Source organism: Sarcophilus harrisii, chromosome 2 (genome assembly GCF_902635505.1).
Source record: "Sarcophilus harrisii chromosome 2, mSarHar1.11, whole genome shotgun sequence".
NCBI classification, from domain to species: Eukaryota; Metazoa; Chordata; class Mammalia; order Dasyuromorphia; family Dasyuridae; genus Sarcophilus; species Sarcophilus harrisii.
In genome coordinates, this window is record NC_045427.1 from 415,361,932 (window position 1) to 415,434,020 (window position 72,089).

Below are 72,089 nucleotides of genomic sequence, written 5' to 3' on the forward strand. Positions count from 1 at the left end.
ACTCTTAATGAAAAGACCAGAGGTGACAGAAAATTTGACTTGCAACTACAAGACTCAAGAGAAGGATAAAAAAAAAAACAAACAAGAAAAGGAAATCATAAATAACCTAATAAAGTTAAACTGGTTATTCATACATGGGAAAATGATGCTTGTAATTCATAATTTCTTATTATGAGGACAGAAGGAGTAAATAAAGATAGAGACATGGGTTTAAGTTAAATATAAAGGGATCATATCTAAAACAGTAAAATTAAGGGATGAGAAAAGAGGAGTACACTGGGAAAATGGGAAAGAGAGGGGTAGAATGAAGCACATTATCTCACATGAAAGAAGCAGGAAAGAATTTTATAGGATAGGGAAAAAGAGAGTACAAGGACAGGTTGCGTAGGAGTAAGTAAATCTTACTCTGATCAGCATTGGCTCAAAATGGAAATTACATACATAGTCAGTTGAACATAGAAATCTGTCTTACCCTAGAAAAATCAGAATGGGAAGAGGATAATAAAGGAGGTAGTAATTGTAAGGGAGAGATTTGAATCAGTCTCTTTTCTCAAACATATTGAACCAAATTTAATAAACTAAGAGCCATTGCTGAATTGATAAATGATCAAAAAATAAGGATAGTTTTCAGAGGAAATCAAAGCTATCTATACCCATATAAAAATGTTGTAAATCTTATTGATTGGAGAAATACAAAGTAAAACAATTCTGAAATACAACTCATTCCTTTTTTTTTTTTTACAAAAAAACAATGTATTTACCATATGTTTCTGGAATAGACATGTAACCAAAATGTCAAAATAGGATTCTTGTTGTTTTTTTTATTTAATAACCTTTTATGTACAGGATATATGCATGGGTAACTTTACAGCATTAACAATTGCCAAACCTCTTGTTCCAATTTTTCACCTCTTACCCCCCCCCCCCCCTAGATGGCAGGATGACCAGTAGATGTTAAATATATTAAAATATAAATTAGATACACAATAAGTATACATGACCAAAACGTTATTTTGCTGTACAAAAAGAATCAGACTCTGAAATATTGTACAATTAGCTTGTGAAGGAAATCAAAAATGCAGGTGTGCATAAATATAGGAATTGGGAATTCAATGTAATGGTTTTTAGTCATCTCCCAGAGTTCTTTTTCTGGGCATAGCTGGTTCAGTTCATTACTGCTCCATTGGAAATGATTTGGTTGATCTCGTTGCTGAGGATGGCCTGGTCCATCAGGACTGGTCATCATATAGTATTGTTGTTGAAGTATATAATGATCTCCTGGTCCTGCTCATTTCACTCAGCATCAGTTCGTGTAAGTCTCTCCAGGCCTCATTTCCAAAATATATAGAGAATTAACTCTATAAAAAATCAAGCCATTCTGCAATTGAAAAATGGTCAAAGGATATGAACAGACAATTCTCAGATGAAGAAATTGAAAGTATTTCTAGTCATATGAAAAGATGCTCCAAGTCATTATTAATCAGAGAAATGCAAATTAAGACAACTCTAAGATACCACTACACACCTGTCAGATTGGCTAAGATGACAGGAAAAATAATGATGATTGTTGGAGGGATGCGGAAAACTGGGACATTGATGCATTGTTGGTGGAGTTGTGAACGAATCCAACCATTTTGGAGAGTAGTTTGGAACTATGCTCAAAAAGTTATCAAACTGTGCATACCCTTTGATCCAGCAGTGTTACTACTGGGATTATATCCCAAAGAGATACTAAAGAAGGGAAAGGGACCTGTATGTGCACGAATGTTTGTGGCAGCCCTTTTTGTAGTGGCTAAAAACTGGAAACTGAATGGATGTCCATCAGTTGGAGAATGGCTGAATAAATTGTGGTATATGAATATTATGGAATATTACTGTTCTGTAAGAAATGACCAACAGGATGATTTCAGAAAGGCCTGGAGAGACTTACATGAACTGATGCTGAGTGAAATGAGCAGGACCAGGAGATCATTATATACTTCAACAACAATACTATATGATGACCAGTCCTGATGGACCAGGCCATCCTCAGCAACGAGATCAACCAAATCATTTCCAATGGAGCAGTAATGAACTGAACCAGCTACACCCAGAGAAAGAACTCTGGGAGATGACTAAAAACCATTACATTGAATTCCCAATTCCTATATTTATGCACACCTGCATTTTTGATTTCCTTCACAAGCTAATTGTACAATATTTCAGAGTCTGATTCTTTTTGTACAGCAAAATAACGTTTTGGTCATGTATACTTATTGTGTATCTAATTTATATTTTAATATATTTAACATCTACTGGTCATCCTGCCATCTAGGGAGGGGGTGGGGGGGTAAGAGGTGAAAAATTGGAACAAGAGGTTTGGCAATTGTTAATGCTATAAAGTTACCCATGCATATATCCTATAAATAAAAGGCTATTAAATAAAATAAAAAAATGAATTTAAAAAAAAAAAAAGAATCTGTGCTACACACAACAAACAAAACTAAGAAATGCCCTGCCTTTAAGGAAATCAAATGGTAGTAGAAATCACTAATTTGTACCATTTTGAGAGGTAGAAGATAAAGGGAAAGTGTCCTCCAGGAATGTGGGATTGTTGGATTGAATTCAGTGAGATGAGATGAATTACCATGTTTCAGGAACAATGAGATAAGGTAGTATGGTTTGGTTGCAATGTAGAGGGAAAAGGGAGGAATATGAAATAAAATTTAAAAAAGAATTTGGAATATAATTTTGGGGATCCTTAATTATCAGGCTGATTTGGCATTTTATCATAAAAGTATGAATCCACTGAAGGTTTCTGAAAGGGAGGATTACAGGTCCTCAAGAAGAAAATTTTTTTCAGTTGCCATTACAGTCACTTGAGGATTCTTCAATTGAGGGGAGACTGAAAGATAAATCAGAAGGATTTTTACAATAATAATAGCTAGGCAAAAGGATAAAGACCTGAATTAAGATGTTTTGGGGTTAGAGATGGCAGAATTTGACCAACCAGTTGGATTCTGTTTGCTCAGCTTTTGCACCCATCCTTTTCATTCCCAAAGAACCTTGGATAGAATACTGGCTTGAGTCAGGAAGACAAGGGCTTTTTATCCTGGTTCTGAGAAAATTATGTGTTGTAGAAAATAAATAGGATGCTAGAAGTGGAGTGGTCTAGCACATCACTTAACTCCTCTTACCCTCAATTTCTCTACCCTAAGTATAATTTTAAAAATATATATCTACTACATATTGTTGCTATGAGGCTTAAATCATATACATACAAAGTACTTCATGAAATGTAAAGTTCTATGTATCCATTATTATTATTACCATCACCATAACTACTTTTTAAAATTAAATTGTATTTTAATTAGCATAAATTTGCTTTCCCTCCCTCTAAACTTTATTGAAAAATAAAAACAAAGCTGTTATTACAAAAATATGTACAATCAAGCAAAGAAAAATTCAATAGTAGCCATGTACAAAAGAAAAAAATATATATGAACACAATGTGAATAAACTGGGAGGATGAGGCCGATAGAAGAGCGCTGGTCTTGGAGTTAAGAAACCTAGATTTGAGCCACAATTCTGCCAATGAACATCTGTATCACCTCAGACAAGTCATATGATAGTATGGAAAAGCTGTGTCATACATATTGCTACAGCAGAAAGGGGCCAGAATTTAAAGGATCCTTAGAAGTCACATGTGGCAATGTCCATTGTCACAAAGGAGAAAATTGAATTTTGAAGGGGACAAGATATTTGCTCAACATCTAAAGTAGTAGTAGTAAATCTAAAATGAATCTAATTGATTTTCTTTCCAGAAAACTATACAAACAGAGATGGAGCCAAGATGGCAGAGAAGAGATGCATCTTTTTCTGAGCTCTACCCATGTCCCTCAAATTAATAGCAAATTCAGCCTCTGAACTTGGAATGACAGAACTCACAAATATTTGGAGTGTAACAAATTTCCAGCAGAAGATAATTTGGACAATCTCCAGAAAAGATCTCAATCAGGCACAGAATGAACCTGGCAGAGTGCAGGCAGTTCACAGACTCAGGATATTGAGGACTCCATGCACTAGACAATCTATCTAGAGGAATCTATAACAGTGTTGGCTACTCTGTCTTGGTTGAAAGTCTGTAGAGCAGCAAATTAGCTGTAAAGCATCCAACATAAATACAAAAGGCAAATAGTAAGTCCCTAAACTCCAAAATATCACAGGACCTGGTCATGCCCATCCAGTACCAGAAGTTAGCGGTGACCCAGCACAGCCACTGTCACCACACAGGAAGCTTGGACAATCTCCCCTTTGCCCTAAAAGCAGACCTCAATTTTTAAAAAGAATTAGCAAAAAAGCAAAAAGAACTCTGATCAAAGATAGTTTTTATGGAAAAAGAGAAGAACAGATTGTAAACCCCAAGGACACTAAAAACACTTCTCCACATGAAGCCCCAAAGGGTGATATGAATTGTTCCCCATCTTATAAGGCTCTCTTGGAAGAATTCAAAAAGTATTTTAAAAGTGAGAAGAAAAATGGGGAAAGGAAATGAGAACTTTGCAAGAGGGTTTGGAAAAGAAAACACAGAAATTATCTGAAGAAAACTCCTTGCAAAATAGATTTAGTGAAATGGAAAAAGCATATAACTCCCTACAAAATAAATTTGGGAAAATGGAAAAAGAAAACAATTCCATGAAAAAACAGATTTTGTGAAATGGAAAAAGAAAACAACTCCTTGAAAAACAGAATTTGTGAAATGGAAAAAAAAATCCATAGAACTAAAAACTCATTTAAAAATTCGATTGGCCAAATATAAAAGCAACTAAAAAAGGTAACTGAAGAAAATACTTCACTAAAAAATAGAACTGAACAAATAGAAATGAATGACTCAATGAAACATCAAGCATCAGTCAAAGCAAAGCCAAAAAAAATTTAAAAAATAGAAGAAAATGTAAAATACCTCACTGGAAAAAATACTTGGCCAGAAAATAGATCCAGGAGAGATGATCTAAAGCTTATTTAACTTCCTGAAAACCATGATGGATAAAAGAGCCGAGACATTATCTTTCAGGAAATCATCAAGGAAAGCTGCCCTGATGTCCTAGAATCAGAAGGTAAAATAGCTATTGGAAAAATTCACAAATCATCTCCTAAAAGAGACCCCAAAATGAAAATTCTAAGGAATGTTGTAGTCAAATTTCAGAACTATCAGACTAAGCCAAAAAATATTGCAAGGAACCAGAAAGAAACAATTCAAATATTGATGAGCCAAAATCAGGATAACCCAGGACCTAGCAGCTTCCACCTTAAAGGATTAAAGGGCCTGGAATCTGATATACTGAGAGGCAAAGGAACTTGGAATGTGGCCAAGAATAAACTATCCAGCTAAATTAAGAATTATTTTTCAGGGAAGAAAATGGACATTCAATGATAAAGGTGAATTTCGTTTATTTCTGCTGAAAAGACCAGAAATGAACAAAAATTTTGACCTCCAAAATCAAAACTCAAGAGAAAAATAAAAAGATAAAAAGAAAAAGAACTCTTGAAAACTATATTTCTGTTATAGGTATACATAAAGAGTGCAGGCATCATTTGATTTTACTGTGACAATGTAAAAAAGACATTAAAGGTGCAAAGGGGATTATATTGGAAAAAGAAGAAAATGGAGGGAAAATGAGGGAAATTTTATCTCATGAAGAGACAAAAAGAACCTATTGTAACTGAGGGAATGAAAGGAGGTGATGAACGTTGTATGAATCTTACTCTTATCAGATATTTCCTTAGAAGTAATCCCTCTCTTTAGTGCCTTCCCCCTGATTCCCCTTTTCCTTCTCACTGCTTTCCTTCCTATTTCCTGTTGAGTGGAAATATTTCTTTAGCCAGCTGTATATGTGTGTATGTATTCTCTCTTTTGACCAGTTCATATAAGAGTGAGTTTTAAGTATCAGCTGTTCCCCTACTACTATCTCGTTTGTATAAATTTCTACTTATACCACACAATTATTTCCCCTAAATCTTCCTTTCTCTCCCCCCTTGTATATTCATTTCCCTTTATCTTTCCATTTTTAAGGAAATTAAAATATAACAGTATCACTTCTAAGCCTTCTATCTTACTAGATTCCCTCTATGACCCATGTTTTAAATAATAGCTTTTAATTTTCAAAATATATACAAAGATAATTTTCACATTCAGCCATGAAAAACCTTGTGTTCCAGATTTTGTCTCCTTCCCTTCTCTCTACCCCATTCCTTAGAAAGCAAGTAATCCAATATATGTTTAAAATGTGCAATACTTCTATATCTATATTTCCAAAATTATCATGCTATACAAGAAAAATCAGATCAAAAAAGGAAAAAAATGAGAAAGAAAACAATAACAAAAAGGTGAAGATGCTATGTTGTAATCCACGTTCAGTCCCTCTGGGTGCAAATAGTTGTCTCCTTCAAAAGAGTGTCAGAATTGTCCTGAATCATCTCATTATTAAAAAGAATCATGTCTATAACATTTGTTCATCACATAATTTTGTTATTGCTGTGTATAATGTTCTCTTGGTTCCTCTCGCTTCACTCAGCATCAGTTCATGCAAGACTCTCTAGGCTTTTCTGAAATCATTCTGCTGATTATTTCTTATAAAACAATAATGTTACATTATATTCATACACTATAACTCATTCAGTCACTCTCTAAATGGGCATCCACTCAGTTTCCAGTTCCTTGCCACTACAAAAAGGTCTACTACAAACATTTTTTACATAAGTAAGTCCTTTTCCTTTTGTAAGATCTCTTTAGAATATAGGTCCAATAGAGACACTGCTAATTCAAAGGATATGAACAGTTTGATAGCCTTTGGGACATAGGTCCATATTGCTCTCCAGGAGAGTTGGATCCATTGACAATTCCACCAACAATATTTTAGTGTCCTGGTTTTCCCACATCACCTCCAACACTCATCATTTTCTTTTCCTGTCATGTTAGCCAATATGAGAGGTGTGAAGGGGTGCTTCAGAGTAGTCTTAATTTGCATTTCTCTGATCAATAATGGTTTAGAGCATTTTTTCATGACTAGAAATGATTTTAATTTCTTCATCTCAAAATTGTTCTTATCATTTGATCATTTACCAACTAGAGAATGGCTTGTATTCTTATAAATTTGAGTCCGTTTTCTGTATATTTTAGAAATGAGCCTTTATCAGAACCATTGGATGTAAAAAAAATTTCCCAGTTTTCTGCTTCCTTTCTAATCTTGGTTGCATTGATTCATTAAGCAAAAAAATTTAAATTAATATAATCAAAATTTTGATTTTGATTAGTCATTACACATTTTGCATTTTATAATGTTCTCTGGTTATTCTTTGGCCACAAATTCCTTCCTTCTCCACAGATCTGAGGGGTAGACTATTCTTCTAATCTGTTTATAATATCACTCTTTATGTCTAAATCATGAATTTATTTCAACCTTATCTTGGTATAGGGAGTTTCCTCCTTGGTAAAGGTTTTGGACCTTTTATAACCTTATATGGTATTGGGTTTTAGTTAATGCCTATTTTCTGCCATACCAGTTTCCAATTTTCTCAGCAATTTTTGTCAAAAAGTGAGTTCTTATCTCAGAAATTGGAGTCATTGGGTTTATCAAACACTAGATTACTATAGTTATTGACTATTGTGTCTTGTGAACTTGACCTATTTCCTTTGGTCGGTCCAAAATGTTTTTGGTTTGTTTTTTGTTGAAGCAATTGGTTAAGTGACTTGGCTGGGGTCCCATGGGTAGGAAGGTGTTAAGTGTTGGGGGCCAGTTTGGAACTCAGGTTCTCCTGACTTCCAGGGCTGAATACCTTAACCACCACCCTAGATGACTCTGGTAAAAATAGTTTTGATTACTGCTGGCCAATAATTGTTTTAGGACTGGTTGGAATTTCACTAATTTGCATTTTTTCATTAAATTTTCAAATTATGGGCCTTTTTTATGAACCCATGTTAATGAAAATTTGGAAGAAACACATATATTATCTTTGCCTATGATAGTGAAAGTAGTTTATGCTTATTTAGTCCTTTATCACATTCATGATTGGTTCAGTTGTGTTTATCTTTTTATGTTTCTCTTTCTATATTAGAACTTTAAAGCAGCAATATATTTCTACTCTTTTTATCAGGAATGTTTGATAGTCTTCTGTTTCATTAAACATCTATTTTTCCTCTGTAGGATCATACTTGTTGGTAAGTTATTCTTGTTTATAAGCTTGTATCCTTTTACATTCTGGAATATTGTATTCTAAGCTCTCTACTTCGTGGTGATGACTGCTAAATCATGTATGTTTCTAACTATGGCTCCTTAGTACTTGAATTCTTTCTTTCTGTCAACTTACAGCTTGTTATTGTTCCAATAACTCTTAAATTATCTCTGCTTACTCTATGTTCCAGGACAAATTTTTTGCTATGAGACACCTTACGTTTCCCTCCATTTTTCAGACTTTTAATTTTCTCTTAAAGTCTTTTAGTTTAATTATTATTGGCTTCTATTTGATCCATTCTAATTTTGAGGGACTTTCTTCCTTGGTAAAGGTTTTTGACCTTTTGTAAATACCTTTGCAATTCCTTCTTCTATAGTTCTTTCATCTATTTAAAAACACACTTTAAAAATCTGTTTCATTTGTTCTAGAAATTCCAGTTGAATTTATAACAAAACTGTACTTTGGTTTGATACTTTGCTTATAGATATTTTAGAATCATTCTTTTCTGATGGGTTTGTGTCTTGACTATTCCTGTTATCATAATAGCTTTTTACAATAAGATTCTTTTATTGTTGCTTCATTTTTCAGCTTACTTTCTCATTTTAGAATGTTGTTAGGGCTAGGCTTTTAGAGGGAAGTTCTGGTCCCATCCTAATGTTATTTTCTTTGGGGTATTGAGTATTGTGCTTCTCTAGTGTTATAGAAATAGCTCAGTCCACCTGCAAACTCTCAGTTTTCAGTCCTAAAGTAGTATGATGCTGGGCAAAGTCTGAATATTTCTCCTCCTGGCCAACCAATCAGAACTAACATGTGTCATGGTTTCATAGGAGCAATATCAACACCATCTAGCCCTGCTTTTTTTCCTTAAAAGATATTAAAACCATCCTGAAGATGTAATTGATCCTAGGAGACTAATTTTCAGATTATTGACATAGTCTCTGTCATAGTCCCTGGTCCCCTGAGTACAAAATCTAGGGCATAAATGTAGAGAGCCAGGAGGTAAGAATCCATTTCAGGTCTTGAATCTTACAGTAACTTGGCTCACCAAAACTCCATTTTCCTATTGAAAAATCATACACTGCTTATCAAGATAATAAATTAATAATCTGGTGACTGAAGCAAAATTTGGATTGAAGACAAGCCTTTGAATTTAGGACAGGAAAAACAGTCCATAATAGAGACTAAAGGCATTTGGGAGAAAGCTACTTAAGACAATGGTATGATAAACTTTACCCTGATGTCTATCTCAACTATTTGAATCTCTGTCTAATTAACCAAGATCCAGAGCTTAATCATTTATATCTCAGTAGATCTTGTTTGTTAGAGAAAACTGTAGGAATTTCAAAGAGTGTATTTTGTATCAAGTCTATGACCATTTGAGGTATATATATTTTTTCTCTGTTCAATAAACTTCAACGAGTTCATAATACATACTTCTCCACCTAGCCCCGGTATGTTTCCACACCTTTAATTCACTATAGAAGCTGGACTCCAACACATAAGGAGTCAGGATCACATTATTCAAAACTGACATATAATTCTGATCTGGCATAATGACAAAGTCAAAGTCAAGGAAACTATGCCCTTCTGAACCAGTGCTGTGTCTTTGTTGAATATCCTTTCCTTGCTATTGGGGGGTGGGGGGTTGTTTTGTTTTGTTTTGTTTTTTGTTGAGGCAATTGGGGGTAAGTGACTTGTCCAGGGTCACACAGGTAGGAATTATTAAGTGTCTTAGACCAGATTTGAACTCAAGTTCTCCTGAATTCAGGGCTAGTGCTCTGTCCACTCTGCCACCAAGCTTCCCCTTTTCCATACTATAATTAAGAAAACCTCTTTTTGAGACATGAACAATTTTCAGATGAAATAATTAAAGCCATTTCCAGTCATATGGAAAAATGCTCTAAATCACTACTGATCAGAGAAATGCAAAGTAAGACAACTCTAAGGGACCACATCATACTTGTCACATTGGCTAACTTGATAGGAAAAGATGATGATGAATGTTGGAGGTGTGTGAAATAGAGAGATAAGGTGAAGAACTTACAGGAATATGTGAATTCTTTTTCTGTATTTCACTTTCATTATTTCTGTGTTTCCCCTATGACATGTATACTATGTGTAGGCCACATTCCATTCCAATATCTCCAGATAGCAACAACCAATTAGATGTCTCCCCCTTCCCTTCTCAATGCTCTCTTACTTGTGAGGAATCTCTTGTATAAAAGCTGTGTATCTTTACTATTTCTTTAGCCCTCCTACCATGAGCTTTTTCTTTCCCTTATTACATGATGGGATGGCTCATCCTCCAGAGATTTAATAAACAACCTTCCTTCTTTCTATTTTGAGTAATCTCTGAGAAGTCATTTTGGGTAAGGGTCTTCTACATCCCACACAGAGGGGATGTAAAGAAACTGGGACACTAATACATTGTTGGTGGAATTGTGAATGGATCCAGCCATTCTAGAGAGCAATTTGGAACTATGCTCAAAAAGTTAACAAACTGTGCACACTATTTGATACAGCAGTGTTTCTATTGGGTCTATATCCCAAAGAGATCATAAAAAAGGACAAATGGCCTATCTATGCAAAAATGTTTGTAAGAGCCCTTTTTGTAGTGGCAAGGAACTGGAAACTGAGTAGATGTCCATTAATTGAAGAGTGACTAAATAAATTATGGTGTATGACTATAATGGAACATTGTTGTTCTATAAGAAATAAACAGCAGAATGATTTCAAAAAAGCATAGAGAGATAACATGAGCTGATGCTGATTGAAGTGAGTAGAACCAAGAGAATATTATACATGGCAATAACAAGATTATATGATAATCAATTCTGATGGACATGGTCCTTTTAAAGAATGAGATGATTTAGGCCAGTTCCAATGGTCTTGTGATGGAGAGAGCCATCTACACCCAGAGAGAGGACTGTGGGAACTGAGTGTGGATCACAACATAGGATTTTCTCTCTTTATGTTATTGTTTGATTGCATTTTGTTTTCTTTCTCATTGTATTTCCTTTTTTATCCAATTTTTCTTGTGCAGCAAGATAATCGTGGAAATATGTTTAGAAGAATTGAACATGGTTGTCATCTATTGGAGTATGTGCCAACTAGGGGAGGAGATGGGGGAAAGAGAAGGAGAAAAAAAATTGGAACACAAGGTTTTTCAAGGGTGAATGTTGAAAATAATGAATGCATATATTTTGAAAATAAAAAGCTATCTGTGCCTCAGTTTCTTCCTGTGTAAATGAGAGAGTTGGTCTTGATGGTCTAGGTTTACTTTTAATTCTACATATATTGTCCAACATGTTTAATTGTCTTGATATCAATAAATTATAATCAGGTAAGTTCCTTTTAAGTATATGAGAGATGATCAGAAAACCTTGATTCAAAGTCACCATTTCCTTTTTACTATTAAGAGTCACCCTGTTTTCCAGAGCTAAGACCAAGTGAGCCATTTGTACATGAATAATCCATTGCACTCATCTCTGGAGGAATTCTGCTGCAGCTAAATCACAAATCTGGCCTCTAGCCACCCCACGTGATCCCTGAGCTTAGCCAAGCTGCAGGAACCACACAGTCATGAAATCCTGCTATGAATGGGAATTTATTTTTACTAGGCAAACTTTCCCCATTGTTGCCATTACCTCTCACTGCCTGGCACTTTGTGAAGCCACACCTATATGTATCAAGAATTATCTTCACTATCTTGGGTCTCTTTCTAGGTGAAGCATTTCTAGTTTTCTTCCTTCTATGGGATAAAGAAGGCTTCTTGCCTATACCCTCCATGAATTCTTTGTTTTTATTTTGGCTTATTTTACTTTATTTTTCAGACTTAAGAGCTAATATAAAGCTTTTGCTATAGCCTCTGTGGTTTTTCAGAGTTTACAGTTGATATAATTACCTCTGTGGCTCTTTGTTTTATTATTTTATTTTTCAGAATAAACAATCAGTGCATAGCCTCTGTGATTCTTTGATCATTCAATTTCAGTTTGGCATACTGGACTGGCACACCTTCTGATAAGTTGGGCATGATACTCTGAATCTTTACTAAGATGTATGCAACTTCCTAAGATGACATAGGGAATTCATAATTGGTCTGTAACGACTAGGGTTGCCTCAAAGATTAATGTAGATTAAGAATCAAGAGAGCAGACTGATTCTGAGAGAAAACTGTTCTCCACTTGTTGTTGACATCTCCCGTTCTCTCCCAGAGGCAATGATGGCTTACTGCAAAAGCACATGTCTGTGCAGGCTTGCTTATCTGGCAGGCCTGAGACTGCATCTTGAATTCCTTACTGCCTTTTTTTAACCTAAGGGTTTCTTTCCTTAAGCACATATCAGTAGCCAGTAATTTTTGAAAACTGATATTTCTGGCCTAAGTAATTATTTCATGGGTGAAAAGTCCCTGAGGACAGACTTTGAATTTCAACTGATCAGAGAGAGGAGAATTTTCTTAACACACTTTTCAAAGGAAATGATCACTGCCAGAACCAACTTGTAACTGAAGGACTAAAACAGCTATGTCCAGGTTGGCTAGGAGATCAGGATCTCGTGAATTTCTCAAACAGTATATAGCTAAGATTAATACAAAATATCCATTCAGCAGCCTCAAAAAATAGTTTTTGCCCTCCAGAATGAAGAGTACAATGGGCTACCTGAGTAATTTTTTCCACATATGCCTTTGAGTCCTTTGAACCTCATGTAGTTTATATGATAGAGAAAATAAATGTGTTCTACACATGATATATATATGAATACATACGTGTTTGAATGTATACATATATATTACATTGAGTATCTTTTCTAGAAGGGATCCTTTTATTTCATTTTGGACAGAAGCAATACCCAAATTTGTTTTAGAGATTTCACTAGAATTGTTCTCCAAGATGGAGGCAAAGCCTGAGTGAGAAAGATGTAAGTCTACTGGAGTGACTCTTCATAAAACCCAGGTCCCTGTGATCTCAGAACTCCTTATGATGTCTTTTGGACAAGAGGGTGATGGAACTGAATCTCTCTTTTTTTGAAGGTGGTTGAACAAGGAGGTGCTCCGTTTAAAAAAAAAAAAGAACAAACAAACAAAAAAAAAAAGAATCAGTCTTACAATCATCCGTCCTTTTTCAAGAGATTCTAAGAAAATTAAGAGTAGTCTAGTGAACAGTGCCCCAGCTGCTCTTTCTCCTGCTGAGATGGGCCACTGCTTCTCTTATTTTTCTTGTTGGGTTTTTTTTTTTTTTTTTTTGTCACAAGCATTTATTTTCTCTCCTTCCCACTTCCATTTCCGCCTTTAAAAAAAGACATAATATCAATTGTTATATGCCTCTATCCCGAGATAAATAACAGTGGTAGCAAGTAGTAAAGGTAGGAGATATTAAGGTAGAGAAGGGAAAATAGAAAGGAGGAAGGGGGAATGTAAATTACCCAATTCCTATGACCAATACTCAACACTCTTAAAATTTATTTATAAAGGAGGTAACTTTGTGCCTGATCCCCATTTTAATAGACAAAGCATAAACAAGTAGCTCTGATATACAATCCATCCCACACTAACCAATTCCTCACAGGGGAGTGAACAAATGGGCCATATCCCTCACACAGAAAAACAAAGACCCGCTTAACCAGAACCTTATCGAGTTGAGAGAGAAGGGAGAGCTCCCTAATCAACTCCCCTGCACATAAATCTAGAATCTAACTGGGACATTTAAGGAAGAGAAACTATAGATTTTCTCACTTAAAGTTAACAAAGGTTAGGTTGAATTCAGTTAAGTTCAGGCATCAAGTTGAGACCCTGAGCAGTGTTTTAGATTAACTGGGCTCAATTGCCCCAGAAACAAGAGGCTTTGGGATTCAGACAAAAGGAATGTGATTAGGAGAGGAGCAAGAGCAAGAAAAGGGCACCCATCTGCGCCAGATGGGTGAAACCAGAGATAAACATGGTGCCTCAAGAGGATTAAGCAGAACACTGTCACCCTTTTTACCTAGGAAAGGAGCTCAAGGTTAAATGGGCTCTAGCTTCTGGCAGCCCAGAATATATAATTCTATATACCAGGAACCCATGGACCCATCAAAGTCATATGACGGCTTCTTGAACACAGTGCATTGGGGTTGTCCAATCATTTAATGAATGAATCCACTTGGAGACTGGATACTGCAGGAGAATATTGTATTTTGTATAAAAGGTCATTTCTCCAATTTAACTCAATCATTTATTTTAACAGTGGGCCTTCTTATATTTTAAGGATGATTTAGATCATGTGTTTCTCTACTATCATTTCCCTTGTTATTATTTGAAGAGCTTAATTCCAGATTATAATCCGTTGATTAATTTATCTATGGTACTTGATATGGGATAATCTAAGGACAGTACCATACTTGAGAAGTATGTGCTCCACAACTTCAATTAAAACAAACTCAACTAGGTTTATACTTTCAAAGAATTTCAAAAATAAAACACTACATAATATATAAAAAATTAGATTATCTCTGAGAGTCTTTCCACCTCTAGATCTACGCTGTTTTTGTAAAGATGGAGTCAAAATCATGCTATTTGACTCTTGTATGCCAATTTGCTACAAGTGAGGCGTCATATGATTAATTCAAACAATCAGAATTGATATGATAAGGGCCTGTACACCAACCTGGATCATCAAAATCATCCCTTTCTTCTAAATTGGAGGTTTCTTAAAATGGGGAAGAAGAGATTCTGAAGGACTAGATTTGAAAACAAGCATGAAGAAAAGGGAGGATTGAGCTCTGGTAGATAAAGGAGATCCAAGAAAGATCCCTGAGTCTATAGACATCATAGAGAAATCAGACAAATCCCAAGAAAAAGTCAGTTCTTTTCCTAACTTCCTCCCAATGCCTCTCTATCCACAGACACACCAACATAATCTGATGTTTATTGCTCAAATGTTTCCAGTATATTGAATTTTGTTTCAACCATAGTCATAAATTAATTTGTTATTTAGTCATTTTGCAATCCTGACTGATTCTTTGCGATCCCTGGCATTTTTCCTTGCCAATTTACATATGAGAAAACTGAGACAAACAAGGTTAAGTAATTTGTCCAAGGTCACACAGCTAGAAAGTGTCTGGGGCTAGATTTGAATTCAGGTCTTCCTGACTCCAGGTTTGCTATTCTCTCCACTTGAGCCACCTAGAATTCAACCTATGCCCAAATATTAGGAATTTTTTTTCCAACTAGAATTTGAAGAGCCTATGGTTAAACACAGAATTTTTCATCTAAATTAAACTCCTGAAGGCCAAAGACAAGGAAACCAAATGGATTTTGGGACCATAATGCCACAGACTGGAAATGAGAAATGAATTAATCTTATTAATCTCTTTCCTTGTTTTTCCCCCATGCACAAAAAAAAAGGAGGAGAGAATTGGGGAATGCAAAATCAAATCCTAAGAGTGTAAGAAGACTTGTGGGTGTGAAGGTTAACCTGCTTAAACCACGTAAGCTAGTATTTCTGGGATTACTAGTTCCATACTATGTCTTCTTTCAGTAGCAGCTATAAAATGCCACACATCGTGGAAATATAAAGATTTCTGGAGACTTTTTTGATTCTCAGAAAGAACCTTAGCCAGCATTCCAGTTGTAAGATCATGAGTTCAAGTGTTCTCATAAAAGAAGCACATACAAGCTGCTCAGGAGTTAGGAAAAAGATAGATTGATTCCATAGATATAGAGATGGTTAATTTCAATAATAAGAAGCAAACTAACTTCTTTCCCCAAGTCCTGCTCTAAAGGCTTACCTTAGAGATGAATAAAAACAAAGGAAGGTTGGGGCAGCAGCAGTTAACCCAGTCTGAAAATGACAACCAGAAGGCCAGAGTCCCCAAAAGACCTTCAATCACAGTTCCTAAAAAGATTCCTGTATTGTGAGAGTTTCCATAGTCAGATTCTCTATGACAATATTCAAACTCTCCATTTTACAAATGGAAAAAGAAGTGATTTACATAAAGGCTAGTTGCCTATCTAACTCTTACTGACCAGGACAACTATGTTGCTCTCAACTCACAAACACACCTCATTTCCCTTTAACTGTGCTTTCTCTCTTAACTTTTCAGAACCTCTGTATAACAGCTGTTTGGATTAGATGTGCTCAAGTTTACTTCCAGTTTTTAAATCTTGGATTCTATGTTGTAAAATCCCTTCCAGTTTTAACATTATAGGCTCTAAAGTCACTTACAGTCAGTTCATAAGCAATTATTAAGCTCCTAGCCAGGTACTGCGCTAAACACCTAGGATACAAAAAAAAGGAAAGAGAGCCCTTGCCTTCAAAAAACTTACAATCTAATGGAGAAAATAATGAGCAAATAAATATATATATATATATAAACAAGCTCTCCACAGGATAAAAATAAATAATTAAAAACAGGAAGGCAGTAGAATTAAGAGGGTTAGGAAAGGCTTCATTAAAGTTTTTTGTTTTTTTTTTTTTATTTAATAGCCTTTTATTTACAGGATATATACATGGGTAACTTTACAGCATTAACAATTGCCAAACCTCTTGTTCCAATTTTTCACCTCTTACCCCCCCCACCCCCTCCCCTAAATGGCAGGATGACCAGTAGATGTTAAATATATTAAAATATAACTTAGATACACAATAAGTATACATGACCAAAACATTATTTTGCTGTACAAAAAGAATCAGACTCTGAATTATTGTACAATTAGCTTGTGAAGGAAATCAAAGATGCAGGTGTGCATAAATATAGGGATTGGGAATTCAATGTAATGGTTTTTAGTCATCTCCCAGAGTTCTTTTCATTAAAGTTTTGAAGAAAATTAGGGAAGCCCAGATAATGGAGAGAAAAAAGAGAGAGTTCTGGGCATGGGAGATAGCCAGAGAAAATGTCCAGAACCAAAAGATGGAGGATCTTGTTGTGAAAGAGCCAAGAGACCAATGTCACTGACAGAATATGCATTAGACAGTAAAATGACTTGAAATATAGAAGGAGACTCAGTTATGAAGGGATTTGGATCCTAAATAGAACATTTCTATTTAATCCTGAAAGTGATAGGGAGCTACTAAAGTTTATTGAGTAGGAGGGTGACATAGTCAGACCTGAGCTTCAGGGAAATGATTTTGGAAGCTGAATGGAATAGTATTCCATCTATAACATTATGTTATCTCTAATCTCGAGTGTACAGATCTGACATTTTATGCTAAAAGACTTTTCTTCTATGCAGCAGCAGTTCTGTATAAAGAGTGCTTATTATGATCTAATTTATTAAGTTGGGGGGTGGAAAAAAAGAATCTCAAATATTCAAAGCCTTTTTTTCCAAGGCACAAGATATAGGGAGGAGGGCCAGGGCAATCAGCTTCTCCAGATTCCTTTTTCATCCTCCAGATAAACAATCTGCTTCCATATCACTACCACTATTCTCTAATCTCTCTCCCATTTCAGATAACTTCAATTTAGGGAAGTAAACTCAGGTTCTTGGAATTTAGGGAAATAAGCCATAGTCTGGTGGCAACTTGAATTCCCAAATTCTCTTCACATCCACAATGACATTATATCCTTAAGTAGCATTAATGGAACTCTGGGCTCCAGAATGAGAATGATAATAGCACTGCTGTTCCTTGTTCTGGTGGGTCAACATGTTGTAAGCAGATTTTGACAAATTGAAGTATATCCAAAGTAAGACATTCAAGATGCTGGGAAGATTGAAGGCCATGCTCCATGAGGATCTCTTGAAAAAATAGAGAACATTTATATACACACAAAGGATGGAAGCCTACACAGGTGAGATTCTAAGAACACATACAAACACATGAAGAAGGAAGAGTGAGTAGAGACCAAACCCAAGGGGAAAGAGCAGGAGCACAAACACAAGAGAGAGGCTGGGAGAAGGATACAAGGCTGAAGGAGGGAAAGGGTTCTGAGGGTGAGGACATAAACACTTTTATTCACTAGACCATTGCAGTGAGGGAAGAGGGGGTAAGTCACTCACCACTACCCTGGGTACACAAAGCCAGAACAGAAGTTGGGGTTTAGATGGGGAGGGGCAGAACAGGTGAAATTGACTAGCAAAGCCAATGTCCATCTGTACACAAGATGACAAGAAGGAGGACATCAGGTTAGGGCTGGCTGTGGCAGGAGATCAACCCTCAGAGTATGATATCATTCAACAGACGGTGCCCATGGTCCCTATATAAGTCAGCCTCCCAGGCTCCTGAGAACTCAGGACAGCTGCCCCGTCTTGAAATCTTTCAGTTTCAGCTTCAGTTAAAGGTAAAGTGATATGATCATGAGACTTCTTGGCACAGCTCTGATGCTTTCCCTGGTTCTGTGCTGCGTCTTGGGTAAGTTTCTCCTTGGGCACATCACCCTCACAGTGGGGCCAGTAGCCTACAGACAGCCCTTCATCCAGAGCCCAGTTTGACTCTAGCTGCACCCTAATGGGAGTTTTTAAAAGTTAATGTATACCTACTAAACACTGGTGAAACAGTTGCATCAAAGGAGCTTTGGATGCTAGAAGCTTTCTCCACAAGCTGTATGGGAAGGAATGGGAGTTTAATAGCCTTCTTTTACAGAGAAGAAAACTGACATCAAACAGGGAAACTGGCCATACAATTAGTGAGTAGGAGACCCCACCTCTAAACCTCGATCTTCTGGATATAGAACCCAGAATAAAGACTGCACCTCTGAAGACTTAGAAAGGACACTGAAATGGGATATCATAAACAAGATTCCAATGCTAAATGGGAAATTGGATGAGAATATTGACTTATGTTTATGGAACAAGAAAGTGAGACAGAGACAGAGAGACAGAGACAGGCAGACAGACAGAAACACACCAAGACAAATAGATGGCACTTTTGGATCCAGGAAGACTGGAATTCAAATCCTACCTCTCTAGCTCTGTGATCTTACTTACATCACTTAATGTCTCAACAAATTTCTTCATCAGTAAAAGAGAGATGATAATATCATCCAACTCACAAGAATGTCATGAAAATATAATAAGATAAACATGTAAAGAACTTTGAAAACCTTAAAATACTACATAAATGTTAGCTACATTATTGCAATTATTATTTTCATGATTTATTTGATCCTAACAACCCTACAAATTTAGTCTTTTACATAGTTGTTCATTTATTTTTATACTGAGAAAAGTGGCATTAAATGAATGCTCAGAGTCATACAGGTAGTGACTGGATCAGGATGTGGACTCAGATCTCCTCATCCCCAAACTAATACTCTTGCATCCACAATCTGTTACTTGTGTTGTTTGAGGACACAATCAATAATCAGCTGAGATGTAGTTAAAAGAGCTCTCAACTTAATATCTGGATACATGTCTTGGAATCTTACCTCTGAGTATTAGCTTTGAGACAATGAACAAGTTAATGCATCCCTCTGAGACTCAGTTTCCTGATCTGTAACTTGGGAATAATAATCCTTGGTCTACTTATCTCATGAGATTGTTATGTGGAAAGGGCTTCCATACTTACTGAAATGCCATCTTAATTGTCAGCTTCTAACATGGATTCTAACAGAATGCTAACATACACAGGATGTTAATGGAAGCACAGGATCACAAGATGTTAGGAATCATCAAGTCCTATTTTCCTCATTTTTATAGATGAGAAAAATGATGCAAAAGAAGATTATGTGACTTACCCAAGGGAATAAGTATCTGAGGAAGGATTTGAATCTACATCTTCTTGACTATTAGAATGTAAGTTTACTCTATAGCACAGCAAGTTTCAGAGCAGTTAAGGGCATGTATGCTTTGAAGGAGTATACTTAATGAGAGCCTCCTACACAGATGGAATCACTAGTTTAAACCCTACCCTAGAACAAATTCTAGAAACAGAATCTCAGAATCAATTTAGGACTTCAGAGGATATTGGGTCCACCCTTCCCTCCCCCCAGACCAAGAATACCTTCTGTGGATATCCCAGAAGGGCATTACCTTCTATGTCTATTTCAAGATGTCTATGGCAAGAAACTCACTGCTTTCCAGGATCATCCATTCCATTTCTGGACAGATTTCCTTATTAGAAATCTTTTATAACCAGCACAAACAGTTATCCTATGCCTCTTTTCCTACTCCATTTTACTATCTGGGGCTAAATCAAACAAGTTTAATTCCCTATTAACATGACTGCATATGATTTCAAAGAGCTAACAGAGTTTCATCAAGAAGAGGGTATGCCCTGAATCCCAAGAGATTTTTTTTTAAAAAGGAAAAGAACCTATATGTATGAAAATATTTATAGCAGATTGTTTCTCAGAAAAAAGAACTGGAAATTGAGAGGATGCTCATCAATTGGGGAATGACTGAATAAATTGTGGTATGAGATTATGAAGAAATATTATTGCTCTATAAGAAATGATGAACAGGATGCTATCAGAAAAACCTGGAAAGTTCTCCACGAGGTCAAGCAAAGTGAAATGTAATGTGTATATAGTAATACCAAAGTTGTGGGACAATAAGCTATGAATGAATTTGATATTCTCAGTAGTGCAATGGTCCAAGACTTCTCTGAAGGACATGATGAAAAATGCTATCCATACCAAGAAAAAGAACTGGTTGCATCAAGATACAAACTGAAGCATACTTTTTTTCTACTTCCTCTTTTTCTTAAGGGTTTTGTTTTGGTGAGAGGGGAGCTATATTTTCTTTTACATTACTTTTATGGAAATGTTTCGCACAACTTCACATGGGTCTTCCCAATTGGGAGTGTGAAAAACAAAAGGGAAAATCTGGTACTCAAAACTCTAAAACTAAATGTAAATTATATATATATACGCATATATATATATATATATCATGTAATTGGGGAAAATAAAACTTTTCTTAATTTTAAAGACAAACCACATCTCCTTTTTAACCTGGTGAAGTCAAGAAACTACTGCAAATACAGACTACCTTCAATTATGGGAAAATATTTTACAGAGGATATCATGTTATTCTTATAAACAAGGTATGAAAATAAGAGGCAGTAGCTTCAGAGCTATTTTAATAGATAACATCTAAGAAAAGTCACAGAATGATAGATTTAGAACTGGAAGGGACCTTGAAGGTATCAATTCCATCACTTCATTTTACAGTTGACAAAAGGGAAGGAACATGGCTAGACAGACTCAATGACCTGCCGATCACAAAAATAAGAAATGGTAAAGCAAAATTTGAAAACTGATCCCTTGGCTTTAAATCCATCATTCTTCCCATTGCATTGTACCACTCCAATCATTCATGCTTTTGGTGTCTAGGTAACTGTGTTTTACCTTCAGTAGTTGACTAGCCTACTCTAGGACATTATTAAAAGATGTAAATGTACTGCTAGGGAGTAACTCAATATGGATTTAACTATTTGGTATAAAAAAGTTAATGCTTCCTTATGCTTTATTCAAAGAAGAATTTGTTCAATCTACAAAGGTTATAGTTCCATTATACCTTGCCCTGGTCAGACAGTATAGACAGTTTTCTGTCCTAGATGCCACATTTAAGGAGAAACAATTAATAAGCTGGGAAAAGTACAAAGAAGGTAAACCATGATAGTGAAGGGCCTCTGTGCTATTACATATGAGAATTATTGAATTGAAGTGAGGATGAAAAGACTTAGAAGGGACATGATAACTGTCTTCTAGTATTCAAAAGGTTATCAGGTATAAGGAATAGACTTCTCCTGCTTGGTCCAAGAAGGCAGACTTAGGAACAGTGGGTAGAAGTTACAAAAAAGGCAAATACTTGACATTGGAGAAAATTCCCTAAGATTTAGTTATATAATAGTGAAATATTGGCTGCTGCTGGAAGTAGCCCTTTCCATCCATTGATATACTGCCAAACTCATTTACTAACAATTAGTAAACCCTAAACACTTCACCCACTCATTGAAGATGGTCAAATAAAGATAGAAGACTAATTGTTAGGTATTTTCTGGGGGTATTCTCATGTAGGTGTTCATTAGATAGGACGGCTCCTGAGGCCTCTTCCAAGGTAAAGATCCTTTGATTGTGTTGCTAAAATATCTTTTCTTCTCCAGGATAAACATTGTCAGTTTCTTTAATCCTCTTAGGCCTGGCTTTCAGATTCCTTCTCATAATTCTAAGATTGATTAGAAGTCCAACTTTAGTATTTTAATATTCAACAAAGCAGTTTCTTAGAATCATCATGGCTATTTGATCTTTATCTATCTCCAAACCTTACAGCATAATCAATAGAAATAATTGGAAATTTAAAAGAGGCAAATTTAAGCTTGATGAAAGGAAAAATTTCCTGACAGTGAGAGCTGTTCAATTATGGAATGACCTACCTCAAAATGTGGTTGGTTTCCCTCTTCGGAGGTCTTCAAGCAGTAGCTGGATGACTATTTATCATGTTTGTTAATACAGGCATTATTGTATGAGTTGGACTGAATGTCAGCTGAGTCTTCTTTCAGTTTTCAAAATATGGGATTCTCTGCCTACAAAGACAACTAAAAATCCTTATACTCTTAGAAGAAAAAAAACTCTACCACATTCCCACTTATTGTTATTCTCTTTTTTCTTCTCTTTCTCAGCCAAACTCCTTGAAAAAGCTATTTCCAGTTGCTACTTTCACTTTTTTCTTTCTCTCTGTTAAACCCTCTTCATCTGACTTCTGATCTAATCACTCAAATGAAATTATTTTCTCTACTCTTACACCCTCTACTTTGCACTTATACATTGATCACCTTCATTTGGACCCTTATTCCCTTTCAATCTTAATTATTGCAATATTTGATCTTCTAACTGATCTTTATTTTCTCATCTCCCCTGTCCATCCCATACCATCTACCCCTGATTTCCCTAAAGCACAGGTCTAACTAATCATGTCATTCTCTTATATAAGTAGTTTGTAAAGGTCCAGTGGCTTTCTGCTATCTTTATAGTCAAAGATAAAACTCTTTTGTTTGCTATTCACAAATCTTCTCATGTTGATCCCTCCTTGCTCCTCCAGTCTCTACATCTCTCTTCTCCACATTCTCCACAATCCAGCCATATTGGATTATTTGCTTTTTCTCACATCAGACACTGCCTTACCCATTTTCATCTCTGCACTGGCTGTTCATTATGTCTGAAATGCTCTCTCTCTCTCTCACTTCTCTATTTCTTGGAATCTCTGGATTCCTTCAAGACTTAGTCACCTTCTGCTGAATTATTTCCTGATCTCTCCACCAAATAGCTCTTTCCCATGCAAGGATACATAGTTTCTGTTATAAGTCATTTGTATATCTCTTTATGATTAAGTTGTATCTCCCACTTGAACATAAATTCTTTGAGAACAGAAACAGCTTGTCTTTATGTCTGCAGTGCTTGAAACTGTTCCTGTCATGTAATAGGCATTTAATAAATATTGATTGGTTGATTGAACAATCTTATGAAACAGTTATTTTTCCCAAGAGGAAACTGAGTCTTAGAAAAAGGGAAAGTGATCTGCTAAAGACCAAATGACTAATCAGCTTCAGAGCCAAACTTCAACCATAGCTTTCTTAATTTTAGTTCTAATCTGTTTCAGCTATTCTAATCTGCCTTTCAAGTGATGCACACTTGAAAAAAAAAAAGTACCGCAGAAGATATTCTTATTAAATGATAAGCATATTTTACATTCATTCAGTACTTTATACTTTTTCTGGCACTTTTGGACCTATTATCTAAATTGTGCCCCATCACAACCCCTTTAAATTAAATAGAGCAAAGATTACTATATCTATTTGTGAATATGCAAGCTCAAGTATAGAACAAAGGAGACAGTGATCCCAGATCATAATGCTGAGGCCAGAGCCATGACTAAAGCTTCTTATCTTTTTCACCAAATATTCTGCCTTAAAAGTGTTCAAATCCTACTTCTGGTGGATAGAGAATGACAAGGATTCTGGATTACTCCTAATGTGTTCTGGAATTAGGGTTATTTTTCTTCCAACTAAACTACCTTTTTTGGAAATCCCTCTCAAACCCCTAAGAAACACAATAAAGTCAAATGAAAAAGTGATTCCTTTACAATGAAAAACAGCGGTCAGCACAATTCAGGAGATTTTTACTTTGAAATTTACAGAGCTCTTAGGTTTCTTTCATGTGGATTCTCCTTGCTCCAGAGCAAATTTGCTGCCTCCTTCTTCTTTCTATCTCCACCCCCACCAATCAACTAACACCTTACTATACTTTTTCAAGAGTTACTATTGCTAAAATATGCATCCTCTAGGAATGATCCTTTTAGAAATAAGCATAGTCTGATTGGCATAGTGCTGAATAAATAGATTAGTTTAGGTCATATTGTCATCTTTATTATATTTGCTCTCCCTATCCAATGGCATTTAATATTTTTCCAGTTGGTTAGATCTGACTTTATTTGTATGGAAAATGTTTTGTAGTTTTGCCCATATAGTTCCTAATTTTCCCTTAGTAGAAAAATTCCCAAATATTTTATACTATTGATAATTAGTTCAAATGGAATTTCTCTTTGTAACTCTAACTGTTGGATTTTGTTAGTTATATACAAGAATGCTGATGACTTATGTGGGTTTATTTTGTATCCTGCAACTTTGCTAAAGGTGTGGATTATTTCTAATAGCTTTTTAGTAGAATCTCTGGAGTTCTCTAGGTATATCACTAATAATTTGGTTTCCTCATTACCTACTCTAATTCCTTTCATCTCTTTCTCAACTCTTATTGCCAAAGCTAGCATTTCTAATACAATATTGAATAGTAATGGTGATAGTGGGCAACCTTGTTTCACTCCTGATCTTATTGGGAATGGTTCCAGTTTATCCCCATTACATATGATGCTTACTAATGTTTTTAAATAGATGATACTGATTATTTTAAGGAAAAGTCCATTTATTCCTATACTCTCAAGTATAGGACATCAAGTAGGAAAAACACTCTCAAGTGTTTTTAAGAGAAATGGATGTTGGATTTTATCAAATGCTTTTTCTGCATCTATTGAGATGATCATATGATTTTTGTTAATTTTGTTATTGATATGGTCAATTATACTAATCATTTTCCCAATATTGAACTAGCCCTGCATTCCTGGTATAAACCCTACTTGGTCATGGTATATTTTCCTGGGGATGATTTTCTGTAGTCTTTCTGCTAATATCTTATTTAAAATTGTAGCATCGATATTCATTAGGGAGATTGGTCTATAATTTTCCTTCTCTGTTTTTCAACCTTCCTAGTTTAGGTATCAGTACCATGTCTGTGTCATAAAAGGAATTTGGTAGGACTCGTTCATTCCCTATTTTTTCAAATAGTTTGTATAGCATTGGGGTTAATTGTTATCTAAATGTTTGGTAGAATTCACATGTAAATGCATTTGGTTCTGGGGATTTATTCTTAGGGAATTGATTAATAGTTTCTCCTTTTAATTTTAAAATTTCAAATTTAGTTTTTGATTGGGGATTTTTAAATTTGGTCTTTTTCTAGGTTTTTAAGTTGCAAGCCCAATTCATTGATTTCTCTTTCTCTATTTTATTCAAGTAAGCCTCTAAAGATATAAAATTTCCCCTTATTACCACTTCGGCTGCATCCCACCAATTTTGGTATGATGTCTCATCATTGTCATTTTCTTGGGTGAAATTATTAATTGTGTCTTTAATTTGCTGTTTCACCCAATCATTCTTTAAGATGAGATTATTTAGTTTCAAATTACTTTTTGGTCTACTTACCCCTAACTTTTTGTTGAATGTAGTTTTTATTGCATCACGATCTAAAAAGAATGCATTTACTATTTCTGCCTTTTTGCATTTAATTTTGAGGTCTTTATGTCCTAATATATGGTCAATTTTTATATATTCCATGAACTGCTGAGATGAAAGTATACTCCTTTCTGTCTCCATTCAGTTTTCTCCAAAGATCTGTCATATCTAGTTTTTCTAATATTCTATTTACCTCTTTAATTTCTTTCTTATTTGTTTTCTGGTTTAATTTATCTAATTCTGAGAGTGCAAGGTTGAGATCTCCTACTATTATAATTTTGCTGTCTATTTCTTCTTGCAACTCTCTTAACTTCTTCTTTAGAAATTTAGATGCTATACCACTTAGTGCACATATGTTTAGTATTGATATTGCTTCATTGTCTATGCTACCCTATAGCAAGATATAGTTTCCTTCCTTATCTCTTTTAATTAAATCAGTTTTTGCTTTTGCTTCATCTGAAATCAGGATGGCTACCTCTATTTCTTTAAAATTTTACCTGAAGCATAATAATTTCTGCTCCAGCCTTTTATCTTTACTCTGTATGTATCTCCCTGCTATAAATGTGTTTCCTGTAAACAAGATATTGTAGGGTTCTAGTTTTTGATTCAGTCTGCTATCCACCTCTGCTTTATGGAGAGTTCATTCCATTCACATTTATGGTTAAAATTACTAATTCTGTATTTCCTGCCATCTTATTATCCCTAGATCATGCTTTTCTTTTTCTTGCCCCTCCTCCTTACCCTCTTTCCCAGTAATAAACTTATGGATATCTTGCCTCATGCAGCTCTCCCTCTTTAGAATCTCTCCCACTCTCTTTGAATCCCTTCCCCTTTCTTGTATCTTTTCCTTTTCCCTTTTCCTCTCCCATTTTTTAATGAGGTTTAATAATAAACTACAGAGAAGTTTCTCTGTAAATCAAATATGTCAATTATTTTCTCTTTGAGCCAACTCTGATGATAGTAAGATTCATACAATGTTCCTCCCCCTCTCTAAATTCCCTCAGATATGATAGGTTTCCTTTGTCTCTTCGTACGATGTAGTTTCCCTCTTTTTATCCCCTTTTCCCTTTTTCTGATACTATCCCCTTTCCATTTCTACTTCCCTTTTTTATATCAGTAAAATCAAATGATACATGTACTCTTTATGTATATCCATAACAGAAACACAGTTCTCAAGAGTTCTTTTTACCTTTTTTCTGCTTCTCTTGGGTCCTATAACTAGAGGTCAAATTTTTTGTTTAGTTCTGGTTTTTTTCCTTAGAAACAAATGGAATTCATCTGTTTCATTAAATGTCCATCTTCTTCCCTGAAAGAAAATGCTCAGCTTATCTGGGTAGTTTATTCTTGGCTGCATTCCAAGTTCTTTTGCCTTTCGGGATATCAGATTCTAGGCCCTTTGATCTTTTAATGTGGAAGCAGTTAGATCTTCAGTGATCCTTATTGTGGCTCCTCGGTATTTGAATTGTTTTTTTCTGACTGCTTGTAATATTTTTTCTTTAGTCTGATAGTTCTGAAATTTAGCCACAATATTCCTTGGAGTTTTTATTTTAGAGTCTTTATCAGGAGGGATTCAATGAATTATTTCAATGCCTATTTTACCTTCTGATTCTATTATATGCGGGCAGTTCTCTTTGATGATTTCCTGTAAAATAGTATCTAGGCTCTTCTTTTCATCATAATTTTCAGGAAGTCCAATAATCCTCAGATTATCTCTTCTAGATCTATTTTCCAGGTCTGTTGTTTTTCCAACTAGATATTTAATATTTTTTTTCTATTTTTTTTTTTGTTTTGCTTGACTGATTCTTGATGTTTCAATGAATCATTCATTTCTATTTGTTCACTTCTGATTTTTAATGAGTTGTTTTCTTCATTAGATTTTTTTTACTTCTTTTTGTATATGTCCAATTGAGTTTTTAAATGAGTTATTTTGCTCTATGGAATTTTTTTCCATTTCACTAATTTTTTTTTACTTTGTCATTTTCTTTTTCCAATTCACAAATCCTACTTTCCAGGGAATTCTTTGTATTTTCCAATTCACAAATTCTGTTTCCCTGGGCATTCTTTACCTTTTCCAATTCACCTTTCAAGAAATTGTTTTCTTTTTCCACTTTATCAAATTTTTCTTTAAGTGAGTTATAAGCCTTTTCTGTACTCTCTTGCGTAGCTTCTCATTCCTTTCCCCATTTTTCTTCTAGCTCTTTTTTAAGATTTTTTATAATTTCTTCTAGGAGAGCTTTGTGTGATGGGGACCAGGTTACATCCTCCTTTGGGGTTATGTCTGGAGATTGTCTGCTATTAATCTCCTTGTGATTGAAAACTTGCTCTCTTTCTGTATAGAAGTTATCAATAGTCTGGCTTTTTTACTCATTTTTAAAGCCCTTAGGGTCTTGCCTTCAGAGAAAGTAGGTTACCAGCTTCCTCTGCAGAGCAGGGATAGGTATATGGACAGTAGCTATTCTGCAAATGGGCTGCAAAGAGCAGCCAAGCTGCAGAAGTGCTCTGGTAAAAGCTCCCCTGCTGTGGGGATTAATGGCTGCCTCTGGGGCTAGAGACCAAGCAGCAAAATTGTCACTGCCCCAGGCAGAAGCCTGCCATGTGGATTAACAGTTGCCCTGCAAAGAGCCAAAAATGGTATTTGTTATATTGGATAACTCTCTGGCAAGGGAAGAGGGAGAGACACATGGAGAAACTATGGTAATTTGAAAAACAAAACACATCAAGAAAGCTTATTTAAAATGGAAAAAATGTCTACTTAACAATATGATAACAAGAAAATAAAGTTACCTTTTTTATATTTCACATATATGCAAAAGGAAAACCAAGTTCTATGCAACTTGAGATTTTTGTTTTATGTATATTCTACTTTTTTACATGACACACACCATTCATTTTATTTGTTGTTAAGAATATGGAATGCAAGGATAAGACTAAAGAGTACTCTAGTATATCTTAACTATAAAGTGCATGAAGGGGAAATAATGCTAGATAGAGAGATATAAAGAGAAGTAAGGGGATAAGTATTCATATACTGCCTACTATGTGCCAGATACTGTGCTAAGTGCTTTACAACTATTATCTTATTTGATTCTCACCAGAACTGTGTAAGGTAGGTGCTTTTATCCTAATTTTGAAGAAACTGAGCCTGAGAAAAGTTATATTACTTGCCCAGAGTCAAACAGCTAATAAATGTCTACAGCTACATTGGAATCCAGGTCTTCATCTTCATGTATGTACCACCATCACTGTACTACCAGCTGAATAGGAACTAGATTATAGAGAGGCTTTATTGTCAGAGCAAAGAGGCTATATTTTTTCCCCAATAAGTAATAGAGAGCAAATTAAGTCTTTGAAATAGGAGGGTATTTCATTATGATAATAAAAAAGTTCATTTTGATGACTATTCTGGCACCTATAGAAAGGATGTATTATGGAAGGAAGAGGCTAAAGTTAAGGATACTAGTTAGAAGAAAATTTTAATAATCCAGGAATGATGCAATAAGGGCACAATCTAAGGCTATGGTCATGGGGATGGAAAGGAGGAAACAGATGCATAAGTTCATGTAAAGAATAGATAGTGTTTGGAAAATGGTTGTATATAAAAGTATCACAGATAATTCTGAGGTTTCCAGTATAGGGATGGGTCAGGAGTTATAAATGGTCTCTAAAATTGTGTGACAACAGATTTAATATGCTGATTTCAAAATTGGGGAAGAAAATGACACAAGGACTCAAGAAAAGAGAGGTTCAGGATCCTCTAGTTTAATTAAAAATTAAATACTATCATAAATATAGAGCTGGAAGGTATCTTGAAGGCATTAAGTTCATCCCCTTCATTTTACAGATGAAAAAATCTGAGATCTAGGGAAGGAGGAAGAGTGTTAAATGACTTGTACAAGGTCACACAAGCCATATGCATCAGAGACAGGATTGAATCCAAGTCCTCTAATTCCAGAGGCTATGTTCTGTCCCCTAAATTGTGCTCACATCATAGTTCTGTTTTTTGCTACTTGAGAGATCTTGGTCTTAATAATTTCACCACTCTGAGCCTTCACATCAGTAAAATGAGACAGATGCACTTAGTGACTTCTAAGGTCCCTTCTAAATTTTGAGTTTATGAATCTCTAAATCAATGGCAGAGCTAGGACTAGTATCTTGATTTCTCCATTCACCATCTAATACACATTGCACTAAAAATAATGATGGTAGAGATAACAACACAATTTATTAGCATCCAAATAACTTTGTAAACAATATCTCTTTTGATACTCCAACAATTAAGAAATTTACTATCCTTTGAAGGAATTTTAAATTAAGTATTTTGGGGGTGATTTTAGTGAATTTAACATTGTTATGTAAGATTATTCTTATGGCATAATGAACATAGTTATATAAAATAAAAATGTATTCTATGTTTCCATGATTAGTCAGTTTAGTAAATTTTATGTACTCAACCCAGATGCTAAGTGAAGATTCTAATTTTCCTCATCTGTAAAATAGATTTGATAGGACCAACTTCAATGTGGAGTAATGGAAATTTAATCTAATTATAATCAAATATGTGTCAGGCACTGTGCTAAGTTCTAGGGGGAAAAACTCACTGACTTAAAAATTCATTCAAGAAGAAAAATCTGGAAGGAAACAACAGATTCATAAATAAGTAAATACAAAACTACATGCAAAATGAATATAAAATGAAGTATTTATTTTGGAAGAACTGAGGGTGAGAACAATTAACAATGTCAGAAATCCATAAAGGCATCTTGAGGAAGTGGCCCAAGTTGAGATCTTGAATGGAGTTAAGGATTAAAAAAAGGTAAAGGTGAAGAGGGAGGGGGTGCCAGCCAAAGGTAGCATCCTGTGCAAAGAAACAGAAATGAGAAATGGAATTCATAATTCTGAGAAAAACAAGCCAGGCAGTTTGGTGAGAATCTAGTATGTATGAAAAAGAGGAGAAATGTCAAAAAGATAGTTGGCAAGCTATGAAAGACTTAAAATCTTAAAGAAAAGAATATAGATTTCATCTGAGAGGCAATAGTAAGCCAATTAATTTTCTTGAGCTGGGGAGTGATGTGGTCTGACCTCTGTCTTAAAAATAGCCACTTGGTGCTAAGCTGAGGTTGAATTGTAAGTAGAGGAGCCTAGATGCAAGGACTCCAATGAGGACAGTATTGAAATAGACCAGGTGACAAGGAATAAGAGCCTGAATTAGAGTGGATGTGAATGGAAAGTAAAAGCTGTATGAGATAGTTATGAAAATCCCTGGCTTTGAAGCCAGAGAGCTTTGTTTGAAAATCTGGTTCTGCCACTCACTTAAAACATTAGTACCTTAAAACCTTCTGCATCTTCATTTTCTCATCTCTACAATAATGGAGTTGGAGTTGATCTTGAAGAGCCTTCCCATTTCTGATGGTTTATGTTGTATGGGAGGAGAGAAAAGAGAAAAAGTACTGGATGGGGAATATGACAGCTTTAAATTAGAGTTTGACTCTACTATTTACTAACTATGTTTCCATCAGCCAGTTTCTTCCTTTATAAAATGATGGGGTTGGATTGAATGGTCTTTAAAGGCCCTTCAAGCTTTAGATTCTATGGCTTACTTGGATTTATAGATTATTTGTGAGGAAAATACTTTGTAAATATCAAAGTTGTATGGAAAAGATAAGATGCTAATAATTACTAGTCATTTGAAGAACACACCCATGAATCATGTTGTGTTTGTTAAAATAAGGATCATTCTCTCTCATTTCAAAATTATCCTGGCTGCTTAATTGAAAATATATTTTTATAGAATTCTTACATACTTCACTCTGATTTCCTATTTTCTGCCATATTTACAGAGCTATTTTTAGTCTAAGTCTCTTTTTTCTCTCATAATATACCTTGATTATTCATTACAATTTTATAAGTCCACAGAAATAAAGTGATATTATTCCTCTCTTTATTTAATAGGAAAAAGAGGCAGATTACTATTCATATGATTCTTCTCATCTGCAATCTAAAGAAGGCTCTGTTTTTTTTATTTAAAAAATAAAACAAAACAAAACAAAAAAAGAGGGCAAGATAGAGGAATGCCTTAAGGATTTGACCTTGGAAGTGCCTGATAGTGGTTTATTAAATGAGTAAAGCGACAACACTGTATGCATTGTTGGGTAAATTTAAGGAACGACTTGTAGGTCATAGGATAAAAGTGTAAGAACTGAGTGGGACCTTAGAATATCATGAAATGCTATACATAGAGTCAGAGAACACTTTAGTTCAATTCTCGCCCCAGATACTGACTAGCTGTGTCACTTCTCCCCTATGCACCTCAGTTTCCTTATCTATAAAATGTGCATAATTACAGCATCTGCCTCATAAAGTTGTAAGGCTCAAATGAATCATCTGGGTAAAATACTTTGCATACCTAAAATGATGTATTAATGTGAGCTGTTTTTATCATCTATTTTAATTCCTTAATTTTTTTTGGTGATGATTAAGTAATTTTCTTAATACTTAATTCAGTATTATAATGTAGATATGATCTTATGTTTTCTGGCTCAAAAACTAGGATTCTTCTCATAGTACCACACTATTTGGATCCTTCCACAGTCTCAAACTTCATTAAATATTTGCAAGTGACTTAGATATTGTCCCTCTGTCTTCTCCTTATCCATGGAAGAGACTAGACTGTGTGACCACAAGAAGAGAGGAGTGCTTTGGTCTGGTTAATTAGAACGTGTTGTACAAAATACTGACTGGCCCTCTTGAGCCATATATTGTTTGGATTACAGAAATTCTCTGATTTGCCTTTTGCACCCCCATTTGGTTTCCTTATTTTTAGATTTAACTTTATGTTATAAAATTGTGGAATTGGAAGGATCATCATGATCATTTAGCCTATCTTCTATCTAGAAACAAATATTCACACAGCATATCTAATAAAGGGTTAGCCATCTTGATCTTGAAGACCTCCAATGATGGGAAACTCACCACCTTTTAACTAACCCATTCTCCTTTCTTTTAGTTCCAAATATTAGATACTATTTCCTGGGCTCACTTTTGTCAGATTTTTGAAGTCCATAGAATCATAGATTTAGCACTTTAAGGGCCCCTTAGAAACTAGCTAATCTTTCCTTTGTTTCATATATGAGAATAATGAAGTCTAGATTGCAGTCACTCTTCTGCTAGTGTTATACAACTGATAAGTATTTGAAGCAGGATTTCTTTGGTCCAAATCCAATATTCAATATTCTTATTAATATTCCTTCTTGGTGCCTCTTGCTATCAGTAAGTCAATTAGTTAACACTTATTAAATAACTTATATTCTAGGCACAATTGTAGACTTTGGAGATACAGGCACAAAGATGAAATCTTCGCTACCCTTAAGAAGCTTATATTCTATGAGAGAAAGCAACATGTAGTTCTATAAAGGATAGATAGGGATTAGATGTACCAGTGTCTTTTCTAAAAAAGGCTTTAGAACTGTGCACAATGCTCTAAGCACAAAAAATATCATTTAAACTCAACAGACACAACTTCTGGAGACCCAGTTGCTGGATTCATTCATATCATAAATACCTGCTAGAATCAAGCTGTTATTCTTCTTAGCACTTGAGGAAATATAAATCAAAGAAAAAGTTCCTTTCTGCAACTAACTTACAATGTTGGAGAAAAATATCCATAGATGAATATAATGCCAATCGAATATGATAAGTAAATAAGAGGATTAGAAAGTACTATGGCTTTATATAAGAAAGCAATCATTCTCTTTTTAAAAATGCATTTCTTTTCAATACACATTGCTTTAAGAATCACCTTGGGGCAGAAAAATCAGAGCAAAAACAAAAAACCATGGAAGAGATAAAAAAGCGGAAAAAAGAAGTGAACATAGCATGTGTTCATTTGTATTCAGTCTCTTTAGTGTTGTTGTTGTTGTTGTTGTTGTTGTTGTTGTTGTTGTTGTTGTTGTTGTTGCTGTTGTTGTTGTTTTGGATGCAGATGGCATTTTTTGTCCAAAGACTATTGGAATTGCTTTGAATCACTGAACCACAGAGAAGAACCAAGTCTTCTATAGTTGATCATTGCACATTTTGCTGTTATTGTGTACAATGTATTCCTGGTTCTTCTTGTTTCACTCAGCATCAGTTTGTGTAAATTTTTCCATGTGTTTCTAAAATCAGATTGTTTATCTTTTTTATAGAACAATAATATTCCATTATCTTTATATACCACAATTTGCTCAGTCATTCCCCAATTGATGGACATCTCATTTTCCAATTCTTTGCTACTACAAAAAGAGCTGGAAAGCAATCATTCTCAACTCAGAAAAATCATAGATGTTTTAATGATGGAAGTAGCATTTGAGATGGATATGTCTTGAAAGATGGACAAAATTTTAACAGGTTACTGTTATGGGCCAGAACTTGAAACAAAGTACTGAGTCAGTGGAATTGATAGAGACAATAATTATCTAACTTAGCATGGTTCAGTATGATTGATCTGATCCTACAAGAAGATGTTATGGGCCAGAACTTGAAACAAAGAACTAAGTGGAATTGAGGAGACAATGGTCAAATCTAGTTTAGCATTGATTAAATCACTACAACAAATAATGGTTTCCTAGTGATATAATGATTAGTGTATACTCAGTGTGGGGCATATAAGTGAGAAGCTCCCAGGGCCAGAGAGGACAAGTGCACTAGAAGCTCTCAGAGGCTGAAACAGATTCATTCCATCTTCTACCTTTATTGGGGCTGCAAGCTGACTCACAAACCCTTGGGAGTCGGGGAGATTCAGAATCCAGAGAAAGCAGGCAGGACCTCAAGCTCTCAGAACCAAGGCCAGACTAAAAGGCTCTCCAGAAAACTGCCAGCCCCAGGAAGAAAATAATAAAGGATCTGGACTCTAAAAAAGCTGACTGGGCCTCAGGAAAGGAGACCAGACTTGGAAAGAGACAATAAAGGATTTGGACTTTAACCCCTGGGTGCTCTCATGGTGATTACTGATCTGAAACAAAGGCTGATTCTAGAGACCCCAAGAAAATCCCAACAAGAGAATATTACATTTTAGAGAGAATATTACAGGTTACAAATGTTTTGAGTGGGATGGGATATTTCATCTGTGAGGAGCAGAGTGAATAAAGACATGAATGTATAGTGGTGTGTTTGGAGGATAGTGAGTACTTCATTAATGCTGGACTGTGACTGCACTGTGTGAAAGGGAGGCAAGTGTGTTACAGCCAAATAGGTAGGTGTTGGCCACCTTTGAATGTCAGACTGAGGAGTCTTAATCATCCCATAAGCAATATTTTGTTTAAACATCAGCACAGGTTAGAGCAAGGGAAGGGGCTTGGAGATGTGGTTATAAGATTCATTCATTAATTCATTTAACAATGACATTGATTTTAGCAAGGTATCTGTATTATAATCTTTATAAATGCTTTTTTCATTCATTTGTTCCTTTACTTATTGTTTGCATTACAAACAATGTTTGCATCAGCACTGAGAAGGAAGGAAAATATCTTATATAAGGCAAACTCTTATTCTCAAAAAGTTTATCAAACACAAGAATTTAGGGCATAAAAAAAAGGTACTGAAATCTCTGACAGAGAAACTCCTTTTGCCAATGTAGGTCAGTTTGTTTTCTAAAGCTTATGGTTTTAATTGGATTCCTAAGAAGTCAAGTGACTTGCCCGAGATGACACAGCTAAGTATATATTAGAATAGGACTTGAATTCAAGATGCTGGATTTATAATTATGAAGGCAAGAGTTTGAATTATTCCCCAGACATTTTATAAGCTGTGTAATCTTGGGCAAATCATTTAATTGTCTCAGCTTCCTCATCTTTAAAACAGAGATAATAATAGCACCTATATGTAATTTTTTGTGATGATAATATATGTAATTTATTTTTAAGCACTTTGGAAACCTTGATGAGATTTAGAAATATTAGTTGTTATTATTTTTTATCATTCCTGGTTTCCAGGCTATCTTTCTATACTACTCTAAGTAGCTTCTAGAAAGGAATGTATTTATGTGTATATATATATATATGTAAATTATTCATTTATTTCTTTTATATACATATGTACATATACAAATTACAAATATGTAATAGTAAAGTAATAAATGTGCTATGAAATTAGATAGGAAAGTCATTTCTAACTGGAGAAGTCAGAGAAAACTCTGAGAGTAAGAATAAGAATTGGACTTAAAGAAAGGGTTGGATGGCAAAAAAGATACAAATATTAAAACAATCATATGACTCATATTTAAATCTTATAAATCATTAGGATTTTACCTTCAGAAAATAAATACTACTAAAAATGCATTCTATACTATTTAAGGTTTTTCTCAAAACAACCCAATTATAGGAGATGCAAGTGATATTACCCTTATTTTACAAACTAAGAAATTGAGGCACAGAATAGTGAGTAATTTGCCTGGATTTATACAATGAGTAAGTCATAGAATCTGCATTAGGCATCAGTGTTCCAAGAAAGACAGTATAATGGAAAGAATCTTACTTTCTTACCCATAACTATGATATACTTCACCCCATAACGTTTTGATTAATTAAAATGCTGCCAATTCTTCAATGCTTATCTTAAATAGCACCTAAGCACTTGGATTTAATAAACGTTGGCTCAGTCTGCTACTTAAAATTTTGATCATCTTGGGTAATTCATGAAAGTAAATTCTATTTTTTGAGACTCAGTTTTCCATCTGTAAAATGAAGATGAGATGAGATAATCTCTAAAGTCCTTTACTACTCTAAAGTCTATACTATACTATACTATACTACTCTCTCCCACCATCTAATCCCATCTCCAGAATATATTTAATTGGTGAATCACAAAAGCATCTGATTATTGTTCGATTTTTGTTCCAGTTGTCTCTTTAGTGACATTTAAATAACTGCAATGAAAAAATAAAGAATTACATCATTTTTCCCACCACTCCAGGGAGGATTGAGACCTTTCTAAAATTTAAGTCATACTCAACACAGCCCCTTCATTCTTCGGGGGTGAATCACTAAAACAAATTAATGGGTTTCAAATGGGCAGCCCCATGCCCAGTGATTCACATTCTTCAGTGACTCATATGCTTGAATGCAGTGGAAATCTAAAGAAAGGGACTGGTTGGTCAGCAATGGAGATTACCTATTCCTTGAAGGTTATATCCTCTTAATGAATGAGATCTAAGGTGCAACTCTTATAATTGTTCTAATTTCTTCCAATGATGTGTAGCAGAAAACATTCTTTTAAGTTCATGACATGTCCCAATAAATATTTTCCCTTTTTAGGGTTGGAGGTGACTTTAGAAAGTGATTTTATAAACAAGGTGGAGATTCCCACTCCCAATATCATGTCTATATATATATATATGTATGCTATGTGAAATACTTCTTCACCTTAAGCGTGTTTACCTGGAATAGCTTCACTTGGCCACCATGAAGGCAATAGGTGCCTTTATCCTTCTTTCTCTAGCCCTTTTCTGCTTCTTCTCAGGTGAGTTTCTAAGATGATTGGGTATATTATTAGTTTACTAGTATTCCATTTATTTGGAAACCATACTTTTTCAGGTCAGGGAGGGGCCTGATTATGGACACATCATTATAGGAATCAACACTTTCCAAAATGTAGAGGGGTTGGCTCTGTAAAAGCTCTTTTTGAAGGACAGGATGGGAGGAGATGTGTAGCTAGACAAATAATTCACATCTGAAGTTCTTGAGGTAGGGGTGACATAGCAATCAAATTAACTAATGAAATCTTAGTAGACACCAATATAAACCTGGGGGGAGAATTAGAGAAGCTAAATTCCTACTGTCTTCCATGTTAGTTAGTCCTCAGTCCTAGATCAAAAATTTTAGGGCAAAGAAAGGTTTGTTTTTTTAAACACAGGGGTGATAGATTTATTGGATTAAGGAATGTTGTGATCATTGAAATATTTATTTTTCAGTCAAATCTGGGGGCCAACTTCTACCCCTTGTTCTTATTTCTAAACTCTGAGGGAAAGATAAACAAGCTTAATCTGTCACCTACGTGGTAATATTTCAAAAATAACTAACAAGACAATGAATGTATAACTTATAGTCTTCCCTCCTTCAGGTTCAACACTGATTTCCTCCTATATCACAGATTTCATTCCATGTGGCATCCTGAACACCTTCCTCTAAACCTACTCCAATTTGTCATTAGTTTCCTTAGGCACAGGGTTGGGAGAATTCCTCAATTAAGGAATGAATCCATGTCTGCATATGGTTAACATAAATAATTTAGGAAACCATCTTAACGATCAACATTTGTATAACTAATCAAAATATTGCTATGTCACTACTACTGCACACCCTGTATCAAATGCTACAATGCAGAGAATTCTGTCATACAAAGATTGTCTTGCTACACAAAATGAATAAATAGGCTGAATTCTTTTAGATATTCCCTCTTGACCTACTTCCCACTACCATGAAGCAGTGGAAAGAGCTTCAGATTGAGAGTAATCTCTGCATTCAAACCTCAACTCTCCCACTTATTTGTTATATGACTTTACATAAAAGTCTTAGGAAGTAAAATGAATGACTCAATAGTTGTGATAGGTGAACTTCTGTCTTCTAGCTCTTCTAGCTAGACTTCTAGCTCTGTCTTCCTCTAGTTTATGATCTCCGATACTATTTGGCATTGACATTCTATGAAGAAAGATAATATGAAAGCCATCTCATTGGATTTAAAGACTGTTTCCTCCTCCTCTTGTGCTCCTAGAAATTTCCTCTATTCCCATGACCTGAATTGGAGCAAGTAGGGGCATGCAGGCCTAAACAGTTCAGACAGTAGTATAGTTGGAGCTGGTTAGAAAACATCATTAAATTTTATATGACTTATTAGGCTTTATTCTACTTAGATAATACCTAGTCACTTGAATAATTCTGTCTCCCAATTCCAAGATCTTTGCATTTCACTATGTTTCCAGTTATTTGATTGGTTAATAAATTTAATTCCCTAAAATATTAGGCATTGATGGCATATTAGAGAAAATTAGGGTTAGGATTTATAGCAAAAAGATCTGAGTTCAGAAGTCTTGACATTGTTATTGGTTTAAATAAGTCATTTCCCCTTTGGTGATATTAGTTTCTCTATCTCAAACCGTGATTTTATTTTATTTTTATTTTTGTTTATGTTGTTTTTTCAAACTATGATTTTAGAATTTCAGAACTGAAACTAGTTTCCTTCAAGATCCCTGACAAGTATGAGGTTATTAAGTCTTTGAAGAATTCTAGGAATGTGGAACTCAACTACTTTCCAATGTTGTTCATCTTATTTGGAGGCAGTTTGATTATTACAAAAGAGCATCAAATGAATCTAAATAAAACATGCTTTTCAGGAACTCCCAATGATTGTTTATAATTTTGTCTTCTTGATTCAAACAGAACAAATAAAATCCTTTTTTGAAAAGCAGTCCTTCAAATATTTGAAGTTAAATACCTTATCACCTTTTCCCCTTAACACTTCTCTTTCCCAAATGTTTTTTTTTTTAACATGTATTATATGGTTTTAAGCCTTCTAATGTGATTACTCTCCTTTAGAGAAACTGAATTTCTCATACTATTTTGATGTGTAAAATCCCTGGGGCAGGATCCTCCTACCTAGTTATGAATTTTGTGAATTCCAGAATGTTATAGTGATAGTGGAAAGAACTTTAACATAATTAAGCTTATTTTATAGAGGAAGAACTTAAAATCCAGACAGGAAAGATACCTTAACCAAAGTCATATAGAAAGTCGGTGGAAAAGCCAGGGCTAGAACCTAGATTTTCTCACTTTCATGTGCTTTAAGCATGATCATACTGTTTGAAAATCAGTTCCTTTCCATGGCCTTGTCCTTCATCAGTCTCAAAATGGTTTCATCCCTAGTAGCTTTGGGGGCAAATGATAGTGTAATGTTATGATTCTGACACAATCATAATCTTTGTCCTCTGTCTTTGATAAGTTAATAAATCTCATTATATACCAAACTTTTCCTTCATTGAAGGTTTGGAAATTTCATTTTATGAACTTTTTGCTTTTGTTTTTTCCAGATGTCACCAGTCAAGCAGGAGGAAAGGTCAGTGCATGTTACTTCTCTCTTTTTCCAGGTCAAGCAGTCACTCATTCTCAAATCCTCTATGAGAGTGTGGAAACTGGCTTGGGGTTGAACACAGAGAATCTGAGATTAAGCACATGACTTTGCGAACTTTAACAATCCAGATGAATCTAAACCAGGGATTTAACAGTAGAGCCAGGAAGGGGCCCAACTTATCATAACTGTCTAGTGGACAAATCAAATAAAATTCTAGGATCATAACTTTATAACTCAAAGGGATCTCAAAAATCATCTAGTTCAACATCCTTGCTTTACAGATGAGGAAACTGAGGCTTGGAAAGGTCAAGAGATTTGCCTGATGGTCACAAAAGTCATAAGTGGTAGAATAAGGATTTGAACCAAAGTCCTCTGACTCCAAATTTGGTGTTCTTTGCATTGTATATCTTGGGTTTCATTCATGGAAAATGTGAAATGTTGTTTTACCATGAGCAAGTCATTTAGAATCATAAAACATTAGAATGGGAAGGGACTTCAGGAGATAATGCAGTTCAATTTGCATCAGGATCTTTTCTATGACATTTCCAAATAAGGCCCAAAGACAGATAAATCCAGCCTATACTTAAATATATCCAATAATAGAGAACTTATTACCTCTTTTGGTAACCTACTTTTCTTTGGGAGAGCTCTAATAATCAATTACTTTGTTTTTATGTTAAATTGAAATTCACCTCTGTGTAAAATTTCCCTATTTTTAAAGAAATTTGCCCTAAGTCTTCTTTTCTTCAGGATAATACTTCTAAGGCTCTGCAACATATGCTGAGGGGACATATTTTTGATCCACTCACTTTCCTAGTTGCCTTCCTTTGTAAATGCTGAAGCTTATCAGTATCTTTCTGCAAATGTCACACTTGAAACTAGACACAGTACTTATGATGTAGCCTGACTATAGCAAAGGGAAACAAAACTATCATGTCCCTTGTTCTTAAAACTATATTTCATCCCTCTAGTCCTCAGTTCCTTTCTCTGAATGAATGTCTAAGATCTCTCCCGTTTTAAAAATCCTATGTTTTCTGGGTTTGCACAAGTTTTGTAGACATAGATTAATAATAATAATAATAATAACTAGCATTTATACTAACTTTGAGGTTTGTAAAACACTATAGATATCACATAAATATATATATATACATATGTATATATATGTATCTATACATATAGTATGGATATAACAGATATAATTATAAATTACATCAATATATAACATAAATGATATGTTATAGAATATATATATATATATATATATAGTATGTATTAAAGATATGATTTAATTTTATCCTTACAAAAACCCTAGAAGGTTGACACTATTATTCCACATTTTACAGATGAGGAAATTGAACAGATAAGAGTAAACCTCTTGCCCACAAGTACACAACTAGTGAATGTCTGAAAAAGCATGTGGACAGAGGGAGTACTGACTCTAATGCACAATGTTCTTACCCACTGTGCTTCTTAACTGTCTGAATAGAGTTCTAGACTATAGGTTTACCCAATGACAGTTACTCACAGTAGGGCCACCACCTTTGTACCAGAAATCATCTGTGATTTCTCTCATGCTACTTGTGATTCTGCATTGTGGCAGAATGCAGCTGAACAGAGTGTGATATAATGGCAAAAGCCCTCGGTGGAAAGCCAACAGGTCTGATTGCAGCTCTATGATCACCAATTTACTATATAAATTTGGACAAGTCACTTCTCTTTGAACCTCAGTTTCTTTTCCTTTAAAATTACTGGATTGGACTCAGTATGTGTCAAGCCTCTATTTCTGGCTTAAAAGTCTCTGATTTTAAGGTGAATGAAGGACTGAGGTATTTCCCAGTAGAACAAACTTTACACTAACTATATCCACCAGGCAGAGGACAAAAACCCACTTTTCAGAACACATCAAAACCATCTTTGTTCCCTCAAGGTCAGCTTCTGAATTGTCTGTTCTCTTTGAGATGTGTTGGAAAGAGGGTGAAAACCATCCACTTTAACTTGTTTACTCTTGACTACTCAAGCAAAAAAAAAAAAAAAAAAAAAAAAAAAACTTCCTTCCTTAGTATTAAATATTCCTAGCCCATTCCTCCATTAACTTTGGGTGTCATGGAAAGAGCACTGGGTTTGTAATCAGAAGAAAATTAGTTTCCAATCCTGACTTAGCTTTTTAGGAATTAGAGTTTAAAGGAACTTTGCTATTGTTTAGTAAGACTCTCCTTTTGCTAACAGTCTCAAAGAGGCAAAGAGATATAAGGTCATAAAAATAACAAAAACTTAGGATTAGAGAGGATTTTACTGGTCACTAGTTCAACTTTAACTTGAAGCATTGATTTCCCTTTATAAAGTGGTTTTGTTGTGATTTAGGGATATGGTTAGGACTAAAGGCCAGGATCAGTTGACTCCCAATAGGATGCATTCTCTATCTGTCTGTCTCTGCCTCCTTTCTTTTCTCTTCTCTGGACTTTCCTCTCTGTCTCTCTTAATCTACTTCTGATTTTCTTTTCTGTTTCTCTTTTTTCTCCTTCATTCTCATGGTCTTGTGTTCCCCTTCTATAATATAAACTGAGCACAGGGATAATTTTTTTTTTATTTTTGTATCTCTAGTGCTCATCATAGTTCCTTATGTATAACAGGTATTTAAATATTTATTGAATTGAATTAAATCAAGCCTAGGTCCTTCCTCTGAGTCTTGGCCAGTGCTATTTCTCCTGTATGTCAAACTTCCTGTGTGACAAGTCACTGTACTTCCTTGACTACAGTTTTCTACTTCATAATGTGAGAGGGTCTGAATTAGAGAATTGTTTAGGTCCCTTCCAGTTTTCAAGTTATGATTTTAAAATCCTTAATGCTTGATTCTAAACTTTGGAGGAAGAAAGAAAATTATATTGAAATGTCTGAATAGATGCATTTTAATTGTTTACAACTAAGATTAATTTTTCAATTATCTATATACGAATTGGTTTCAAAAATATCAACTATCATTTTGCTCTCTGAAGAACATTTAAGCATGTCAAGATGTCAGTTTTCCTCTTGTTTTCAGAACATATTCTTTAATCTCTTTGATTTCCCTGTCTCTGACATTAAGGGAGCTACAAGGGATACCTGATATCTTCTTGACATTTGGCAAAGGAACAAGCTGAGGCCTAGAAAGGTTAATGGTACTTCAATGGGAAAGTAGAAGACCTAGGGTCACTGACTCAAAGTCTCTTTTTCTACTACTTCATGCTGGTATCAGGGATATAGGTATTAAGCCTGTTAGAGTGGGAAAAGACCTTAATTAGCATTGATTTAAACATAAGTTTTAGAAATATTAGGACTGTAAGTTCAATTCATTTATTTTATAATAGACCCTAAGAGTGGGAGTGATTTAGTGATTTAGTGGGAGTGGGTGAAGTAAGAAGAAAGTAAAGGCAGGATTGAAAGCCAGGTATCCAAAATGATAAACATTTATTAAGCTCCTTATCTATTAGTGGTGTGTTCTGGATACAAAGACAAAGAAATGTAGTCTGTGACTTCAAGGAGGTCAGAATACAGAAATAAGATGAACCATATACACAAAGAGCCATAACACAAATAAACATAATAATAGCTCTTATTGCTATAGCACTTTATGGTTTAGAGGTATAGTGGAATGAACAATGAATTTGTTCTTTGCCACTCTGTGTAAATCTTAGGAAGTCATATAATTTCTGGGCCACACTTTCCTTATGTATATAGATGAAATCTAAGATCCCTATAAGTTTTATCCTATGTCATAATGTTTTCTTGATAACAACCATATGAGGTGGACATTGCATTATTATACCCAGTTTAAAGATGAGGTCATCGAGGCACAGAAGAAACAAGTGATTCACCCAAAGTCATACAATGAATCAAGTTCAGAACTTAGATTCGGGAAAAAACATGTCTCCAGAACCAAAGTTGTTTTCACTATATATCACCACTTTTCATAAATTTAACAAAATTTTTTTCTTGTACAATTTGGATGTATATCTCCTTGTAAGAAGTTTTTGCTACATAGAATAAAGCTATTAAAAAACAATAACTTTAGAAATAATCCAATCAAAATTCCCCTTCTCTATTTATAAGCAAGGAGAAACATAGTAGTCAAATGACTTGAATGAAATCACATGGGTGGTGGCAAAATAAGCACTTGAACAAAGGTTTTGAGATGCTAAATCTAAAATTCTTCTTTGTACATTTTGAAGAATCTAACCCTAAAGTTTGCAGAATTTATTGGTGAAATTTGGTCCTGTTCATAGGAATTAGCTCATCCTGAAACTTTTATAAGCCTATTGACATAGCAAATAGTGTTGTATTCACTTGGCACATAGTAAGCACTTAATACATAAAGATGTTGACTTATGAATAGAGATATTTTGGGTATATCAGAAGGTAGCATGGTGACTATGAACACAGCCTGTTAGGATTCTTACAAGATGCCAAGTCAATGGAATTGATGAGATAATGATTCTCTAATTTACATATACTTAGTACTTACTATAATTCCACAAGATTCACACCTTTAAGAGGCATATATAAGGAGGAGCTATCAGGGCCAGAGGACACAAGGCCACTAGAAGGTCTCGGAGGAGGAGACAGATTCATTCCATCTTCCACCTTTGTGCTGGCTGGAGACTAAAGCACAAATCTTTGGATTTAGAGGGAGCTAGAGATGGAAGCCCACTAGAAGCTCTGAGCCTCAGCCAGGATTCAGTCCAAGAGATTCATAAGCCAAAGAAGGCAATTTAAGCTCTCTTAATCAAGGAGAGAGATAAGCCTCCAGAAAGCTAACTGGCCGGAGGAAAGGAGACAAAACTTGGAAAGAGACAATAAAGGAGTTGGACTTTAACTCCTGGCTGCATTTGAGGTGATTATTACACTGAACTGAAACTAAGGCTGCCTCCAGAAGTCCCCCCAAGAAACTTGCTCCCAGAAAACATTATATTTTAGAGAAAAACATTACAACAGCCCACTCCATGCTGATAATCTGACCTGGGACTTAAAATGATAGTTACCATTACTAATTCTAGTATTATTTTCTAAGACTTTAAGCAATTTTATTAAAGCAATTGGGTTGTAAGATAAGGAGGTTAATGTTCAGAGACTTACTCAGAATCACACAGCTTTGGTCAGGACTAGCATTCTAACCTAGCTCTTGTAATATTAAGATGAGCTTTTGTTAACAATGCTATAATATGTTAGAGCTAAGAAATTTTAAAGACCACCATGTCTAAAAACCTTATTTTACCCAAGAGGATGTGGCATTTAGAGAGTTTGTTATTTGCCTGTGGTTGTTGTTACAGAGTTAGAGACAGAAGTGGAATAATCCAATGTTTTCTAATTCCCAGGTCAAAAGACTTTGAATTATAACTAGATATCATCTTTCAGTGTTTCCTGGAGGATCCTGAGAAATACCAAAATCAAATTTGTCATAAAATAAAATGAGAAAATGTTGCTATTCCAATTCTCTGGCAGGCTACTAGAAATATTTTTTACAAAGGCACTCTCAGGAGCAGTATGAGATTACTATCAAGGGTTAGATGGGGATAGGGGAATTGAGGATTAGGAGTTCAGAGATCAAGAAGAGAGAGGGATGTCATTTTTCAGTCATAATGACTCTTTATTATCTCATTAAGGTTTTCTTTGCAAAGATACTAGAATTGTCATTTAATTCTCCAGCTCATTTTTACAGATGAGGAAACTGAGGCAAACAAGGTTAAGTGACTCGCTCAGGATCACCCAGCTAGTGTCTGAGATCAATTTTAATTTAAGAAGATGAGTCTTCCTGACTACTGAGCCACCTAACCCCTGGTGATCAAGGGACCAAGTTAAGATGAGGTAGGAGAAAGAGCAAGTTTGAATGGTGTGTATTGGGAACCAAGATTTGGTAGGGGGAAGTATGAGATTATGTTGTAAAGATAATTGTGTCAGAACTGAATAGGAGATGTGCTAAAGATTATTGACAAATGGGAAGAATTATGGACAAAGATTGGAGAGGGACAGTTAGAAACCAGAGTTTAAATGCAGGGATTCTGGGGACCAAGAATAAAATGGGAGAATGGTGGAATTTGGGACTTATATTAAATTAATTTTGCTAAGTTTGATAAGTATGATAAGAAAGAGCTTAGGGGTCATAGGGGATTATTTTAGATACTAGACTTTATAAATTTATAGAGGAATAAGGGACTGGTACTGACTTAGGAATGTTTGGTACTTAAAAACAAGGTTTAAAGAGAGAAGAATGTTTATCGTGGTTGAAGCTGGGGACCAAGGTTGAAGAGAAGTATGAGACTCTGGTCATCATTAACTCCTAAATATTGATATTGCATCCTATTCCCTCCTTCCATCTTGTCCACAGTATCATTTCTCTGGTGGGGAAAAGTGTTAGAATCCTAATGTTAACTCAATGGAATTGATACAATGCTTATTGGTTCACACATTAGAGCAAATCCTTACAAGGTGTTGTCACTAGTATTGATAGAAACAGTGCCTAAGTTAACACCTTTGAGAGCTCACACATTAGCTCACACATTAGTTTACAAGTTTGGGAGATTCACAAGTGTTCACAAGTTTGGGAGATTCACAAGTCAGAAACTCACAATCCCACTCTCTCAGAGGAAGAGTCAACCTTTGGGTTCACACCTTAAGAGATCATATATAAGAAGCTCTTAGAGTTTCAGTGAGTCAGTCAGTGGAGGAGATTGAGTTGGAGTTGAGCTAGAGGCAGGAGCTGGCAGAGGCAAAAGACAAGCTGCAAGAGCTCTTGGAACCAAGCAGAGAGATAGGCCTCTAAGAAAGCTAACCAGGCCCAAGGAAAGAGATAAGACTTGGAAGGAGAAAGTAAACATTTGGATTTTATCAGCTGGCTGCATTTGAAGTGATTATTACTCTGAACTGAAACTAAGGCTGCCTCCAGAAAATCTCCCCAAGAAATCTGCTCCCAGAGAACCATCATATTATACAAAAGAAGAGAACACCACAGAAAAGGGTATACAAATAGATTATAGAAGAGTCAAGAAAATCTTCATTTCAGATTGGGTAATAATATAGACTACTCTGTCTTTGTCTCCCTCTCCTCTCTTTCTCTCTCTCTCTCTCTCTCTCTCTCTCTCTCTCTCTCTCTCTCTCTCTCTCTTTCTCTATCTCTCTTTTTCTCTGCCCTTATCTCTCTCTCCCAATGTTAATCTATCTCTGTCTCTGTCTCTTCCTCTCTATGTTTTCTTATATAAATAATGAAAGAGTTAGATGAGAAAGTACTCTTAAACTTAAATAGAAATGTCTGTCTATAGAGGTCTCAGAAAATCACACTGGCCTTGGCTTACAATGAGAGGAAAAAAGTGACTTGTTAGCTTTAGAAAATAATGGGGGAAGAACACATCCCTCACTCCCCAAACAGCTTTTCTTCTTTCTGAGCTTCATAAGCTTATAATTATAATTATATTATTATAAGACATTGCTTATGTCTTAGGTTTTATTTAAGGAAAGTATGCAGCTTGATAAGGAAATGTGAATTGTTGTGGTATTATGCTTAGAGAGGCCCAGCATGGAGGGGGAAGTTCAATGACAAGCAAATCTCAAATGGCACACTTTAAAAAAGGGAGGTCAGATTTTGAGTTTTAAAGAAGCTAACAACTTAAAAAAAACTTGAAAAGTACAAGACTTTGTTATTATCATTGATAATGGAGAAAGTATTCGATTCTGAGACATAGATGATGGGTTCAAATCTTTACCACTCTGTCCCTGGGAAAGATACTTTACATTCCAAGTCTTGAAATTCCTCATCTGTATAATAGGAATTTTGAATTAGGTGATCTCTCAGATTCTTTTTGTCTTTGTTATTCTGAATTCTATATTTTCTTTTAGAGCTAACCTTCTATTTTCTGCATTCTATCTTTAAATCCCACAAAACTATGACCACCAGTTTCATTCTGGGAAACTGTTTGAGACAAACAGCTCAGGAACCCTGGCCATCCTAGAGGTGGCAATTATATACTGCCCATCAAAGAGACTCAGAGAGGAGAACCTTTCTGAACTCCAATCACCAGGATAATTATCCTGCGTAATGAAATCAAATCTCTCGGGCAGCCTCTTTGAATTCTAACCTCTTTCCTACCTTGGTCTTCTTCAGTAGCCCAATCATTCATTCTATATCATTCCCCAGGGAATTGTGGGAGAATTTTAGGACTGCACCAAAGGTCCTAGACTGTAGGATAGATGAGAGGGTGCTTAATTAAGACAAGGCCATTAGTCCCTCTTCTTTATTTCCTTTGCTAAAGAAAAAAAGAGGCTGGGTCCCAAGGTTATCAGGTTGAGTGTTTGGGAAAGGTATCTTAAGGAATCATCTCTCTCACATAAAGGACTTTTAATTTTCTTTCTTTTTTTATTACTAACTATATCCATTTTCTCAAGCAGATTTTTTTCAGTGACCTCTGGGTTCAATTTTAATGTCTGGTTTGGACAAAATAGGCAATAGGAAAAAATAATAAAAATTCACATAAACTGCATTTGTTGGACTATATGATACACTAATCAATAATTAAGCCCACTTTAGATCCTTGAAGGACCTATTTTCACCAGTTCAATCTGCTGCTACTGTTGCATGTGAGAGATGTGATGTGTGTGTGTATGTGTGTGTTACATGTATATATGTTTAGGCAGGAAGGCAGATTGGTAGCACAGGCTGCTTTTTAATCCCTGATGGGACCAAAAGGAATTGAGATTAGTAGCTTGCATCTGTATAATGTTACAAAACAGAACTCTTAATTTCGAGCAACAATTTCAGCTCTTTTACTGAAGCTGTGAGATTTGGGGCAAAGCACTACCTCTCTCAGGTCTTCTTTTCCCTTCTACAAAATGAGAAGAGAAATTGTAGTACACAAAACAATGGTATTAGAATCTGAAGATGACTTGGATTCATGCCTCATCTCTACCATTGGCTAGCTACGTGACCTTAAGTAAAGTCATTTGAATTTCCTGACCCTTAGCTTCTCCATCCCATGTTTAAGGGAATAATTAGACTTGCAGCACCTACATCAAAAGATGATTGCAAAGAAAGTGCTTTATGATTCTATATTAATGTACTATTATAATGAACAATAATCATAAATCCCATAAATATTATTTTTATGAACTGTGCAAAGCTCTATATCAGAATATAAATTAGTGTGCAAATATTAAGTGTTCCAAGAAAAAAAGCTACATTTTAAATTGAGGTACTTATTGTATAAATTGTTCACCAACTCTACTCACTTCATTCTTCATCAGTTTTTTGAAGCATTCTCATTATCTTCTTGAACTATCCTTTTTATCTTTCTTTATGGTGCAATAACATTCCATTACATTCATATATTGAAGTTTATTTGTTCTCCAATAAGTAGGCACCACTTTTATGAAAAAATATTATGAAAATAATTTTTATAAATATTTTACACATATGAATGCTTTAACTTTGGATTTTAGATAAAGAGCACATTTATTAAGTGCTTACTATATGCCAAACACTGTTATGCACTGAGTATATAAATATTAACAAGCAAAGTAGGTCTTGTCCTCATGGAATTTCCATGAGATGGGAGAGGGATAGAAGAAGAAAAGTTGGAAGGGCAAAAGTGGGGAATCATGTGGTTGTGTGATGAGGAGAAGGTCAAGAAGTGACATGACAACCTGGTTCTAGGAAAGATCAAGCAAACACTCAAGACAGAGCTCAGTGTCCTGGTAGTTACACTCCATAATTCCAGGAAAGAAATAAAATTATGACCAGAGTATAGAAAGCATGGTACATGCTGTGTACAAGATTCTCTTGGTTCATCCTCCCATAAAGATTCGAACATTGGGCTAGCCATCAGGATATATGGGTTCTATTTCCTATTCTACCTCTATCTTTCTTTGCAGCCTTAAAAAAATCATGGTTCCCTTTGGGCCTTAGTTTTTCCTTCTTTAAAATTAAAGCTTGCCTTATATATTCTATAATGTTCTTTTCAATGGTAATCAATGAATCTAAGTACCTAAATGTAATAATCCCATGAAACTATCATGTAATATCATCTCAAAGGAAATTTGCCACAAAACAGTTCCTCCATTAGCAATTTGGAGTCATTTATTACAAGGGAAAGGTTACCTCCTTCTCCTTGCCCTACCATATTTCTTTATGACAATATTCTAAATTTGATGTGTATCATGATTACCCAGCATTGTCCATAAGAAGATTAAATTATAGTCAACTTCTATTTATAAACGTGAGACATAAGTAATGCAGTTGAAAAATGTCCCACTCCTAAATGGCTTCAGCATAAAATTGGAACATAATGGGGCTGATCTTAGCTTCATGGAAAATATATTTAGTTTTTGAATGTGGTTATTTCTTGGATTCTGTGAGACATCTTTCTATTGTATTATGCTAGGTGGATTGCAGTGATTTTAAAGACCCTCAGGTGTACTGCACCAGAGAATCTGACCCTCAGTGTGGCTCCGATGGCCATACTTATGGCAACAAGTGTACCTTCTGTAAAGCTGTGATGTAAGTAATTGATCTTTGTTTCCCCATGTGTAAAATGGGAGTTTGGATTAGATAACTCAAAATTTTTTTTCAAATCTCACATTCTGTGTTCTGTATTTTAAGATCCTTCTCAGATCCTATATTTGATGTTTCATGTTCTAAGAGTCCATCCAGTCAAAAAACCTTAAGCTTTCCATAAAAATTTTTCAAAGACTCCTAGAGAATCTACTTTATTATAATTCTCCCAACTAGGAGCTGAACACACACACACACACACACACACACTCATTCATTCATTCTTTCATTTATATATGACAAAATGTCAAGGTCATAGAACACTCAGGCTATGGAAGAATGTTGGAGCTAGAAAGAATCTCAAAGATGACCTGCTTCGTTCTCATTTTATAGATATAGAAAGTAAGACCATGGGAAATATAAGGGACTGAACTACAGTTACATGATTAACAAGTGCCAAAGCCCAGATTTAAAACCAGGTGTCCTTAATCCAAATCAATTTTCTTTCTGAAATGTTATATTTCCTACTCTTATCAGGCAATGAATTATTTGGATAATTCAAGCCAAAGTATTTATATATCAGGGAAACTGCTTTAATTAAAAATACTAAATACAATCAAAGTAAATAATTCATCAAACTTAATTATTCACATACAGGTCCAGTCCCATAGACTGGCATAAACTCAGCATCAAATAGAAAGCTTTAGTTTTGAATATTATTAGACTCATATGACACAACCACATAGACTGGTGATTATTTCAACAACCTCCTACCCTGTGATGTTGCCAAGAGCTTAATGTTAATGGTCTTATGGGGAGAGGAGGGAGAACTGGATTGGGACTTAGGAAACCTAGGTTCTTTTAGGTTTGATTTTGACTGTGATCTTGAACCAATTCCTTTACCTCTTTGTAACACTATTTCTCATCTATGAAATAAGATGGTTCAACTAGAGATCTGAGGTCACTTCCAGTTCTTTCCTATAACTCATATTTGTATGTGTCTTTTTCACAGGAAAAGTGGTGGAAAGATAACGTTAAAGCATCAGGGACAATGCTGAAGCTTGACTATTGTTGTGTGTGGACCATCCTTCAGCCTTTACTCCTCCATTTTTTCTAATTCCTTTCCTTATTCATCTTCTTCCTGATTTTTCTGTGAGGGAAAACACCACAGAGAAATATCTTTTACTGACCTCAGGCCTGGGAAGGGGTTCAACCTAAGCCAATGTACATCTATGCTCTCTTACATATTCTATATAAATAAAGTATATTCCATAGAAGTCTGAATCTTATTTTAATTTCATCTGATGATAATGTATAGTGGGTGATACAGTACAGAAGAAGGAATCTTGAGATGACAACATATGACCCAGGTTCAGATCCTAATTCTGCTCCTAAAAAGCTATAGGACCTAATGCAAGTTGATTTCTTCTTCTGAACTCTATTTTCTCTCTCTATGCAACATTTTTAAAGAGATGATGAAAGAACTCTTAGAAATGAAGCATGAGTAAAAATCAGATAAAAGAAACATAAGACTGCATTTGGATTTTAAAAACTCGATATAAAAGTTAAATTCTTAAAAGAAATGACTATGTATTTAACAAGAAATATACAGTCAGACTCAGTGACATGTTGATTAATTTTGCAGATTTGCTACCTCCTCTTATTCTTTCTTAAAATTTTTAAATGAAAGATGGATCTCTGATAGCAGAATGTAAGAGATAAATCTAAAAATTAAAGATATTTGAAAAAAAGTTATTAATAAAAAATAAAAGTAGAATAGAACAAATGAGTCTAGACAAAAATTCATGAGGAATAAGTTTTAATGGGCAGCAAAATAAGCATGAGTTAATAATAACCTGGCAGTCAAAAGGTAATTTGATTTTACACTGCACTGAAATTAATGTAACAATAATCAACAAGTATTCATTTACATTTAATATGTTCCAGTTACTGTGTTACATGTTGGAGAAACAAAATTAAATTATTTCCTGCTTCAAAGTAACTTTCATTTTAGAGGAGAGATTCAAAGAAATAAGGAAGTGCTAAGAGAAAGAAGTGAATATGGGGTACGAGACACATTCAGAGTTGTTAGAATGTTTTCTGAGAGGAACAGTAAAAAATTAATTTGTTTATAACAAAGAGGTGCATGAAGTATAATAAGGCTAGAAATATGGATTAGAGAAAGGTCATGAAGGTTTTTAAATAGTAAACTAAGATATTTGAATTTTATAGTTTCCATAATGACAAATATAGGTAAAGCTATTATCCTAACCAAAATAGATTTGATTTATTGTGCTGAGTTCTGGTCATCTCATTTTAGGAAAGACATTAAAAAAACTTGTCCAGGAAATGATAATGACCAATATTATATATATTAACTTATCCAATCTAGGATTGTTGTTACATACTTGTATGTCCTGATCCTGGGGAGGTTGAGGCAGATAGATTGCCTGAGTTCAGAAGTTGACACCTGGAATAGTCTAAAACCAATTGTCCATACTAAGCACCAATATGGGGAGCTTTTGGGGATGGAGAACCTCCAAATTGCCTCTAGAGATATGAGGGACATTGCCATAAAAGCTGTCTATTGTCAATTTTTACTCATTTTTTTTTTAAGTTAAGGTCTGCCGTTAGAGTGGGAGAGATTTTCCAAACAACTGCAGCTACTCTGGGTCAATGCTGATTCACTTCCAGTGCTGGGTGGGCATGGCCAGATCCCCTGAGATTCTGGAATTATGGGGTTCACTATTGATCTTTCATATTTGTGTTGGATATTTTGTAACTTCTCTGCTGATCTACTGGCTTGCAACCAGGGCAGAGTGGCCAACACTGCTGTAGATTCCTGTAGATTCCTCCCCATGGAGATTCTCTGCCATGTGGAATATGCAGTGCTGGAGGAGTCAGTAATGTCCTGGGGCTCTATGCTTTCTATGCTAGCATTTGTGGTCAGCTGTTTGTGTTAGGCTGCCTCCCTCCCATTTCAGATTGAAACAGACCTTTTCTGGTCTGTTTCCTCCCATTAATTCTCTGCCACACAGAGTCAGGAAGGCCAGTGGAGCCTGCACTGCCCCAGGGCTCTGAGCTGTCTGTGTTGGCATTTGTATTCAGCTGGTTATACTGGCTGCCTCTCTCCTGTTTCCAATTGAAACAGACTTTTTCTGGAAATATTTAAAATTATTTTCTGCTGATAATTTGTTGCACTCCCAATATTTGTGGATTCTGCTGTTCCAGAGCTAATTCAGAGGCTGGGTTTTGTAATTATTGTGAGGGTTGTAAAGAAGGTGAGAGAGAAATGTGTAATATCTCTGCCATCTTGGCTCTGCCCCTGGAAGTCCCTCCAGTTGAATTTTAAAATGATTTACTTTGTTCATTGAATTTTTTTATTTAAAAAATTCTATTTTTTAATGAATTGATTGCTTTTTCACATCTACTGTGTAAAGAGTTATATGATTTTTATATTTCATCAAATCTATTTTGTAGGAAGTTATATGCTTTTCCCATTTCTTCATATCTATTTTTAAGGAATTTTTTTTCAGATAATTTCTGTTTTTCTTTTTTCATACCCTCTTGTAAAGATCTCTGTTGGGAACCACAATCTCTAAGCTGATTAGCAAAACCCAGCACTGAGATCAAATGTGCACAGCATTCATGCAGGAACAATATTCCTTCTATGATTCTCATTAGTGGACTACTATTTCCTATATTATTTATAATTGGCTTGATTACAGCACTAAACATTATCTTAAAAAATCTGGTGACAAGGGGAATTTGGTCAAGTTAACTAGAAATGATTCCACATGCATATTCTGTCCTAATAAAACTAATCTCTCACTGAGATAAATGATAAAGGAGAGAACACCATGGAAAGCATTGTCACTATGGGAGAGAATCCAAAGATCCAGGAAATAATGGTGTTTACCAACTGAGACTCAGAAAAGATCAGTATGTCTAGGAACCAAAAGATGGTTAAAGTATAACTAGGAATTACCCTAAATGCCTATGTACATGGTTCCAAGTCAGGGAAATAGAGGAATCAAACAACCCATAGAATTAACAAAGAAGACACAAGTAAACTAACAAAATTCACTGACATTTGACCTTGTATAACATTTACCTTTCGTTATTGGTTTCATGTAATGTAATCAATAATTAACACTTAACCATAAAAAACTTACTCAAATATTAAATGCCAAATGTAGTAACATATAAAGGTCAATAAGTCAGACACATGTCTAAAGGCTATATTGACCTAAAGAAAAGTATATGATCATGATATAGTATAAAAATAAAGCCTGAAGGAGCCTGAGAGAAGTGGGAGCATCACTTCCATCAGTTCCTCACTCAAACTACCCCACAACTCCTGTCTTCCTTTGACGCTGACTCTATTCCTCCTGCTCTGCCTGCTGGACTCCCTGCAGAGGCTGGACCCCTTCAGATCTCATTTCTTTTTCCCATTTTTCTTCTAACTCTCTTTTAAGATCCTTTTTGAAATCTTCCAGGAAAGCCTTGTGAAATAGGGACCAACTTAAATCACTCTTTGGGGCTTCATCTGGAGTTGATTTCCCTTTAGGAACCTCAGGGTTTGAGGTCTGTTCTTCTCTATTTCCATAAAAGCTGTCTATAGTTAGAGTTCTTTTTGCTTTTTTTGTTCATTTTTAAGGGTTAAATTCTGCTCCTAAGGCAAAGGAGCAAAAGCTGCTTTAATTTACCCTGGGATAATTCTGGTGATTGACTTCCAGTGCTTCATAATCCCCAGGTCCCGTGTGTGTGTGTGTGTGTGTGTGTGTGTGTGTCTGTGTATATATGTATATGTGTGTGTGTGTGTTTATGTCTTAATGGACCAGAATTATCAATAACTGTGACAATAGTAGAGAATTGTCACATGGTAACCAAATTAGCTATTGGAATCTTAGGCTAAACTTAGGCTAAAATCAGAATTAAAGAAATTATTATCCCACTGTCTTCTGTCTTGGTAAATCCTCATTAGAAAATGGTGTTCAGTACTGGGCCAAAATTTTTTAAAGAGAAAATTTCTATGCCTTTTGAGTGATGAGGATGACAGACTTAAGTTCCTTGAGGACATGAACATGGACTTTCTTTCCCCCTTTTTGTAAACCAAGTGTGTAGCACAATAGCTGGTATATAACTAAGCCACTTAAATGTTTATCGACTAATTGATTTGAGATTCACTTCTGAATGATATCTTTGAACTATTTACTTTTCAATTAAGATGGTTTTAAGGATCACCTTTACCTTATCACTCCTAGTTCTGAACTCTGAAAAGACAAACCTAACTCCTCATCTATATTGCACTTCTTCAAAAATAATTAGCAAGATAGATAACACATGCCTTGAAGTTTTCTCTTCTCTGGAATTAATATTCTGATTTCCTCGTATCTCATAAGTTTCTATTACACTTAGAATCCTGGGTATCTTCCTCTGTAGCTATAAAAACTTACAACTATTTTCATAGAACACAAGGATACCAGATTTCTTTGGTTAGCTCATGTCTATATGTAGTTAGCCAAGAGAGTTTTGAGAACCACCTCAACAATCAGTATTTGTATAATCAATCAAATGTTATTTTTTCAATATTACCCCACACTTTGTATCAATTACTACAATTTGGTGGCTTTGTCATACAAACCAAGATTGGTTTGATATACAATGCCAGCAAACAGACTAAGATTTTTTGGTTATTCATTTCCCCTACTGTAGAGCGTCACAGTCAGTGGGGAAACTCTGGGTAAGGTTCCCAGAGGGAACCTGCTAGCAATGTCTGGTTTGGCTCTCCATCTCCCCTAAGGACTCTTGGCCTTCCTGGGAAGTCAGCAGGCAGTGACAACCTGTGTTGAGATTGAAGCAGAGTGAGAGCATGTGGAATAGTGATATCAGGTGGCAACCTACATAGAAAATTGTTTATGTGGTCCTACATGCTCAGAGTTGTTTTTGTTACATTATAAAAAGGGGAAAGCCCTTGAATAAATGGACTCCATTTTCCATCCTCGGGAGTCCCGCCTCATCACTTCTCCACTAGGAAGGTATATTTTAATCACCCGGTGTGGGGCTCTAGAAAACAGGACACAACATTTTGGCACCCAACATGGGGCTCTAGGTGAGGTCCTACACACATCAGCTCAACTGACGTGATTGGCCAAGTTCAGTGGAGAAGACCCAGTGACCCAGTAATAGGGTAAGTATAAAAATAACAAGAGGGAAGAATCTGTAAGGGATAGTCTAGTCACTTTCATTTTTCAGCCAAAATGGGGCAGATACTAAAAAAATAACCTCCCCCACCCCAAGGGAAGTATGAAGCATACATAATTAGATTAATAGAGAACCAAGGTTTGTTGATAACTCTGAGGCAGATCACTGGGCTCTTAAATATATTAGAGTGCACATCTCCTTTACTTTCTAAGGAAGAGAGATTAGAGCTAGAAATATGGAAAATAGTGGGAAAGCAACTAATTGAATATTACAAAGCTAAGGGTCCTGACTCAATTCCTGAAGAAACATTCCTTTTGTGCAATATAACACAATTGGCTTAAAAGAATCCCACGAGTTTTAAAACAAGGAAAGATTTTAATGTGAATGGCCAGGCAAGGAAGTGTCAGGAAAAAGTGCCTGAGGAGAATGGTACTGACAACATAGCTGGAAGTTATGGCCAACTTAAGTATCTCAAGTACCCTGCTGTTAAGCTTAAAGAATGTGGTGCTTCTCACCTTCACAGCTCAGTTTCACTTTCTCCTACACTGGAGCAGGCACACTTAGGGCATTCCCCATCTGCTGACTCTCCTCCCTCAATTTGACCTTTGTGGACAGAGGGAGGAGGAGTAATGGGAGGGGCAGTGACACCATCAGCATCACCATCAGCTGGGCAGTTTTGTCCAGCCCATATGTCCCCTTTGCAGGAGGCATTAGTTAAAGCAAAGGACGAAGGACAGGATAAAATTGTATTGAGAATAGAAGCATTTCCTGTGATTGAAGAATTTGACTCTTCAGGTCAAGCCAGGAGAAGATACACTCCTTTTAATCTGGAAACTATCAAAGATCTGAAAAAGGGTTGCAGTTTTTATGGGTCTACATCCTCTTATGTAAAGTTGCTGTTAGAGAATTTGGCTTATGAAATTTATCATCTAATGACTGGATCTATAGCAAAGACATGTTTAGAACCTGGACAAAACATGTTGTGGCTTTCTGAGTATAGTGAACCCTGTAGGATACAAGCCCAATGAAATAGGCAAATTGTAGTTAATATACAAGTCACCTTTGACCAACTAGCAGGTATAGGTTTTATGCAGACACCTTAACACAGATTAATTGCCCTTTGGAAGTATATAAGCAAATTACTTCTGCCCTATTAAAGTGTGGGGCACACTCCCAGGAAGACAAGATAGAGGGGAAGCCTTCACAAAAATAGTGCAAGGTCCAAATGAATCCTTCGCTGATTTCATGGGATGTTTGCAGACAGCTGTCACAAGAACCACTGGTGAAAATGAGGCAACAGAAATTATGGTAAGACAACTTGCTAGAGAAAATGCTAATGAGGATTGTAGAAGAGTTATATTAGGCCTCAAAAAGGATGCTTCTTTAGATAAGATCATAAGATGCTGTGCCACAGTGGTTACAAATACCTTTTATTCCCCAAATATTATGCAGACTTTTCAAGTTCTGAACATGAGAAGACAGACTCCCTTTTAGGAAGGGGCTTCCAGAGAGACCTGTCAGTGCTTTCAATGTGGTAAGGTAGGGCATCTGAAAGCTCAATGTTGGCAAAAGGATAAAGTGAAAAAACAGAGTGGGACAACAAAACCCCATGTCCAAAATTCAACAAGGTTTCCACTGGGCATCAGATGTAGATTGACTCAGGGAAATGGGAAGTGGGGCTCGGCTCCAGGTCCCCAGGCAAAAAAACACTAGATGCATGAAAGCAGCCGCTGTTACACCCAGAGAGTCTTTAAAAGTTCAATACTCAGACATGATCAGTCACCTGAGAAGCAACCTGATAGGGGAAAGGAATTACAATTGGGAAAAATAGAGTTGTATGCAGCTGGGACTGCTGAGCTATCCCCTGGAGAGCTAAAACCTGTTCCTGTCCAGTCTATAGATCCCTTGCCTCCACACACAGTTGGCTTAACCATTTTACTTCCTGAGAGTGCTTACAAAACAGTACCTATTCATACACTGATTTGGGAAACTGGAGAATATGTAGCTTATATCCCAGTCATGAATATAGGTAGACAATGTGTGATCTATCACCCAGGAGAAGCAGTAGCATCACAACTATTGATATGCCCTCCAGAAATGCAATTTGGTAATATTCATCCAGATTTTGACACCCAACAACAGAATCCAGGATCAAGACTCTCCTCCAAAAAAAAAAAAAAAAAAAGGCAGGGGGGAGCCACAATAACCCTGGAGAACTTCTAAATTTAACTTTATGTATTAAAATTTTTTTGGATTTTCAATGGAGATGCACTGGCTCCAGCAGACAGGTTTCATAACCTTCCAGAAGGGCAGTGTTCAGTTCAAGCAGCTCCACTATTTTTAGATAATCACCAGGTGATGTGGAGAAATCTGGAGAGTAGTGAATGGAAGGGATCAGATAGGTTAACTGCTTGGGGGAGAGGGTTTGCTTGTATCTCTACAGATGGAAAAGGAACCTGATGGGTGCCAATGAGCCATATCTGCTTTATCCATCAGAGAGAGAGACAGAAAGGGAGAGGAGCCTTAGGGCAAAGGAGAGGACCTGGGAGGCATCAGGTGGTTCCATTGCTGACAGTGCCCACCACTGAAAGAGCTTGATGGTTAACCCTTTGTGTACTCATGAACATCAGAAATAATTCTCACTAAGACTGATGCAGGACTTCAAAACTTGCAGGAATCATTGGATTCCCTGAGACATGAAGTGATGGACAATAGATTGCTTTTGGACATTTCTTGGTTGCTGAAGAAGGCATACGTGTGGTTGTGAATTGATAGTTATTTTTTACACCTTACTTCTGGGACTCATGGAAATCTTTATAGTATTTTGTTTATTCATATTGTTTGTTATGTTACTACTTGCTTGTGTGATATTACAACTTGCCTGTGTGATTCATCCCATGGTAATGGATTTAACCACTGGTATATACCTGCTTCAATTAAAACAAGAAAGGGCAAGATGTAAAGGGCCAGAGTCAGTGGGGAAACTCTGGATAAGGTGTAAGAGCCTTCAGCCCAGAGAGAACCTACTAACAATGTCTGGTTTGGCTCCCCATCTTCCCTAAGGGCTCTCGGCCTTTCTGAGAAATCTGGGGCAATGACAACCTGTAGTGAAATTGAAGCAGAGTGATAGCAGGTGGAAGAGTGATACCAGGTGGCAAACTACATATCAAGTTATTTATGTGGTCCTACATGCCCAGAGTTGTTTTTGTTACATTATAAAAAGGGTAAAGCCCTTGAAATAAATGAACTCCATTTTCCCACCATCCTTGGGAGTCCCATCTCATCACTTCTCCACTAGGAAGTATATTTTAATCACCCCGGTGTGGGGGCTGTAGAAAGAAATGGTATATTTTAATCACCTCAACTTGGGACTCTAGAAAACAGGACACAATACCTTACCCACCTCTTGCTACCATGAAGTAATAGAAAGAAGTTTAGGTTGAGCTTTCGAGTCTCAGTTTAATTTAATGTACATCTTGTGCAAAATGATTAAAAAAGAAAATGAATGACTCAATGGTTGTGATAGATGGATTCGAAAGTGCCATTATATAATTTATGTTTTGAAATGGTTTCTAGTTTTGACATTCTGTGAAGAAAGATAATGAGTCATGATACTGAGGAAATTATTTCATATTTCTTTGTACTCTGCAGAATTTCCTCCATACCAGAAACCTGAAACTGAAACAAGTAGGGACCTCCAGTCCTAAACAACCCAGATATGTAATATATATATATATATATATAAAATATATTATTATATAGGGGGAAAACTCTCAAGCTATGAAATATTATTGGTTTCATTCCATCTATCCCCTTAATAGAGATGATTTTCACAAGCTTTATCGGCTGCTGTTTCTATAAGTATCAGTGTGTTTGTATGAGTTCCTGCATGTACACATCCGTGTGTGTGTATGTATCTCTGTATGTGTGTGTGTGTGTGTGTGTGTGTGTTTGTGTGTACTTGTATTGGGGGAGGAAGAAGATGTTGGTGGCACAGATTGCTCCATAACCTATGGTGGAACCACATGGGACTAAAGTTGGCAATTTGGATCTGGTGTCATTGAAAGGACTCTGGACCTGGAGTGATAATTACAGGTCTTCTACTTAATCTATTATATTTGGAATAAGTCATTACCTTTCTCATGGCTTTCTCCCCCTTCTATAAAATGAGAGGGAATGTTGTAGTAGAAAGACCAGTGGTTTTAGAATCTGAGAATGATTTGGATTCATACTTCATCTTTACTACTATCTAGTTATATGACCTTAGGTGAAGTCATTTGAATTTCCTAAGCCTTAGCTTCTTCATCTCATTTCATGAGAATAATAAGACTTGCATTACCTACATCAAAGGATTTTTGTAAGGGAAGTGTTTTATGATACTACGTATTACTATATAAATTATACTATTATAATTAACAATCACAATACATTCCATAAACACTATGATTTTATGGGTTGTGCAAAGCTCTGTATTGCTAAAAAAAATTTAAATAGTAAATATTAAGTTTTCCAAGAAAAAACACATATTTTGATTTTAGGTGCTTTAAATACATCCCTGTGTCCCTCCATCTCTTTCTCCTTGCCTTTATTTTGGTTTCCTTCCTTCTTTCTTTCTTTCCTTCCTTCCTTCCAGATTTCCTTCAATTTTCTTCCCTCCTTCCTCTCTTCCTTCCTCCCTCCTTCCCTCCCTTCCTTTTTTCCTTTTTTAGTTCCATTCTTCCTTTTTTCCCTCTTTCTTTTGTTGATTTATCCATTTTTCTATTCACTTATTTATTCATAAATTAATTTATTATTGCAAACATTTATTATCTCTTCTTCCCATTTCCCCTGTTCCAATGAATAATTTAATTAAAGAAAGAAAGAAATTGCTCACAACAAATATGCATTCAAATTGTCCATGTCCAAAAAATCATGCAATATTTTGGATTTTAAGTCCATGAATCATGCGTCAGGTGGTAGACAGCATGCTTCATGTTCAGTCCTCTGCCCTCTTAGTGAATATTGCTCATATCAGTGTTCTAAAGTATGTCAAAATTATATTATTTTTTCGTGTTGTCATTTAAATTGTTCTAGTTTTACTAACTTCATGTTTCACCAGTTCATTGAGGCTTTTTCAGTTCCCTCTGAAAATATCCCTTTTGTCTTTTCATATATTGCAACCAATAATCTTTTGCATTCATTTACCATAGTTTATCTGTTCCTCTATAGGAAGACAACCCCTTTTATAAAAATTATTATAAAATAGGTAATATATAGATTATATAGGTAATATATAGGTATATATACCTAATATATAGGTAATATAATAGATTTTTTATCTTTTATTTATCCCTTTGGGGTGTATGTTTATCAGTAGCACTAGCTATTCAAAGAGTAAAAAGAGTTTGATGACTTTTTTAGACTCTTTCCAAATTGGTTTAACTTGAGGTGCTAGATAGATAGATAAAAAAAAGAAAGAAAGAAAGGGAAGGAGGGAGGGAGGAAATTTGTTAAGAAAGAAAAATTTATTAAGCACTTATTCTGGGCCAAATATTGTTATAAGCAATAAGTATATAAATAGAGCAAACAAGGTAGTCCTTGCTCTCAAGGAATTTCCATTGTAATAGAGAACAATACATAAAGGAATGCTAGAAAAGAATGGGGTGAGAATGGAGAGTAACGCATGTAATGGCATTCTGTGGAGATCACCAAGAAATGACATTGAAGTTTGATTCCGGAAACAATAAAATGAACATTCCTCTGTCAAAGACCTATGCTACAAGAATTGGACTCCAAAGGGTCATGCCTACAGTATAGAAATCATGGTGCAGTGATGATCTAATCATCTTAAAAAGGTAACAATATATACAGCTGAACATCAGGAAATCTGAATTCTATTTCTATCCTGCCACTATTTTTAGTATCTTGGATAAATCACTGTACCCCTGGGCCTTAATTTCTGTCTATAAAATTAATATTCATATTATATGTTCAATAATGTCCTTTCCAAGAATAGGCAATAAGACCACGCAAACATGGTGATTGTTTTTAAATTCAAGAACTATCTTGGGCTCACCAAATTGCATCTTAGAGGTAAATTGGCCATATACCTGTTCCTCAGCAATCTGGCGCAATTCAGTACAGGAAAAAACCTACCTCCTTTTATCCCATCTCCAACATATCTCTATGTGACAGCAATATACAAAATTTAATGCTCATCATGACAACCCAGAATTAATGCTAAAAAGATTAAATCATGATCGGTAGCCCACATCTACAAAGGAAGAAGATGTAATATAGCTGAGAATAATTTCTCTCCAAAATTACTTAAACATAAAAACTGGCAGATAAATGGGTCAGTTTAATTTCATGGAAAATATGCTGACCATATGACAGGTTTATGCTTCTGTTATAGACTTCTTTCTGCTACAGTTTGCTTGGTGAACTGTAGTGAATTTTGAAAACCCCAAAGTATTCTGCATCAGAAAATGTAACTTTCACTGTGGCTGGGATGGCCAGAATTATGTATAGCAAGTATGCTTTCTGGCAAAGCAGGGGCATAAGTAATTGATCTCTGTCTCTCCATATATAAAGTGAAAAGTTGGACTAGATTACTCAAAGGTTTCTTCCAATCTGACATTCTATGTTTTGTTTTTTGAGGTTTACCCTCAGCTTTGACATTCCATGTTCTAGGGTCTAGGATCCCATCCAGTTTTTTAAAAAACCCAGGCTTTCCATGAAGTTTATTCAAAAGCCCCATCAGCCTTATTCTAATGCTGTCATCTAGTGGCCAAAGTATAGGTTTACAACTGCCAAAAAACTGACCAGAAAAATTCGTGCTACTGAAGAATATTAGAGCTAGAAGGAACCTCAAAGATTACCTATTTCTGTGTTCTCATTTTATAGATGAGGAAACTGAGAATCTAGAGTAGATGAGGCAGCAATCCAAGAAATCCAAATCAATTCTTCTTTCTAAAATGTTATACTTCTCACTCATCTTTTTTGGATAATTCAAACTAAAGTATTCATTTCAGGGGAACCTCTTTATTTAAAAAAAAAAAACAAAATAAAGGTTTCATTGAACTTAAATATGCACATGTCTGACTAAATTCATAAAATGGCATAAACTCAGTCAATAAGTAGAGAGCTTTGGACTTTGTAATTGGTAGATTCAGATGACCAGACCACATGAACTAATAGTTATCTCCACCGTCTATCCTTTTGTTGTGGCTAAAGACTAAATGCTTTCATGTAATTAAAAATAAAAACTAAACAAAACATTGGATTGGGACTTGGGGGAACTAGGTTCTCTAGATCTGTGTCTGATGCTTATATACTGTATGATCTTAGTCCAATTCCTTCACTTCTTGGAATAATTTACTTCTTATCTATGAAATCAGATCATTTTTTTTTTGAGCTCTGAGGTCACTTCCAGCTGTGTCCTTATTTGAATATTATATCTGTGTATCTTTCTCTCTTTCACAGGAAAAGTAGTAGAAAGACAACATTAAAGTGTCAGAAAAAATGACTGAAATTTGACTAGTGTTATGTGTGGACTATCCTCTAGTCTCTCCTCCACCACTGTCCAATTCTCTTTTGTTATTCCTCTTCTGCATTTACTTTTCTTCAAGGAATTACACTATAGATATACAACTACTTACCTTAGATTTGTGAAAGGGGTACAATCTAAACTAATATACATCTGTGTCCTCTGACATATTCTCTGCGAATAAAATAAATTATACAGAAGCCAAGGTCTTGTTTTATTTTTTAGTATAATTTTGATACATAGAGGGATTTGCAATATGGCAAAAAGTGTTCTGAGATTGGCATCTGATGACCTGAGTTCAAATCCTAAATCTGCCACTAATCAGCTATGGGATCTGGTACAGATTGGCTTCTCTTCCAAAATCTCATTTTCTCTGTTTACTATTTAATATATTATTATCAGTACTATTAAAGAGATGATTTGTGAGTCCTTGGGAAGCAAAGTAGTCATCACTCCAAATCAATATAAGTTCATCAACAATAAGTCACAAAATACTAGGATAATTTCCTTTCTTAACAGGATTATTACATTATACATCAGGTAGTATCATAGACAAAATATTTGTTTTTCCAGGGCACTAGATAAAGTCTTTAGTGATATCTATGTTTGTACATGAAGAGGCACGGGCTTCATGAGAGAACAGAGAGAACAACTAAAAAGTAGGTGGAGTAAGTAATGGACCAAAAGAATGGAAATCTTTAAATAAATATCAATATGTTTGGACCGTTCTTATCAAGCTTCTCAGGTATTTGTCTTTCAAAGTGTATTATTTAACATTTGTTTCCAATGATCTAAATGAAGGCAGATGTATTATATTCTTCTTATTAAACTGTAGTGAACAAAAAGAAAGGATAGCTACCAAGAATAGCAGAATTGGGAATTTTAAAATAAGAGAACTTTAGAGATTTAAAACTAGGGCAAATATTATAAAGGAATATAAAAATTTTCACTTGTATTAAAACATCAATGGCAAAGATATAAGGCAAATTTATAGAAGAGGTGGGGAACTAGGAGTGTGAAACATCAAATATATAAGTTTTCTTGACTTATTGGTTAGTTTTGCTAAACTCTTCCCTCCGATTTTATACCTTTAGAGGCTTACTTGAATAAAATGGAGAAAGAAAAGATCAATGAATTGGGCTTGCAACTTAAAAAGCCAGAAAAAGACCAAATTAAAAACTCCCAATCAAATACTGAATTTGAAATTCTAAAATTAAAAGGAGAAATTAATAATATTGAAAGTAAAACAATTATTGAATTAATAAATAAAACTAAGAGTTGGTTTTATGAAAAAACCAATAAAATAGATAAAACCTTTGGTAAATCTAATTAGAAAAAGGAAAGAGGAAAATCAAATTGTTAGTCTTAAAAATGAAAAGGGACAACTTTCCACTAATGAAGAGGCAATTAGAGCAATAATGAGTTACTTTGCCCAACTTTATGCCAACAGAATTGATACCCTAAGTGAAATGAATGACTACCTTCAAAAATACAGTTTCCCAGATTAGTAGAGGAGCAAGTAAATTGCTTAAATAGTACCATTTCAGAAAAAGAAATAGAACAAACTATTAATCAGTTCCCTAAGAAAAACGCCCAGGACCAGATGGATTTACATGTGAATTCTACCAAACATTTAAAGAACAATTAACCCCAATGTTATATATTCTATTTGAAAAAATAGGGAATGAAGGAGTCCTACCAAATTCCTTTTATAAAACAGATATGGTACTGATACCTAAACCAGGTAGGTTGAAAACAGAGAAAGAAAATTATAGACCAATCTCCCTAATGAATATTGATCCTAAAATCTTAAACAAAATATTAGCAAAAGGACTACAGAAAATCATCCCCAGGATAATACACCATGACCAAATAGAATTTATACCAGGAATACAGGAAAACTATTAGTATAATTGACCATATCAATAACCAAATTAACAAAAACCATATGATCATCTCAATAGATGCAGAAAAAGCATTTGATAAAAAGCATTCATAAAACCTATTAAAAACACAAGAGTATAGGAATAAATAGACTTTTCCTTAAAATAATCAGTAGCATCTATTTAAAACCAGCGGTAAGCATCATATGTAATGGGGATAAACTGCAACCAATCCCAATAAGATCAGGAGTGAAACAAGGTTGCCCACTATCACAGTTACTATTCAATATTGTATTAGAAATGCTAGCTTTGACAATAAGAGTTGAAAAAGGGATTAAAAGACTTAGAGGAGGCAATGAGGAAACCAAATTATCACTCTTTGCTGAGGATATGATGGTATACTTAGAGAATCCCAGAGATTCTACTAAAAAGCTATTAGAAATAATCCACACCTTTAGCAAAGTTGCAGGATACAAAATAAACCCACATAAGTCATCAGCATTCTTATATGTCACTAACAAAATCCAACAGTTAGAGTTACAAAGAGAAATTCCATTTTAAGTAACTACTGATAGTATAAAATATTTGAGAATCTATCTGCCAAGGGAAAATCAGGAACTACATGAGCAAAACTACAAAACACTCCACACAAATAAAATCAGATCTAACTAATTGGAAAAATACTAACTGCTCTTGGATAGGGCAAGCAAATATAATAAAGATGACAATATGACCTAAACTAATCTATTTATTTAGTGCTACACCAATCAGACTCCCAAAAAACTATTTTAATGACCTAGAAAAAATAATAACAAAGTTCATATGGAAAAACAAAAGGTCAAGAATTTGAAGAGAACTAATGAAAAAAAATCAAATGAAGATGGCCTAGCTGTACCAGATGTAAAATTATTTTATAAAGCAGCGGTTACTAAAACCATTTGGTATTGGCTAAGAAATAGACTAGTTGATCAGTGGAATAGGTTAGGTTCAAAGGACAAAATAGTTAATAACTTTAAAAATCTAGTGTTTGACAAACTCAAAGACTCCAGCTTTGGGGACAAGAACTCACTGACAAAAACTGGTGGAAAACTGGAAATTAGTATGGCAGAAAGTAGGCATTGGCCCACACTTAATAACCATACACCAAGATAAGGTCAAAATGGGTTCATGACCTAGGCATAAAGAAGGAGATTATAAATAAATTAGAAGAACATAGGATCGTTTACTTTTCAGATCTGTGGAGGAGGAAGGAATTTGTGACCAAAGAAGAACTAGAGATCATTATTGATCACAAAATAGAAAATTTTAATTATATCAAATTGAAAAGTTTTTGTACAAACAAAACTAATGCAGACAAGATTACAAGGGAAGCAATAAACTGGGAAAACATTTTTACAGTCAAAGGTTCTGATAAAGGCCTCATTTCCAAAATATATAGAGAATTGACTCTGATTTATAAGAAATCAAGCCATTCTCCAATTGATAAATGGTCAAAGGATATGAATAGACAATTCTCAGACAAAGAAATTTAAACTATTTCTATCCATATGAAAAGAGTAATGCAAATTAAGACAACTCTGAGATATCACTACACACCTGTCAGATTGGCAGGGACAGATAATGTGGAATGTTGGCAGGGATGTGGAAAAACAGGGATACTCATACATTGTTGGTGGAATTGTGAACATATCCAGGCATTCTGGAGAGCTATTTGGAACTATGCTCAAAAAATTATCAAACTGTGCATACCCTTTGATCCAGCAGTGTTACTACTGGGTTTATATCCCAAAGAGATTTTAAAGAAGGGAAAAAGATCTATATGTGCAAGAATGTTTGTGGCAGTGCTCTTTGTAGTGGCCAGAAACTGGAAACTGAGTGGATGCCCATCAATTGGAGAATGGCTGAATAAATTGTGGTATATGAATGTTATGGAATATTATTGTTCTGTAAGAAATGACCAGCAGGATGATGTCAGAAAGGCCTAGAGAGACTTACATGAACTGATGCTGAGTGAAATGAGCAAGAACAGATCATTGTATACTTCAACAACAATACTATATGATGATCAATTCTGAGGGACGTGGCCCTCTTCAACAATGAGATGAACCAAATCAGTTCCAATAGAGCACTAATGAATTGAACCAGCTACACTCAACAAAAGAAGTCTGGGAGATGACTATGAACCACTACATAGAATTCCCGATCCCTCTATTTTTGTCCATCTGCATTTTTTATTTCATTCACAGGTTAATTATACACTATTTCAAAGTCTGATTCTTTTTGTGCAGCAAAATAACTGTATGGACATGTATACCTATACTGTATTTAACATATACTTTAATATATTTAACATATATTGGTCTACCTGCCATCTCGGGGAGGAGGTGGGGGGAAGGAGGGGAAAAAATGGAACAAAATGTTTTGCAATTGTCAATGCTGAAAAATTACCTATGCATACATCTTGTAAATAAAAAGCTATAATTTAAAAAAAAAGAAATAAGCATGTCATAATTAGATAAACTGATTGCTCAGACCATAAACACACCTTCCAAGATTATGCAGAAAAGATTATTAGTTTAAAAGGACTTTCCAAAGCATGTGTTCTCCTAACATAGACTTTAAGAACTTCAATTATTTCATTCCTCAGTGAGTCAATAGAAGATGCTTTTAAGCAAAGACAGCCAGCAATAATAATTTAGATTTAAATAAAAGGATGGGAGTTTAAATCTTCCATTTATTATGTATGTAATCTTGGGTCCCAGTTTCCTCATTTGCAAAATCAGTGGGTTGGTCTAGATGATTCTGAGGTCCTTTTCAGTTCTATGTCAATTTTTATTTGCAAAGCATTTTATTTACAACATCTTTTCAAGGCCAGTAGCATAACCATACTTATACCTATTTTATAAATTAGAAGAGAAATAACTCTTCTAATCTCCCATGAAAAAATAATGAGCAGAGTCAAGACTGAAATCCAGTTCTTTGAGCACAAAATGCAGTAATCTTTCTCATATTTGAGGGCAGGAGATCAAGAATGAAAGCACACAATGAATCTGGTTAATATATAACTTATTTCATAAGTCATCTAGAAAAGGGGGAGGAAAGTGGCCTTTTTTATTTTACTCAATTAAAGAATATCAGAAGTAGATGAACCCTTGAGATAATGAAACATATTATCTGTTACAAAGAGCAAAGAGTTGATGGATTTAGGGTATAAAATATATATATATATATATATATATATATATATATATATATATATTACAGTAATTTAGGGAATTTGTTTAGCTTGACCATGCATATTTATTACAATTTTAAATTTTTTTCTAAATTATGGGATACAAAGAAAGAAACTGGATTTCTATTCATTTGTTTTTCAATAGAAAAGTCCAAGGGGAATGCTACATATGTGACATGCTGTGTTGCACATTCAGATGAGGTCATTATATCAATAAAACTGAAAAAGACCCCAAAAAAAAGACAATGAAAAGTGATATCACTTCACATTTTTGTGTGGGAAAGACTTGCTCCAGTTACTCCCTAAGGTATAACTACTGGCTTAATTATGAATATTTATGACCAGACAAAGAAGGAAGACTGTAATTATACAGATCAAATTAATAGTTTAAAGAAGAAAGTCTAAGATGACTCTCAAGTTGTAAATCTAACTGCCTCGAAAGTATGGTGGTGCCAGAGATATAAATAGAGACAGGAAGAAGAAGAGTAGATTTACAAAAAAATATGATGAGTTTTTGTTTTGGACATGTTTAGATTGAAAATGCCTATGGGACATCCAGGATGAGGTATCCAGTGGACAGTGTATGTTGTAGGATTAGTACTCAGGAAAGATATGAAGACTGACAATATAGGTTTCTGAGTCATCAGCAAAGAAACAGCATTGAATCTATAGAAACTGCTCAAGTCATTAAAATCAGGAATGTTGGAAAAGAACAGAAGAGAGTCCATAACAAAATCTGGGATAGGCCTGTACAAAGCATTCAGGGTATGGATGAGAGGGAAGCAAAGCAGATTGTGCTAACCAGGAAAGAGAAAAACCAGGAGAGAGCAGTACCCTGGAAATCCAGAAACAGAGAATGGCTGGGATATTGGAACGATCAGCATGTTGGAAGTTTCAGAAAGAAATCAAGATGAATGGTGAAAAGAACATTAAATTTAGCAATCAGGAGATTATTAGTAACCTTTGAGAGAGTGGTGATTACCTAAAACACACCAGCAATTCTCTCATTTCCATGACTGCTCTTTTGCTTAAAATACCCTGCTTTCCTACATCTGTCTGTCAAAATATCTGTTCCAAAACCATATTCCTCTATGGCTTTTCCCATAGTACTTATTAGATTTTGCATTTCATTATATTTATATGTATTCATATCTTTTCTCAGGGGAAGGTCTCTTGCCTTATTTTTTACCCCATTCATTTCCCCAATATTATAGAATCTCAATAAATTTCCCCAATGTTATAGAATCTCAATAAACTTTGATTAAATTAAAAGAAAAAAATAGAATGTAGAACATAAGACACAAAACATAAAATGTAAAACATTGAGTGTTAGATCTGAAAGTGACCTTTGAACATTAAACATCAAATGTTAGAACTAGAAGAGAACCCCTTAGATTATCTAGTTTAACTGAAAGTGAAATGTAACTACAGAAAGAGATTTGTTCAAGTTACATAATGATTGATTAGCACAGTAATGACAAAGCCCCAGATGTCCTGATTCCCAGAGCCAAAGATTTGTGAGTGAAATAATGCATAGAAAAATACCTGTGTCTTTGTTTATGGGACTGGACTTTTGTATAATTCTACTACATTTGCTGGGACTAGGGTTTGTGGGAAGATCATTGCAATGGCAGCAGGAAGGCTGCAGAGATATGTATAGAGGGGTGGGTGGAGAGGCTGGGACTGTAATCTAGACTACTCTGGCTCCCTTATTCCCCTTCCCCACCCTCAAAGTATCAGTTCTACACACAAGGAAAACCTAACTTTTTTATAATTTGTTTCCTAGATACTGCACATACTGCTTTACGAGCACGAGATGTAAGAAGAATTTCTGCTTTTTTATTTTAGTACATTTCCCATGCCGCGGTAAAGGGATCATTGATTCCAGCTCTGTCTGCTTGTTCTATGTTCCAACATCCTGTATTCTGTGTTCTGAGATCCCTCTAACATTTTGTGGTCTGTGCTCTGACATTCCATGTCTTGTGTTCTAGGATCCCTTCCAGATCTATCTACTATTTCAGTATATATTCTGTATTCTGTGTTCTGAGGCCTCTTCTAGCTCTGACATTTTATGTTCTGTGCTTGACTTTCTATGTTCTATATTTTCCCTTCCCTCTGATCCACTGTGCTCTGCTCTGACATTCTGTATGCTATGTTCTGAGGTCTCTTCCAACTTTGCATTCTGTGTTTTAAGCAGAGCTCTAGCTCTAACATTCTGTGTTCTTTGTTCTGAATTCCCTTGCTGCTCTGAGTAGTCTACTTTATTTGTTCTAAGATTTCTCCTAGTACTCCTATTGTAAAACTCAATGACATTGTCTGTAATGAAGCAAATGTTAGTGATTGTTTTCTTTCTCTTAACAATGATTATTTCAGTGTCTTTTATGATTATGAAAATCTACTTATTGATTAAAAAGAACAAAAATTAAACAAAATGAAAGAGACAGGAAAGATTCTCTGAAAGAGTTAATAGCTCCCAAATTATGGAACCCAGAGCACTCCCCAGAGTTTATTTCTCTGTTTCAACTGTGAGTAACAAGCTAGATTTCTCTCTACCAACCTAATTTCAGATTGATCGCTGGATACCTTCCATTTAAAATCTCCATTTATATAGTGCTTTCTCCTTTCCAATATACTCTCATTTGAATCTCACAAAAGTCTTCCAATGAGGTGAAAGGCAGGATTATTTCCTTCATTTTGCTGGAGAGGAAAGTGAGGTGCAAAAGGG

General features: G+C 35.1%; 2 long non-coding RNA genes across 2 annotated transcripts in view; both read left to right on the top strand.

The window, feature by feature from the left end:
* The first annotated feature begins 39,955 nt into the window (after nucleotides 1–39,955).
* LOC116421148 lies at nucleotides 39,956–51,758 on the top strand. The gene is made up of 3 exons (XR_004231454.1): nucleotides 39,956–39,983; nucleotides 50,402–50,517; nucleotides 51,524–51,758. It is a non-coding gene; the product is annotated as an uncharacterized LOC116421148 (long non-coding RNA).
* Nucleotides 51,759–71,125: 19,367 nt separating this feature from the next.
* Nucleotides 71,126–72,089, top strand: part of LOC116421149 — a 6,382-nt gene continuing 5,418 nt past the window's right edge. The window contains exon 1 of the long non-coding RNA XR_004231455.1: nucleotides 71,126–71,182. This is a non-coding gene — a long non-coding RNA (uncharacterized LOC116421149). The remainder of the gene's footprint in view (nucleotides 71,183–72,089) is intronic.